The sequence below is a fragment of the Acartia tonsa genome, chromosome 8, assembly GCF_053477335.1.
Source record: "Acartia tonsa isolate MP-2025a chromosome 8, ASM5347733v1, whole genome shotgun sequence".
NCBI classification, from domain to species: domain Eukaryota; kingdom Metazoa; phylum Arthropoda; class Copepoda; order Calanoida; family Acartiidae; genus Acartia; species Acartia tonsa.
In genome coordinates this window covers 46703358-46774701 of record NC_137267.1, presented here as the reverse complement: position 1 = coordinate 46774701, position 71344 = coordinate 46703358, and the positions used below count along the sequence as shown (strand labels likewise).

Sequence of the window (71344 nt, the reverse complement as noted above, 5' to 3'; positions counted from 1 at the left end):
AGCCGCCTGGTATACACCTCTTCAGGTTTCTCCACTGGGCTGGTGGTCTCCATCGTGTTGGTCACCTTGCTGCTGGCAGGCTGGCTACTGGATGCAGGCGCAGTTTCTTCGCCCTCGGGGCTGGTCAGGTTCATTCGGCTTCCAGGGTCTCTGTCAACGCGGGCAGGTGGTGGTTGCCATACTGTAGGAGCGTTGCCTCCTTCAGGCTCATTCTGGACATTGGCAGGGTGGTGCATGGCAGTCCGACCTGCGGGGTAGGGAAAGGTAACAGTCCATCCTTTATGCCGGAGGCTGTCTTGGATCTGCAAGGGTGGCTCCGCTCTAGTTGGCTGGGAGACAGGCCCATCCACGGCCACTGCTGCTGGTAGACTGGAGGCACAAGGCTCCGGATTTCCTCCCCTAGCCTGAAGGGGTCCAGGCACATTGTCTCCATCTTGGGTAGACATAATTGTTGGGGATCCTCTACTTCTATGGGTAGGCTCGGCACTTGGCACATCTAGTGGTGTTACTCCCCAGGCAGCGGTCAAAGCTTCTTCAGTTTGGCTGGTAATGGCTGATATCCTGGCTCCTGGGGCAGATGCAGGGGGCGCAGGCAAGTTTGGCCCAGCCCAAACTTCCTGGTACACCAGTGCAATACAATTACCTTGGCTTGGTTGAGGGAGGTAGACAGCTGGATGCAGTTGAGGGTGAGGGACAGCTGGACCCTCCCTGCTGGCTGGGGGCTCTGGCTGACTGGGGGTGACGGGTGTCACCCCTTCCTCTGGGGCTGCGGGCTCATTCCGGGGTCCAGGTATCTCGGTAGCGCGACGGTTGTCGCCCCAGGCACCAGTGTGGGGGCGCTGGATAGCACCCCCCAGTCTTCACAGGGGTCCAGGTCTCTCGGTGGCGGCGACGGTTGTCGCCCCAGGCACCAGCGTGGGGCGCTGGATAGCACCCCCCCGGTCTTCACAGGTGGCGGCGACGGTTGTCGCCCCAGACATCAGCTTGGTGGTGCAGGGAAGCACCTCTCGTTCCTTCCAGGTGGCGACGCCGGTTGGCGTCCCATACATCGACTCAGACTCGCTGGGTAGCGCCCCTCGGCTCTTGCTGGGGGCGACAGGGGTTACTGACACCGATCCCCTGTGATTGAGGCTGAGGTCCAGGCCAACCCGGTTGGGTTCAGCCGCTCCTCCCAGCACGTTGATCCTGGCCACTATGGTCCCAATCTGAGACACAGACTCCTGGGTAGCCGCGGCCCCAGCGGCGGCAGCTAATTGGGGTGACGGCTGGGCATCTCCCTCCAGGTGGACCTGGGTGGCAGACTGGTTGCATGCAGGTTGTTGGGCGGCCTGGTGTTTCTTCATTGCTTGGTCCCAACCGGTTCTACACTTGGCGGCTGTGTGGCCGTTGAAGCGGCAGCGCCCCTTCGTCCAGCTGGGTCCCATCAGGCCGGCTTCCCCAGGGTGTATCAACCTGCCAGGTCTCTCCTCCTCCAGTTGGGGCACCAGCTGACAAACAGGGTCTCCCCTACTAGGGGTCAGGCGGTGCTGGGCTGCTTGTGGTGGCCCCTTGGTTACATTCAGCCTCCTCCCCATACACACAGGTTCCTTCCATCCAACAGCGGCTCTCCTCCCCTGGGTGGCGAGGCCAGCCTCGGCCTTAGCTTCTGCAGGTGCTTCTCCACATGAGGGATCCTCCCTCTGGGTATGCCAGGTAGTTGGTAGCAAAGGCCGTTGATGGTGCCAGTCGGAAAGGGGGCTATGAGCTCTGGGGGGTACCTGTGGCCAGTGTGTGGACAGGTACCCACTGGTGGACCAGCAAGGCCCAGAAGATGCCATACTGATGGTAGCCTGGACTGTATTCCGGACTGTCAGCAGACTGTTGGTAGCCACCTGAGTTGGGCCAGAGTTGCCAGCTGGTATTGCGTCCCTGCCAGGCTCCGTCAGCTGCTGGTGGGGAGCCCCTGCGGTGGTTCTGGTTTTGGCAGGTGGTGGCCTTCTTATTGACTCCCCTAGTTTGAGCTCTGCATCCTGGTGGGCCTCCATCTTCAGCAGCATGGAGGAACTTGGCTGGGACATGTGCAGTGGTTCAACAAAGTAGCGGCATCTGGTCTTGGAGTGTGGGGGGACAGCCTCACTGCTGCGGGTCAACCCTGCTCCCTCCGTGCTGGGTAAAGTCTTCCACTGCGGCAGGTCACCAGTCCCCATCCTTAGGCCGGTCCCCAGTCGTTCCATGCCTGGGGGCTCCCAGGGAGGCTTGGGTGGCGGCTCCCCCACCCCCAGGTACGCGTCGGGCATCTGGGTGAAGGGCCTATTCCCTTGGGACAGCTCCCCATCCTCCAGATTGGGGAGGCCAGTGCCAGGGAGGACCTTTCCACCCCAGAGACAGGTGGTACTGGCCCTAGGGCTGGGCCCCTTTGGAGTCTCAGTTCTGGTAATAGTGTCCATCTTGGGGCTGGCCACTAAGTTTCTGAAGCTTGTCACCTTCTCATTAGGCTCAGTTGCATCGTTCAACACCCCCAGGGGGACACCTACAGGTTCAGCAATCCCCAGTCCAGTATTGCTATTTCTCGTACGTTGAGCACCAACTGAACAGGAGCTGTGCAGCGGACATTCAGTCATCCTTCCAGACAAGGGCATCTCAGGGACCAGGGGTCTGTGACCTGGCATGTGTTTGATGTTCACTGTACTCAACACAGTAGGCCAAAGTAATAACAGGAGCAGTATCTTGTAGATATAGGAGCAGAGTAGAGTAGCCGCACCGCAAGGAGGTTCGAGCCGGCTCACCCCTAGTATAAATACTATAGCTGTGTCATTAGGGTGGTAGTCCACGTAGCCGTAGGCTCGGTCCTCCTGGCTCAAGAGTTTCTGTGGCTGGCGCGCCCCCATGATAAGTAGCAGGGGGTTGGTCTGTTTGTGCCAGCGTCTTGTTTAACTGTTGAGCCTGAGTTGTTCTCCTTTCCAGTATATCTCTTGATTTCTGTGGTAACCAGCGGATCTTAGCTTAAAGGTAACAGGGAATATGTTAGGTATCCCCAGATGTCTCTAGGAGCGTATCCGCTAGTAGATATATGGATAGGTAGGCTATCTATATATATACATGGCTACACGCCCATATATATATATATATACGTGTATAGGAATATCCCCAGAGCTAGCTAGCTTTTCCTCCTTGCTCCAAAAAAATCACGCTTCCTCTGTATATAGTTCACAACTATGAAGGTCGATGGTCCAGGTACACACCACCACTGCCCAGTGTGGGGCAGCAAGTCAGGCTATGTCCACAGGGTGGGCGTACTTTCGTTCAGTTACCATATCAGTTTCCAGTGTTGTTTGGTGAGGTTAGTATTCACTTACTTGTACCCATGGTACAAAAAAAACAACCTTATTTATCACCTGGGTATTTATATATACATATATTTGCTTCACTAACCATTCAGCTTTGAAGTAGGGTTGGCAGGCTAGGAAGGTGTTGAGGGTCTGAGCGGGTTTAAGGAACTGGTTTAGTTTTCCTTATCACACTGTAGACAGGGAGGGAGGAGCTTGCAAGTTTTTCTCCTAAAAAAATATCTATGATGTATGCTATAGAATGGCCCCTCTCCTGTGTGGGTGTGTGTGTGTGTGTGTGCGTGGAATCTCCTGTCCTTGTAACGCGCGTCCGCGCCGTCAAATCCGCGCACACGGGGAAAACGCGCTCTCACCCCTCAACTCGCTCTCTCATTGGTCCGCTTCGTCCGTTGGATTTATGATATTTTCCGCACTCTGTTGCGCTATCCGTGAATGGCGCTCTGTGTGTCCGATCGCTAGCCCCACACTACAGACGGACTTAGTCTAGTGTGGGTAGGAAGGGGGAAGCGCGTGAGGGGACGGGGGTAACTCCGTCCGTTCCCCCTGTGAGGGAGGGGGGTAACTGTGTGCTGGTGTAATAGGGCCTTTTCTTCTTAATCCTAGGTTTATCTATTATATCACCCTGATTGTATTTGCCTTCAATGGAGAGGGGCCCCTCCCCTTCCCTTGGAATAAGGGGTGTATTGTTGTTGTTGTGATGTGGGCTTGAGATTGTTTTGATTGTATATCAGGGTCTTTATTATGTTACATCTAGCTTCTATTTCTGTCCTTATCACAATTGCATAACAGATTTGTTTACCAACTCTGTTCTATTTTTAGCTGTTATCACAATACACAATAATCCAAGCCTGTTCTATTCTTAGATTTATCACAACACAACAATTTGTTTGCCAAGCTTTGCTCATAAATCTATTGTTTGGCCATCACACTAGGGTGGTAATCCCTGAAAATGTGATATAATATCTGTTTTCTAGATGGGTGGCTGCATTGTAGCCTCTCAGGATACTCGGGGTTGACGTAGTTTTTCTCTGTTCTGGTGCACTACACTCGTATGTTAGCTCGCAGCTTGCAGCTATGTGGCATGTTTCAGCCTATCGGCGGCAGGGAATGTCCCGTCCTGCTAGCGCCGCTTGCAGCTATGTGGCGTGTTTCAGCCTATCGGCGGCAGGGAATTTCCCGTCCTGCTAGCGCCGCTTATCCAAATCCAGCTGATGGCGGCAGGGAATGTCCCGTCCTGCTAGCGCCACTGGTTCGGATCCTGCTATCTCTTGCAGTAAAATTGGCCTATTTTCAGCCGTTTACACTTATTTGGCTTGTTTCAGCCGGTCCGCAGGCCTGTTTCAGCCCTTTTGGCGCTCAATTCTCCGTTAGATATCAGCGCTGCTCGCGGTTATTCATCAAATTTCGCTGTCTCGCTTCCACAACTGCCGGATGCAGAGTTAAACTTTGCTGTCCAGGGTGGGTAATTCAGGTTGCTTGCGTCAGTTTTGCCAGATTCACTGCTGGGAGTACCTTAGCCTCAGATGCGCGTCTGCTCTACACTTGTGGTTCGCCGTAATCTCACACAGCTGTCACCAAAGTTGTGGTATCCGCCGAGGATAAATGGCAGACACCGGAGTTCAATTAGATTACGGCAGTGTGACAGACGTGGACACCTTACTATAGAGAAGCTACGCTTCTCTAGCTTTCACTAGATAATGATCAACATCTATTTTCAGTTGTCACTTTATTGAAGGGTTAAGATATACTAAAGCTATATACAACAAACATTAACTACAGTGGATAGGAATAAATAATCATAACATAAAAGCATTGTAATACATATACAATAGTCAGTTTGGGCAATCATGAGTCCCCATCCCTGGAAAGGGTGGGGGGAATTAAGAATACAGTTAACCATAATATAAATACATATGGATTAGGAATAAAGATAGTTAAAGATAAATCATACAGTAAAACATAGGTAATTGCAATGGTTAGGTAGATGGCTATCCCTGTCTGGGGCAGGCAGGATAGCCCATGGAGCAGCACAATAGGTAGATAAGCATAGAGGGGTTGAGTGGTAGGTCTGGGTACTAAAGAGGGAAGGTTTGATGATTACTTGTGACAACAACAGTCTGTGTGGGGGTGATCCTATCAGGTGAGGGCAGGTTTAGATCCTTTATCCTCAGGGTTGAGGTGGTGCTGATAACTTGGTGGTTGAAGGGGAAGGTTCCGGTGCTTAAGATGGGAGAGGGAGGGGTAACACCCCCTCCCTCCATTTGCAGGACAACTGAGGGATGAAACCAGTACCGTTATCTGACATATTTTCAGGTGGCTTTATAATTGTAGAACAACAGGATTTAGCTAGGTGCGTAGCATCACTATAATGTCTTGGTTTCTGCATGGTCCAGAGCTGCCGCATACCACAATACTATTACCCAAAGTTTAATAAATACATTCTCATATTCGTTGGCTTTAAAACTGTTAATTTAACACCCTAAGGCTTATTTTGTAAAGTTAATTATTTTAGTTAAAGTTTGAATTTTGGGAATAATATTTTAAAAAGGATCGGTCAGTACGTCCGCAACGGTTAGCTCTTTTCGTTAATTAAGACATGTTAGAATTGTCCTATCAATATGAAACATGTCCCCTTCCTCCCTGGGTATAACAATCACTTTATGTAAACGCACCTGTTTTTCCTAATACTTGTCCTTATTATTTAAAGATTGTAAGCGCAACAACCCTGCATTTATAATCTATAAATAGAACATCTAAAAAAAGATTTTATCTTTTCAACATCTAAAAATAGATTTTATCTTTTTAACATCTAAAAATAGATTTTAAAAAATAGTATAAAAAGATGTTTAGTTGAATAACATGATCAGTATAGAAATTGAAGATGTCTAGAAAACTACTGGTTCTTGTCCTAGCCTTGGTGCTCTTGGAGGTTATTATCCTTATTATCCTATTATATAAAGTAGTAAACTATTGGTTCTTGTCCTAGCCTTGGTGCTCTTGGAGGTAATTATCCTTATTATCCTATTATATAAAGTAGTAAACTACTGGTTCTTGTCCTAGCCTTGGTGCTCTTGGAGGTAATTATCCTTATTATCCTATTATATAAAGTAGTAAACTACTGGTTCTTGTCCTAGCCTTGGTGCTCTTGGAGGTAATTATCCTTATTATCCTATTATATAAAGTAGTAAACTACTGGTTCTTGTCCTAGCCTTGGTGCTCTTGGAGGTAATTATCCTTATTATCCTATTATATAAAGTAGTAAACTACTGGTTCTTGTCCTAGCCTTGGTGCTCTTGGAGGTAATTATCCTTATTATCCTATTATATAAAGTAGTAAACTACTGGTTCTTGTCCTAGCCTTGGTGCTCTTGGAGGTAATTATCCTTATTATCCTATTATATAAAGTAGTAAACTATTGGTTCTTGTCCTAGCCTTGGTGCTCTTGGAGGTAATTATCCTTATTATCCTATTATATAAAGTAGTAAACTATTGGTTCTTGTCCTAGCCTTGGTGCTCTTGGAGGTAATTATCCTTATTATCCTATTGTATAAAGTAGTAAACGTTTTTTGTCTGTCCCGAAAGATCTCGCTAACCGCAGAACCGATATTGTTCTTCTTTACAGTGAAGCTTTTTTTAGGTACTGGGATGGTTTTAAACTCTTTTTGGAGAGGGTGTCTTCACCCCCCTCCCCCCCCCCCAAAAAAAATGTTCTTTAAACTCTTTTGAAACTCAAATTTTAAATGGGATGAGGTCGACTTTTCCCCCTCCTACCAGTGCCCCTAGAGGCTTCTAAGGGGCGTAGCCGCTAGTCCTTATAATAAAATAACAGGATGTATATTTATCTCTACCAAAGGATCTCGCTAACTGCTAATCCGTTATGGTTCTGCTTTACAGGGTAGCTTCACATAGTACCCAGAAAGGTTTGTAACTTTTGGGGGGGAGGGTACCACCCTCCCAAGAGAAATTGCCCTTGAATACTCATGTACTGTATCGTATTATAGATAATTTTCTATGCATAGTAAAATGAAAAGGCATAAGATTAATACCAGTTTTGTTATCTGGGGCCTACAGCCCTCTGAGGCTAATAAACTGGTTTGATCTTATAATTTATTATCTTTAATATGATGCGATAAATAACTATTTTTAGTATCATTTCTTGGCTGTTGTTTGAGTTAGAGCTCTAATTTTATTGTTAAACATTTTCTAAAACTGGTTGTATTAAAATAGGGTTAGTCAAATCCGTTATAAACGTTTTTTTTAAAACCTTTTTGGTAATTTAAAAACTTCAATTCATATTTAAATAGCATTCAATTTTGTTTAGGTGATGATCTGTAATGGGTCTCGACTAAGCCCTCGACTAGACCCTCGACTAAGCCCTCGACTAGACCCTCGACTAAGCCCTCGACTATACCCTCGACCAAGCCCTCGGCTAGACCCTCATGTTGGGAAAAATTTTAAAAAGGCTGCAGCACCTAATTACAGGTAGATAAATTTTATTCTCGTATTCATTCGAATCCGGTGGATAGGAACCGGTTCTCATCCATACGAAAAAACTATGTCTAGCATCGTATTATATCCAGCTTTCTACGAATATAAAAATGTACAATCATAAGATTAAAACTAGTTTTTTTAGCCCCGAGGTACATTCTATATCCGCGGAAAGCCTTTTATAATACGTTGCGAGAAATAACTATTATTACCTCATCGTAGCAAGATTCTCCTTAGATTTCAAGTGATCATGTAGAGAACCCAAGGGCATCATCCGCTTGTAATGGGATGCAATACTCACTATATATTCACTATAGGATATTAGGTTAAGTAACATCCAACAGACAACCATCATTTGATTGCACGACCTTTGTCTGAGAAGTCCTAACTGTGCATGGTAATGAGTTGCGCCTGTTTATGGGCCAAGGCATTTTCCCTAATTTTTAACTATTTATGTTGTGCACCTGACATAGCAACAGTAGGAATCCTTATTAAGGTCTTTAGGTATGATGCTAAGTGTCATATTGTATTAAAGGATTATTTTCTAATTTGTTGATCCAGGAACCTAATAATCACAGAAACCAGTAAGCATTCGTTACCAGCAATATTGAACCATGAGCTGCACTTGACCCAATATTTGTATTTTTAGGAGATATGGTAAATCCGACGATTACTACTTGGATTGCGTATACGAATACGGATACCAATACTGCGACTATTATTGGTCTGATGTTGGCCATTAGACTTATTATTAATTATGTTCATTGTTTTGAAAATAAATATAAAAAAAAAAAAATTTTGTGTTTATGAAAGCAAAGTTTTTCTACATCTTTAAAAGTGAATCTTTTCTATAGTTAGGGTAGCTTCGTTCGTAATGGTTAGCACTTTTTGTTAAAAATTTGTTATGTTAGAAGGGGGACTGTCATTTACACATCCAGCAAATTTACAGTGGATGTGTTTTCGCCAGTGCATTGGATGTATTTATGACAAACTGAATTTTTACTGTATAAATGACAGTAAAATCGATTCTCATGCCATAAATACATCCAACACTGGCAAAAATACATCCAATATTTTAAACATATGTCATAAATACATCCAACACTGGCATTTATACATCCATAGAAATTTAATTCAAAATAATAAGAAAACAACTTTTATATTATTTGATTATAATATATTAAAATAAAAAGCATTATAAAGATTTAAATTATAATATATATGTCAGGTTGTCTTTCTTTATAAGGACATGTTCTTTACGATATTATATTTTAAATACAAATAAACAGTTAATAAATCAACCAGAAAATAAACTATGTACAAAGATGGATACAGTTGTAAACTAAAGAGTAGCTTCTAAATTAAGAGAATTAAGATATTATTTAAAAGCATAATGTACATTCAATGAATATTAATCCTTGTGTTCAAAATACACTGCAGAGTTATATTTTAATATTTTATATATTCTTCTGAACATAATAAAAATTTTATGTTTTCCAAACTATTTATCCCTTTCTTAAACCTCACCCTACCCAAATCTCACAACCCTATTTTAGAATTTTTCTAGAAAATTTACAAGTGTAAGTCATATATACAACATTTTAATTAAGATTTATTTTATCAAATGTTTGTATTTTATTTATTAAAACAATGAAATCTGTTATCTTATCTTTAGTTATTTAACTGAATTGTAATTTAATGAAACTAAGAACTTATAATGTAGTAAAGCATAACTTAATATATTAAAACCTTAAAATGCTTTAAGCTAAACCTAATAAAGAACAATACTTTAAATATAGCTCGAAGTTGTTTATCTTGTTGTTATAAATAATAAGGATGACAACATCCATAAAAGCGAAGCACTGAATCGGTAGGACAAACGGACATTAACACTTGTACAGTGTCTGAACTGAATAATCAGAATATAAAAGTATAAGAGTCGAAGCAAAATAGTAAGTAAATTTATCTAAAAACTGCTTGATAAAGGATAATGTTTATGGACATACTTACATCTTTAGGACTTGATTATAAAGTTGATTCGCTTAAAATATTGTTTTTTGTTTTTCCAGGGATCAATATACCAAAAATTAGATCAAACGGATAATTAGATCACACAAAAATTTGTTGTTAAAAAACTAGAAAAATCAACATGTTTAAAATGGACGTACGGACATTCTGGTAGTGATTATAGAGTTGCTACGCTTTCTAAATCGTACCTAACTACTAGAGGAATCACCATGCAAAATCGATAGGACAATTCTAACATGCCTAAATTAACGAATAAAAGCTAACTATCTCGGACGGACGTACGGACGGACCGACCCTAAGTATAGAAAAGCTTCGCTTTTAAAAAAACACCTTTCTATTGCAAATTGGCTGCATTTGGTGTAAATGTTATTGTGCCCGTTTCTTGCTTAAGATGATGGGGTGGGGGGGGGGGGGGGGTGTTAGTTTTGAGTTTTAGTCACTATGTAGCATGCCAAAGACGTTAAAATTGTATCTACTGCTGGGTTAGCCGGCGATTACACTTTGCTTTATTGTCTTTTATGATGTAGTTCGATTGGGACCCACTACATATTTTACAAATCCTTAAGAAAAATAAAAGTTTGTCTATCTTACTCTCTATTGCCTAGGTTCTTACAAACCGCTGGATTTACATAGTTTTCCTATTTAGTGAAGCTTCTCAAAAGTCCAGGGAAGGTTTATAACTATAATTGTGGGGGGAAGGTACCTCCACCTTCAAAAGATAATTACCCCGAGGAAAAAAATATTCCCCTATAAATCTATTTTTTAACTAAAATGTAAAACGACGGATCGACAACCTCACCCTCCCCCCCTTCCCTCAAGGGTTGTACCTTGTATTAAATTAAGTATTAATTCTATATATATGATTTCTGAAATATTTTGTAAACGGCTTGATCAATAGTTACTCCTTAATTCACTATGTCTGTCTGTACATTTGTTAGTGCATAACGATATTGTGGAAAGGAGTTTGCTAAGCTGCTATTATAGCTAGACCTCTAATTTATCTTATTCCCATTCATTGTGTAACATATTGCAGCCTTTATTAGTAGCGTAGCTACTCTATAATTTGAAATGTCCTTCTGTATGTATGTCTGAAACGTTTTGGGGGGAACGTGATTTTCTCAGATCCTATAAAAGATATAAAGCTGAAACTTCTTGTCAACATTTCCATCAATATGGAGTAAAATTAGTTATAAAACATCAAAGAGAAAATAATAAAAGAGAGGAATCGAGGTATTTGGAGGACTAAAATAAGCAGTTGGTTAGAGACCTATATTGAGCAATTGCCGCGCTGAATTTTAATTGTTATTCCACCACTTTTCAAAATGGGAATATTTTAAATTAAATATAATTTCAAGACAATTATAGTTGCTGTTTGAAGCATACATCTGATTTTGATAGTATGATATAGAAATGTTTTGAATTATTATGCATTTTGATAAAACCTAATAAAAGAAGATATTATCATTAAGATTTATATTGAAGTCTATCTAACTTTTATTTAATACCTATATTTGTGACAACTTTTGTTTTATAAATTCTTCCAATTTTTAACAACTACAAAAACCCCGCCCCTCTCGGAGAGCCTCGAACCCACATCATACGGATAAGGTAACCGACATTCTATAAATGAGCTATGACGGAGACCAATTATCAGTGGTGAAAAAAGACAATATAGACAAAAACATCATTCTTATAGTATAATTTAAAATTTTACTCTCTTTCATGTCTGTGATTGTAGCTCAGGGGTAGAGATGAGGTTCCAGTTCAGGTCAGATGGTTCCAATCTACCCTTAACACTAATTATCATTTTCACTCTCTGAGATAATAATTAATATTTGGTAAAAGTAAAAAAATATTTTTAAACATTTACCTTATACTAACAGTCACTTAAAATATCAAAAAGCTATTACATGCCAAAGTTATAAGATTAAAAAAATATTGTTTCAGTGGTGAGTCTTGAACCACCCACCTTGAAACTTTACATCTCAAACCTGACGCCTTAACCAAAAGAGCTAATTCAGCATGAAACTATTACTATTATTTTACAGCCTTAGTTTACATGCCAAAGTAAAAAAGATTGAAAAAAATAATGTTTCAGTGGTGAGTCTTGAACCACCCACCTTGAAACTTGACATCTCAAACCTAACGCCTTAACCAAAAGAGCTAAATTATCATGAGATAATTACTATTATTTTACAGCCTTAGTTTACATGCCAAAGTAAAAAAGATTGAAAAAAATAATGTTTCAGTGGTGAGTCTTGAACCACCCACCTTGAAACTTGACATCTCAAACCTGACGCCTTAACCAAAAGAGCTAAATTAGCATGAGACTTCCTATTGTTTTACAGCCTTAATAAACATTCCAAAGTATGTAAGATTGAAAGAAAAATAATGTTTCAGTGGTGAGTCTTGAACCACCCACCTTGAAACTTGACATCTCAAACCTGATGCCTTTACCAAAAGAGCTAAATTATCATGAGATAATTATTATGTTTTACAGCCTTAGTTTAAATGCCAAAGTAAATAAGATTGAAAAAAATAATGTTTTAGTGGTGAGTCTTGAACCACCCACCTTGAAACTTGACATCTCAAACCTGACGCCTTAACCAAAAGAGCTAAATCAGTATGAGACAATTATTATAGTTTTACAGCCTTAATTTACATGCCAAAGTAAATAAGATTGAAAAAAAATAATGTTTCAGTGGTGAGTCTTGAACCAACCACCTTGAAACTTGACATCTCAAACCTGACGTCTTAACCAAAAGAGCTAAATCAGCATGAGACAATTACTATAGTTTTACAGCCTTAGTAAACATTCCAACCTATATAAGATTGAAAGAAAAATAATTTTTCAGTGGTGAGTTTGGAACCATCCACCTTGAAACTTGACATCTCAAACCTGACACCTTTACCAAAAGAGCTAAATTATCATGAGATAATTATTATTGTTTTACAGCCTTAGTTTACATGCCAAAGTAAATAAGATTGAAAAAAATAATGTTTCAGTGGTGAGTCTTGAACCACCTACCTTGAAACTTGACATCTCAAACCTGACGCCTTAACCAAAAGAGGTAATTCAGCATGAGACTATTACTATTATTTTACAGCCTTAGTTTACATGCCAAAGTAAAAAAGATTGAAAAAAATAATGTTTCAGTGGTGAGTCTTGAACCACCCACCTTGAAACTTGACATCTCAAACCTGACGTCTTAACCAAAAGAGCTAAATCAGCATGAGACTTCCTATAGTTTTACAGCCTTAGTAAACATTTCAACGTATATAAGATTGAAAGAAAAATAATGTTTCAGTGGTGAGTCTGGAACCACCCACCTTAAAAACTTGACATCTCAAACCTGACACCTTTACCAAAAGAGCTAAATTATCATGAGATAATTATTATTGTTTTACAGCCTTAGTTTACATGCCAAAGTAAATAAGATTGAAAAAAATAATGTTTCAGTGGTGAGTCTTGAACCACCCACCTTGAAACTTGACATCTCAAACCTGACGCCTTAACCAAAAGAGCTAAATCAGTATGAGACAATTATTATAGTTTTACAGCCTTAAGTAACATGCAAAAGTAAATAAGATTGAAAAAAAATAATGTTTCAGTGGTGAGTCTTGAACAACCCACCTTGAAACTTGACATCTTCAATCTGACACCTTAATCAAAAGAGCTGATTCAGCAAGAGACAATTACTATTGTTTTACAGCCTTAGTTTATGTACCAAAATAAATAAGATTTAAAAAAAATAATGTTTCAGTGGTGAGTCTTGAACCACCCACCTTGAAACTTGACATCTCAAACCTGACGTCTTAACCAAAAGAGCTAAATCACTTGAGACAATGACTAATGTTTTACAGCCTTAGTTTACATGCCAAAGTATATAAAATTGAAAGAAAAATAATGTTTCAGTGGTGAGTCTTGAACCACCCACCTTGAAACTTGACATCTCAAACCTGACGCCTTAATCAAAAGAGCCATATAAGCATTGGATAACTATTATAGTTTTACAGCCTTAATTTACATGCCAAAGTATATAAGATTGAAAAAAAATAATGTTTCAGTGGTGAGTCTTGAACCACTCATCTTGAAACTTAACATCTCAAACCTGATGCCTTAACCAAATGAGCCACATCAGCATTGGATAAAGATTACAATTTTACAGCCTTAGTTTACATGCTAAAGTATATAGAATTGAAAAATATTGTTTCAGAAAATATTGTTGACAGAGAGAGAGAGAGAGAAAGAGACAAAGAGGGGAAGAGAAAGAGAGACAGAGAAAAGTACATAGATTTCATGACAAAGGAAAGATAAAAAAAAATAACGCATCATTCTTTTTATAAAAACCCACCCCTGTGTATGTTACAACATGTTGTGATGGACACAACATGTTTTCAGAAACATATTCAATGTTGTCTTTTTCAAAAAAAATCTAAAGAGAGTGAATTTGTGAAATAAAATGTATGAATTAAAATGTCAGTTTGTAAAGGTTATTAGATTAATTTTGAATTGGTTATTAAACTATGCCAATACAAGGTGGGTTTTTAGTAAAAGAATGCCACGAAAGGATTTTATAGAAATATAGAGCATATTTTATATTGTAAATCCATAAAAAGTAAATGAATCATTGAATAAACCTAGCCAATAGCGAGATAGTTATATCGAGCCAACTCTAGTTTAAAAATAAATAAACGTTTTTACAAATTAATATAAACACTTGATTGTAAATCATAATAATCAGTTTTTCAGTGCCATCTAGCTTTGGATATAGAAGTAGAATATCAAAGCGGTCATCTATTTTTATTTTGTCTGTATTTTTCTTGTTTTGGATTTTTGTAACTAATGGGCCAAACCCTGAGGGCTAAATAAAATCACTTGAAAATGTTAAAAATATTGTAAAAACGAGTATTATCTTAGAACGAACGTAGATAGCATTACAGATTATTCACTAATTTAGATTATTCAGTTTTGAAATTTTTTATTTAATATTTAGCCTTAGTTTTCATGTATGTCTTTGAAGTAGACAACTAGCGAAACTGGTGGCTTAGAGCTGAACTATTATTTTTTTATTAGTAAACATTTAAAAGTTTTATTATGTTAATTAGATTTAAATATTACATTTAGGCTAATTTGAAAAAAAAAAAAATTTTCAATCATAAAAAGGCTAATCCTCCCATTATTAAACTAGGCGTAACATACTTTTCTGCCGCACCAAAACCACAACTGGCTATTTGCTTTTTATTATTATAAATCAAATTGTATTTTAATGATTTTCCTTATATGTTTTTTTAAACCAATAAATTATAGAATAACATTAATAAAATATATTATATTTTTTTTTTACAAATATAGAATAGGTTATGATTAAAATGCAAAAAGCCGCTAGTGGTTTCACTTTGTAGCAGACAGATTATTTTACTAAGGGGAAGTAGTATTTTACAATGAAAAGCGGTGAGTATCCATCCTCTTATCCTTTTTCCTGATGTAAAACATCAATAGCAGTCGGACTGCATTTAAGCAGCTTTTTCTTTTAAAACGGATTTTCGTGGCTCCTTAAGAAGAAACACTGCTGAAATTTCTTGTCAATATTTCCTTCTTTGCTCCATAATTAGGAATGAAAAATTTATGGTAGTCTGACTGCTTTTAATGAGCTTTTCTTTTAAAAACTTTCAGACATAAACCCTAATTTTTACTATTTTTTGTTATGATAACAGTTAATCTGCTCTATAACTCAATTTGTAATAGATTGTGTTCTTCGCTACTCATGAATGTTGTCATTCTTGCTTTGCAAAATATATACTTAAATGTATTCTAATGATCAATATTGACGTATTACTCTAGGTATTATATTGAAACGATAGAAATTTACTGATATTTTAAAAGTTATTTGATGAGAAGATAATTATATAAAAATTTGATGACATATTCAGTAATTTCATGCTTAAATGGCAATTAAAGCTCTTAATTTAAATATTTCATAGGCAACATCTCTATACTTCCGTTCTAAAATGTAGGTATGTCCACATTGAAAACTCTCTAGTTTAACCCTAACAGTCGGGGGGGGGGGGGACTCCAAGGCCCCCCCCCCCTCTAGTTTTTTAAATCTCATTTTTTTTGTAGGTAAGATGGAGAGCTGTAACTTCGTGACTTTTTAAGTTTAGTAATTATACGTCGGCAAGAGTTGATTTTATTAGGATATCTGGTCTGTGTCGGTTGTGATGTCCGGTCAAAGTCGGTTGGATAGCAAAAAAATTAGGAAAAAAATAATATAAATCTTAATTTCTACATTATGACTTTTGTGTATAAGGTAGAAACCTAAATTTTTTTTTTTGTGAAAAAGTGGTGTTATGACCGTTTGACCGCTCCCTGACCGATTTTTGTCTGGCTTTTACTACAGACATATATCATGAATATCGTGGCTTCTATTACAGCTAGAGACCTATAATTTTTTTTGGTAAATCCTTGAGCAATAATACACAGATAAAAATATTAATTTGCGCCGCCAACCGCCGTAACCGCCGAAAATGGCGGTTTCCGTTATTTGCCGTTTTTCGGCGATGATCAGAAAAAGTATTTTTTTGTTATGAAAATTAAAAGTTCGTCCTAAAATTTGGTCATCCTAGCTGCAAAATTGGCCGCTCTACAGCTGTTATAAAATTTAACGGCTGGCCGCTAAAAAGCGGCTAAGGAGCGGTCTGACCGCTATGACTAGAAAAAGTAATTTTCTCTAAAAATACACATGAACCACCAGAAAAAAATTTACGTCTTTATCTGTACCAGGAGCCGAGATAGAGGGCCCCGATCTGTTAAGGTGGGAATTGGGGCCCGATCTGTAAGGGTTAAACAATAATAAGACTGATTATTTTTAGTTTCTAAAATAACATCAAATATCTTCATTAAAGTAGTAAAGTTTATTTGTCTAAATCTAAGGATTTCTACTGAAGCTTCACATAGTTCCTGGGATGGATTTATGCTATTCTGCATTTAGAATTAAGGCTTAGAAAGGCTTAGGCAAGTTTTCTATCCCCTTTACTTAACCCGCGACAGTGGCTCAACACATAGCGCATCCGCTTGTCGTCGGGGGGTGTAAAGTTAGATTTAATGACGTTAAAAGTTGTTCCTACTGCTACTATGTCAGGTGCGAGACATTCAGGGCGACCACTCCAATACCAAAAAAATATAGTATATTTATAGTATATTTTTTTTCTCCATATAGTATATATAGTATATTTTTTTTTACTCATATAGTATGATATAGTATCAGACTTTGAATTATTTAGTAATAATAGTATATATATCATTAATAATAGCTCAAAGCAAAGTTGTTATCAAAGCAATTTCACATAAAATCAGTGGCATGGATTATATATACCTATATTAAAAACGGGATATAAGGGGGCGGGAATACTTGATTATGGGCCTTTTAATCCCTATCCCTTCTTCCCCAGCCCTTCTCCCAACCCTGGAATGACTTGGAGCTAAAAGGCATCTTGAAAAAAAATATTTAACCCCCCCCCCCCCCCCCCACATATGTCTTGAAGTGTAAATGGAAAACAAAAGTTTTAGACATTTAATTCAAGATTGAATCCTAAAATTTTCAAAAAATTCTAACGATGGTTTTTTGAGAAAATTAGATTTGAAAATTTCAAGTTCAATTTTCATTCCATAGGAGTTACAGCATAATCATGACACGAAAAGCAAAGATTATTTATTTAAAATTTTGAACAAGTTTGCTTTAATAAAGTTCTTCATAAAACCTTGAAGGGAGTTAATCAATAGCCATTTTTATCAGTTGCTTTGCTAAGGTCACGGAAATTCAGCCTTAAATAAATCATATATAGAGGTTTTATAAAAGACTTCATAAAAGCAAAGTTGTTCAAAAATTTTAAATAAATAATTTTTGCTTTTCTTGTCATGATTATGCTGTAACTCCTAGGGATTGAAAATTGAACTTGAAATTTTCAAATCTAATTTTCTCAAAAAACCCTCGTTATAATATTTTGAAAAGAAGGTGTATCAACTTTTTTTTTATAGCTAGCCGGTTCTTTTAGTAAGTAGTAGATGTAAAATTTTTCATAGAATTCAGATATGCAATCGGTTTTTTTGTAGACCTCTTATTTTTTAAGTAATTTAAGTTTTTTAAAAAAAATAATTAAGTTGGTTTTAAGGTACTAAAACGCAACAAAATAAAAGAAGAAAATGGCCAGTAAGAACAAAAATAGTAAGATCTTTAATTTGACACCTTACTTTTAAAATTCTGTTGAGTAATTATTGAAAAAATCTATTTTTTAACCTCGGTTTAATAAAAACTTTAGACCTAAATATTTTCTCAGACATAAAAAACATGGGTTCATATATACATTTAGAATCAGAAAAATATTACGAATCCATTGTAAGCAAAATTGAAAAAAAGTAAAAAAATAAAAAAATATAAATTGGCCAATTGTATTTTTTGTTCTGGCAACACTATCGCCTTCCCTTTTTTACCCCCTCTAGACCCCCTTCCCATTTTTATACTCAATTCAAAAGTTAAGACGTTGCCTGTACAATATAATATGATATTTTCATATAATTCCTTTTATTGTAGTTTATATACTATATTGTAAACTTTTTTTTCAATTTTGCTTACAATGGATTCGTAATATTTTTCTGATTCTAAAGGTATATATGAACCCATATTTTTTTACTTGTGAAATGATAAAATTGAGTTCAAAGTTTTTATTCTCGTGGGTTTAAAAAAATCGATTTTTTTCAATAATTACCTGACAGAATTGAAAAAGTAAGGTGTCAAATTAAAGATCTTACTATTTTTGTTCATAATGGCCATTTTCTTTCTTTTTTTTGTTGCATTTTAGTACCTTAAAATCGACTTAATTTTTTTTTTTAAAAACTTAAATTACTTAAAAAATAAGAGGTCTACAAAAAAACCGATTGCATATCTGAATTCTATGAAAAATTTTACATCTACTACTTACTAAAAGGACCGGCTAGCTATAAAAAAAAAAGTTGATACAACTTCTTTTAGGATTTAATCTTGATTTAAATGTCTAAAACTTTTGTTTTCCATTTACACTTCAAGACATATGTGGGGGTTGGGGGATTAAATCTTGATATAGATGTCTAAAACTTTTGTTTTCTTCTTATAGGGCACACATTTTTTGTTTTCCATTTACACTTCAAGACAAATGTGCCCCACCCATGGAACTCATTTCTTTTATACAAAATATCAGCATGAAGAATGATTAACCCATCTTAAAAAATTAGGTGGGGGCGAGATAAAAACTTCATTTTGGAAATAATTTGGAAAATCATATTTCCCCCATAGCATTACAGACTTACAGACAGTGAATTATAAAATTATAACTAAAAAGTTATATCCCCATCTGCCACCCTCTTCAAATGGCACTTTAAAAATCTGTCACTTTTTAATAAAGTGGCGTTCACAAGGATTTGCTAGGGCGGTGCGCACCTAAAAAATTACACACCCTCTTTAAACTCAAATTAATTAAAGACAACAAGAAAAGTAATATTTAACAAGTCAGGAATATATAGTTTTGTGTGCTTTAATTAAGGTTTTTAATGATAATTGTATTGAAAAAAGTCTTTTTGTTATGATATACTTATATATTGTTATTCTTTAGTCAGACATACAGTTTTGAGAAAAGACTTAGATAAATGCCAAAGCAGTTTTGAATGAAGTTGTAAATTGCGCGTGCAGCGCGCAAATTTTTTTCACATAAAGTTTAACTTATGTTCAAATATTTGATGCTTACAAATGTTTTTTTTTAGAAATATCAACAAAATATACCTTGTGATAAAAAGCAGAAATAATTTGAATTTTTTTAAAAATATGCAGGGAGCTATATACTAGTCCCCAAAAAAACACTTTCTTATTCGTTGACTCAACAATTTCGGGGACTTTAATGGCATTTTGATTGGTTAATTAAGTTGAGTTTCCATACTTTCCATCCACTAATTTTTTTCTATATAAGGATTAATTTTGTTTATCATCATTGGGGATGTATATCAATTAATCAGCTTATGTCTTATCCCTATAGATCCCTGCAAATATGTGTTCTATTCGGTAAAGTTTTATTTTAAACAAGGATGACAACATCCATAAGTAGCAAAGCACAAAAAAATCGTGGATGATTATTTTATTTTAGATTTATTTAAGAAAAAAGCCCCAAACCTTATTTTATTTTGTATAATGAAATGACTGTTAGACCGACATTCAAAGTAAATTACATAGTGGATACTCAGAACAAAGGAAAAAAATATTTTGATACTATCATCCAAAAAAAGTTTGAAAATCGGACCAAAACTAAAATATAAAAATAACTAAAAAACCTGCTTAAAGACAGTTAGACCAACATGAATGTTTTTAAAAAGATGATACCAAAGATATGGAGAAATAAGTAAAAAAATATAAAACATAGCCTTAAACCTGCTAAAAAGCTTTCCGATTGCCATAGATGTTTTATAGTTGATTCTGCTCCTTTATGATAGGAATGTTGCCAAAAAGTTGCCTTCAATCTTATATAGGAGCCAAAAAAAATCACGTTTCCCCCCATCCATGTCTAATGGAGAGACGGACATTTGGAGCTTTTAATAGGTTATAAAGGTTAATGATTGCCCCGCAGGGGCTAGAAATAGGAGAAAACCTACTGTGAAAATAAGACAAAACACTTCTTAAGATGCATTGTCACAAAACTGACAATATCCGTTTTTTGTTATATAAATGTAATATTATATAGTATATATAGTAAATTTTGTTCAAATAAAGGTAAAATTATATAGTATATATAGTAAATTTTAGTCATATAGTATGATATAGTATCCAAATTCATCCTATATAGTATTTATAGTATATATAGTATGCAGTGGTCGCCCTGGACATTAATAGTTAGGACTTCTCATACAAAGGTAGTTCAATCAAAGAGTTGGTTGTCTGATGGGTGTTACTTGACCTGTTCTGTCCCCCACCTCTGCTATAACTTGGTTAGAGAGTAGGAAACCCTCTATCCAGGTATGAGGTATAACCAACAAGTTAAATTAATCTAAAATAACATTTAAGAGGGCAAATGGAGAGGTCATCAAGTTTACGATGTGTTGCCTCCCAACGACAGCTAAAAACCACGTATAGGTGATATTTTTAATTTCGTTATTGGTATAAGCTGGGTTCTATCCCCACCTCTACCATAACTTCCCCCCCTTTTTACCGCATCTGATTTCATAAGTATGATTACAAGGTATTAGTAAATCGTAGTTGTGTCAACTCAAATTAATGATAAGAACTATTTACAAAGTGTATAATGTTAATCTGTTTATTTTTCATAAAACACAACTTGATGCCGCCACGAGTAACTGCATAAAATATTATCAGGATGACTGAACCGATATCATATGTTTCTCCTTTACTACTTTAAAGCTTTTCATAGGACTTTTTGGGGGGGAGGATTCCCTAACTCTATGAAGCGAAATAATCAGCGTTGTGAAGCCAGGAGCTGCCATATTTTACTAGAGTCGTTATTTTCGTTAAAAAACGGCACCGGGTTAGCTAAAAAAAGATTTTTTATTAATTATAATTTGGTAACTCTGTTATTTCGTGTGCAAATGCTCCTTGTTTTTCAAGTCCTTTTTATTAAACATTGAACTTTTAAAACCTTCAGAAGTCAGAAAAAATAGACCTGGCAACGCTGGAAATAACCCCTAAAAAATGGGCCCTCCATAATTTTGTTTATTTTTTCTTTTCAAAACTAAAATTAAAATTGTACAGGGGTCGACACCTCCCCCCATTCAAAGTGTCCCTAGAGGGACCTTTAGGAGCGAAGCTGCTATTAATATTTGTTTCCTTATTGTAAATTATCTCACTCATTTTCTATCTATCCGGATGTAAGTCTGTCAATATAAAAAAATTAATAAATTGCTTCGTCTTTTGTATTCCGATACAGTGTTGCTCGCAACTAAACAAAATAACGATAACCCACCATTCACCCCCTTCTTGGATGAACAAACTGACCAATAAGAGAGGTCCCTATTAGCAAGCTAAATTGATGACAAATTCACCCCTGTCAATATTTCCAAGTTTAAGTATATCCTATATCCATTTCTTATGCATTTTTTTGTGTTATCATGGCCGTATGTGTTTTTTCTTTAACTTGAAAACAAAAAATGAAAAATATTGTATATAATTTTGTGTAAAGCTTTCACTGTTGATATTTCCCATTTACTGAACTGCATTCAATATTATTACATGGTGTCCAACAAAAAACATAAATTTTATTTGAAAAAATGTTCAGCAAAATCCTAATAATAAAGTAGCAGCAACTGTGTTTGTACCGAAGGATCTCGCTTTCCACTGAACCGACAGGGTAGCTTCTCATAGTTCCAAGGATGGTTTTAGGCTATTTTATTTTATATTTAAGCCTTAGGATGGTTATTTAGGCCATATTTCATTAAAAGTATTATTTGTCTTATCTAGAGTTCAGCAACCACAAGGCTCTATAGCTGTAGGAGACTGATTATTACCAAAGGTTAATTCTTAAAAAAAATTTGCCCCGCTAATCGCTTAGTGGGGCCAAATTGTTTTCCTGAAAAATCCTCCAAAATCACATAAAAAATCTACAAAAATTAAATAAAATCTTATGTTAATAACCCTTCTTTGATTTTGTTTAAATTTTGTAGATTTTTCACGAAAACATATTTGCCCCACTAAGCGATCAGTGGGGCAAATTTTTTTAAGAATCCACCTCAGTTTTATTAAATCCGCTCTGTTAGTTGCGGCTGCTACTTCAGTTTTGTCTAAGCTGTTTGAATGATCGGCTTCAGCTGATAATTAAAAGCCGCTTCGTAAAATCACTGTGGCTGCAGTTGACTCGGGATAACAGAACTGGTATAAATTCTATGATTTGTATTTTAAATTCTTGGAAAATTTAATGTAATGCTTGCTATACATAATTTTTCAGTACCGCTGACGACAGGTTCTATGCCAGCGAATATTAATCGGTTTCGAAGTCATAAAAAAGTATACTTATAAAAGTAACTGTTTCTAAATCATATATCTAGATCAAAAAATAAATTTTTTGGGACATCCTTTTCAAACTTTTTAAAGTATACTGTCTTGACCATCACAGAAATTGAAACATAATTTAAAATTTATTTACATTTATAATCTAATATTTATATGTTTTTAAATTAATCTTGAAATCAAAAACTTAATTCAATAACCTAAAATATAGGTTAATTGTAACTTTTACTGTACATACTTTTTGATGTTCCTTTTAATTTAAAAACATTTAGGATTTACAATTTTTTAAATCATTCAATAAGCAATGAAATTAAAATAGTGGCAGACGACCTGCACAGGTAGTTTTATAAAGAATCTGCGCTATTTTCGATGGGTTGTCATGAAGTAATGAATCATACTAATTAGAAGCAATTTTACTAATTATGTAATTTGTATCAATATTTTAAAACAAAATATGTTAAAATTTCTATTCCTAACCAATTAATATCCGCTGGATTAAAACTGGTTATGAGCCATACTGAAAAATTATGTATGTTCAAGAAATAAGACACCTTTAGCTCAATAACTTTTCCAGTATGGCTTCGAAACCGATATATATCCGTTGGATTAGAACCAGTTCTGAGCCATACTGAAAAATCACGTATAGCATCATATTACAGACAATTTCGTATTGCTAATATTTAAAAAAAAACTTAAGATTAATACCAGTTTAGTTAGCCCGGGCCTTCCACTGCTTAGGACTACCAAAACCTGGTTTTTATATTTTTCATTTTGATATCCGTGGAAAGTTGTCTATACCTACTACAATGCGATAAATAACTATTAAACAAAACTTAGAAAATAAACATACTACAATTTTTTAAAAATTTCTAAGAAAAGTACCTAGTGGAAAGCTACCGAGTAATTTATATTTTTTCAACCTTTTACTCATTGCATTGGAATGTCCGTCTGATATTCAAAATTGTGGAAAAATACTTAAAACGACGACATTTTTTAACGCATAGCAACGACTTTTTATAATAAAAGAGCATGATTGATTTAATAATTGAAAGAATTCGGACATATCTTGTTGAAAAGCAGTTTCAATACTTTTCTTCCAGTAAGGCTTCAAACCCGATTAATATCCACTGGATTAGAACTGGTACTCAGCCATACTGAAAAATCATGTATTGTATCGTATTATAGACAATTTTCTATGAACGGTAAAATAAAAATCGTAGCTTTGTTAGCCCAGGCCTTTGTCCCCCTAAGGGCTACGAAAACTGGAATTAATCATGAGTACTAACTTAAATCAAAATCTTTCGACATTTCAAAAATTGGGAACACTTAGGTTTAACTTAACTAAATGAGGTACAATATTAAAGTAAGAGAATAGAGAGGGCAAGAGCTATATATAATTCTACCCATGGAGTGGGGTCCCTGTGTCAACTTTCAATTTGGTCTTTGAATATCCGTCAATAGAATCGGAAATAATAACTCAGCCGAGAAACAAAAGAACAGAATGCGGTTTGCTAGCCACTTGGGCCAGTTAGTTGTCTACTATCTAGGTTATACATCTATACTTTTACATTTATTGGTACAATATAAAATTTATTAATTACAAAAATCACAAGCACATTTAATCGACTAGTTGCAATTAAAATGATTAATTAATATCACAATACAAATTTTATATCAAAGTTGCTTTAAGAAGTACAAATAGTAATGATATCCATATACTAAAGTAAAAGGATGTCTGTTTGTCTGTGTGTTTGTGTGTCTGTACCGAAGGATCTCGCTAACCGCTGAACCGCTTAACAGGGTAGTTTCTCATAGGTCTCAGGAAGGTTTATAACTATTTTGGGGGAGGGTACCACCACCCTCTCAAGAGAAATCACAATAAAACGAAATAGAAAACTGGCGCAACATTCAAGTAAATATATATTGATTTGTTATAATTCAAATGCAGTAAAAATAAATGGATAAGATATCTCCATAAAAAATTAATATCAGGTTATTAACTTATTTAATTACATTTAAGAAAAAGATATTTTTGGTTATGGTACTTGGCCATACCGAAAAATTATGTATAGCACCATATTAAAGACAATTTTCTACTAAATCTAATTTCAAAAGCATAAAATTAATAAGTTTTCTCAAAAGTAGTACGGACATTCTTTTTATTCTTATTATAATATCCGAGAAAATTTGTCTATATTACGATACGATAAATAACTATAATTAAATATCATCAATAGGTAGTTAGGTTAGTTTGGTTAACTATAATGCCCCGATAAAAAAAAGTGTTGAAAGTTGCAATTTTTTAAATTTTTCTTCCTCCTTTAGGAAAAAAACAAGGGTTGGGAGCGGACAATGAAATTTTCTTTCGCAACCGGGGAAAAAAGAATCTTGTGCAGAATAAACACCCTTCTGGAGTCACAGTAATTTCACCTTTTAACAACAAAGTTTGATCTACTACAGTTCACGGTAAAATATTGCTGGTAACGAATATTGCCAAAAGTCTATGAATTTTAAATGCTGCTAGCTGCCAAACGGCTGAACGTACAGATCATGCCCGCAGACTGTTTTAAGCGGCATAAGAAGGCCTACAAATAATCTGAAATAGCCATAAATCAATAATGCATAATTATCTCGCAGTGCAGAGAAATGCGCGTTTTTTCTTCAGTGAAGCTTTCCCTGTGCATCATTGGATCTTGGCTATTCCTGATTATTTGTAGGCCTTCGTATACCGCTTAGAATGGTGTGCGGGCATGATCTGTACGTTCAGCCGTTTGGCAGCTAGCAGCCTTTAAAATTCATAGATTTTTTGCAATATACGTTACCAGCAATATTTTACCGTAAACTGCAGTAGATCCCAAAGTTTATGGTATCTGAATGTATATGTATTTTTTCTAATCTTCATGGAGGTTGTAATTCTTTGTTTTCTTGTGTGTTAACTATCCAAATTGTGATGTGAATATGGAGGGTACCCAGTACGTTTTTTCTGTTGCTTTGGCATCCACCCAGACTAGACCCTCACCAACCATCTTGTTCATCACAATATCAATCCTAAATATTTGAAAAGAAATTTTAAAAATAGCCTTCATTTTTTCCAATGGAAAAATAATCCAAACAAGGATGACAACATCCTCCATTAGTAGCGAAGAATAAAAAATTGTGGATATATATTCAGGGGCGTCCAAGCTTTTTTTTTTTTTTTGGGGGGGGTAAATTTCCCCCCCCCCCAAATTTTTACCCCGGGGGTAAAATTTGCTGGGGGGGGGGGGTAATTACCCCCCCTGAAATCTGTTGGCAGGGGTAAATTTAGTTTACCCCCCCCAAAATTTACCCCCGGGGTAAAATTTTTTTGGGGGGTAATCGCCCAATTACCCCCCCCCCTTGGACGTCTATGTAGAAATTTAATATTTATTGTCATAAAAGATAAATATAAGAAACGCAATCTTTTTGAATAAATAAGTATCGTTTTTTTTAGAATAACCGACAAACTGGCGGACCAAGTAAATTACATACTGGACGCTTATTAGTATAAGAAACCTTCACAAAAAATAGCAGCCAAAAAATTTACATATCCCCCCTGACGGTTTCTTTCAGACTGGTTGATATACACTTCGAATAATAGAGTGGATTCGCTACCTACTAAAATTTGACTTAAAGGAATCACCATTCAAAGTTTAAAATCAATAGGGCAATTATCACATGTCTAAATTAATTAACTTAAAAAGCTAACCGGACGGACCCTAAATATACTAAAGCGTCGCTTTAAAAAATTGCTAGGTACCTATTATAATCCCACCCTTGTTTATTATGAAGAGAGGAGGTAGCTATACAGCCATTATTTCTTTCTGCCTCTTCCAGGACAGAGATCTGGTCAGAACTAAAACAAAAATATATTATTTGGTATTTGTCGCATCGTATTATTGATAACTTTCCGCGGATATTAAAATGAAAACTTAATTAAAAGATTAAAACAAGTTTGTTAACACTGAGGGGCAAAAGGCCGGCCTGGGCTAAAAATTGATATTAATTTAATTATTTTGATGTTTGTGAAAAATTGTCTGTAATAAGATGTTATGCATGAAATTTCAGTATAACTGAGAACCAGTTCTAATCTAGTGGATATTATTCGGTTTCAAAATCATACTGGAAAGGCAGGGTTTCGGATCCGCATTGATTGTATGCGGATCTGGATCCTCAAAATTTGGTCATTGCGGATCCGGATCCGGTTCCGGATCCTTGACAATAAAAATAAAATCACCAAATTTTTCAAAAAAATTTTATTCTTTAATTCGAAGTCAAAAATACTTTTAATTTTCAAGTCTGAACCTAAACCTTAAAGATTGGCTCTCATCAAGAGAATGTCTGAGATTTTATATAAATTTAGGTAGATTTTTCCATTTTTTCCGCATTTTTTTGAGTCCAAGGATCCGGATCCGCATTTTTTTTGCAGATCCGGATCCGGATCCTTGGACTCAAAAATATGCGGATCCGGATCCGAAACCCTGTGGAAAGGATTTTCATAGTACCTGCTACTTAATAACTAAGGCATGGCTACAAGACCATGTCCACGAAAAAGGGCAAAGAAAGTGTCAAAATATTGATTCTCCTATGTTCTACTTATGAAAAACCTTATCCTTGTTTGTTTAAAGATTGTTTGGTTATAATTCGTTTTCTTTTATAAAAAAAAAGACACCTAACCTATAATTTTAGGTATGTAATAAAGTTAATTTACTGCAGCTAAAGATCTTGAAAAATACTGGTCAAAATTGCTTGTACTTTCCAGGGAATCTTTAGAAATGTATTAGGATGGTTTCCAGCCCTCCACCAGAAACTAGGGACGATAATTTTGCGTTTTATTTTTCAACTCAAAATATGAAGAAACCAATAAAAACCTATGTTTCAATATAATTGACGTTATTTTCATATCATCCAGGCTTCAGTGAATACTTATTGTGTTCAAATTTACACAAAATATTTTTATGGTTTCTTTTATAAAGAAATTGTATGGAACACGACAAAAGGATTAAAAAATCTCCAATTGGTAGTTTTTCTTTCTAAAAACTTTTATTTCACTTCTTTTATTGTACATGATGTGATTTAAAAACTTTTCTTCTGGTAAAAGACAATTAGTTAAAGTATAAAAAGCGTCGCAAATTTAGACTTAAATTAATACAAAAATACGAGTCCTGTGACTACGTTATAATTTTGAATTCGCTCAAATTTCAAGCTAACACAGTGGGATCTTTTGAAAAAAATCGGGACATCCAAAAAATTTAAAATCGACTTTTATCTATCCTAGGAATTAATAATGGCTGTAAGTAGACAGCTAGAAAAGAAATTTTTAAAAAATATTCATTTTTGGCGGATTTATGCCATTTTTAAAAAAGGTAGTGAAAAATTTCTTTTCAGTTTTGATGATTTTCCAGATTTTTTTACACAATTTTTTCAAAGCAACAAAAAATACATTTATGTTCATCTTATGAAAATAATTTTTGATTGAGGTACTTTTCAGATACCTGTACCAATGTCTAATTAAAGAAAAATTTTTAAAAAATATTTTTTTGGTGGTGTAAATTGACATTTTGTGAGAAAATTTCACCAAAAATATTAAGATTTTTAACCCCAAAAAATCAGTTTTCTCCATTTTACCCAAAAACGGACAGGAGGCCCCGGGTTTTGCAATAATAATATCAATATACAACATGTATTGTGTATAAGACAGTTTTCACCACCTGGGGCCTCTTGTCCGTTTTTGAGTAATTGAGCATTTTACATTGCATGGTTTGAACAATTTCGTTCTTGTTAATTTCAAATTTTCCCCCGTTAGAGGGGGAAGGAGTCATTTTAGAGCCCAAAGTCATCTCTGCAATGTTTTCAAACTTTTTGAGGCGGATCTTTCTTTACTTCTGCATTATTTGCCTCCGGCCAACCATTACGCCGTTATTTGCCGCCGTTGGCGAGATTTTTAACGATTTTTGCCGTTCTCGCGGTTTTAATGGACATTTTAGGGATAAAGGAGTCGTTAAATAAAGATGACTTATAAATACTTTTATTTTAGCAATTAAATTTGCTAAAGTTCATGTGTTCTAAAAAAATTTGTAGTTCTAACTGGTTTTGGTCCAGCAGAAATTCAAATTTGCGGATTTATTATAATATTGCAAAAACATTATATACGCATCAGAGAGAGAAAGAGAAATATACGTTTGAGGGAGAATATAATTTAAGTAATTATGTTATATTCTTATACAAACTTTAAATGAAGATAGCTAGACTTAAAATAAAGGTATTAACACAAAATCAAAAGTGTTTTGAAAATTATGTTATTGTTGTTTATATCTGTAAAAAAAATTTAAAAACATGCCTTATAAGTGTCCTATTTTACTTATACTGGACCTACCTAAAAATGCCGGGACTCGAACTGGGTGCACCTGACACTATATTCTTGTTCACAAATATTGTTTGCATTGAAGAAATATTTACATAGACGTTGATTTTGTTAAAATATTCCTATCCTAACTAAAGTTATGAAGTTTTATAGATTTTTTAAAAATAGGGTAGCTTCGCTCCTCCAAAACAGCAAGACGTACTTACCAAATGCACATTAGAAGTTAACAGAGGCAAAATTTAAGTTATTTCCGAGTTAAAGCAAAAGAAATTACATCATTTCTTCAAATACAAGCTTATTTATTGAAGTTTACTTTTGTCTACTCTAAATGTCCCGTTTTTTGGCAAAAGATCCCACTGTGGCTAACTAAAACTTATTGATAAATATTTAATGTACTGGAATGCAGATTTAATTTTCATAACGAGTGAAACTATTTATGTTGAATAAAATTCTTTCTGCATAAAAAAAAACAGGTAGGAAGGGGGCATTGGCTGTTTTAAACACTATTCTCCAAAGTTTTATGATAACATTTTATGTTTGGATTAACATCTTTAGGGACTTTTATTGAATTTTGATTGGTTAATTTATATTTATAAGGTGAGTGTCCAAACGTTTCAACAACTTATTATAATCTACATAAAGGGCAATTTTGTGTTTTTCATTAAATAATTTATAATTTCAGCTGATTTTGACGGACGACGTTTCATAGTAACGACCAACTTTTTATCTACCCCCCCCCCCCCCCCTCCAGATTTATTTTAGATTTATTTCGCTTGTTAGCTATATACCTTATTCCTGATTTCCCTTGTCCATGATCGGGCATATTTATTACCTAAATTCGCCAGGTACAGACTGGACGAGGTATCTACCAGACCCAGGGCTATCACAGTGAATAACTATACCTTAATTCCCCAGGTACAGACTGGACGAGGTATCTACCAGACCCCAGGGCTATCACAGTGAATAACTATACCTTAATTCTCCAGGTACAGACTGGACGAGGTATCTACCAGACCCCAGGGCTATCACAGTAAATAACTATACCTTAATTCTCCAGGTACAGACTGGACGAGGTATCTACCAGACCCCAGGGCTATCACAGTGAATCCATTTCCGAGAACTTTCAGCTTCTTTGCGGATATTAACAAGTCTTCCGTTGTGATTTCCTAACACAATAAGTAGATATCATAATTTTGTATAAAAAATAGGTGCTTTCCCTTAAACTGCCTGTCGAGCACTGGCCCGGCCGGGCCCCCTTTATTTTCGACGTTCAAGTTCGTTGTATTAAATGCATGAATCATGGCCTGAAGATGCGACAAAGAAACAGGTATCAAAAGGGGTAAGAAAATGGAAGATAATTCTTTTACATCCCCAATTATGATTAATAAAATATCCAATAAAATATTGGACACTGCTAGGTTTGGAACCATCAATCTGAATTCATTAATTTAGTATCCAAAGTTTTTGCGACAGCGAACAAGACAACGTGGTTATAAACTATGGTACCAAGTATTTACAGTCCAGCAAAGTTAGATAAAATATGCATATTGCCAGGGATCTACAGGAGTGAGTCAATGGCTGATTAACTGATCTCCACATCCCTAATGATAATATTAATACACTAAAATTAATTATTCTGTAGATTACGATTAGTGGTTGGTACGTTTGGACACACAACTTAATCAAACAACCAATCATAATTGAATAAAAGTCCCAAAACTTCTTAAACCAACGAATAAGAAAACGATATTGTAAAACTTTGAGGACTAGCGTAGTAAACAGCACAATGCCTTTCCCTCCCTGGTATATTGAAGCAATCAAAATTGGTATAAATATTAACCTGATGTACTGCAGACCTTCCCCTGGATTTGATAAGTTTATGCTTGATATCCCCCAGCTCCATGAGACCTCCAGTCTTCTCTGCGTGTGCCATACAAACCTGCAAAAATAAAACTTTACAATAGAGATAATATATCTAGATGGGCCATCTGATTCCACAATTTGTCAAACTGAAATGAGTCTATTTATAGCTGACTCATTGACGTATGAAGGGATGTACAGACAGACCGAACTCTGAGTGTAGAGCAGCTTCGATACAATTTAATAATCTAACACAAATAGATTGATAAAAAACAATTGGATTTACACTAAAAAATGTAGCAGAACAAATGAAATGAATATATATATATATATTTAAGATAGGATTAAGGACTATAATTAAATCAATAAAAGCTTATACGTCCTGTTTCTTAGCTAGGTAAGAAACGACGTACTTGGACACGTGGAGAATATAGATACCGCCAGCCTAGACTTATTGGCTTGTATCTAACCGAATGCAGACGGGAGAGAAGTATTCACTATTTGGCCTGCAATAATCAACTGGCTTCTGGAATCAGCAGGACGAGGCAAGATGGCGGGATTATTAGTGTGGGTATATGCATCAGACTCAGTTGGAGAGCTACATATAATTCAGGACAGGGATATATAATAATAATATATATTCAGGTTAAGTGGAGGGTTCATTTCTCCACATCATTATAAGAACAAAATGAAAAAATTCTGAGCTTCTCTACTAAAATCTGTACACAATTTCAACCAATAACATGGACCGGTCGGGTTGTACCTTAACTATTATCCTATTGGCTGATTTAGAGAATATGTCTCTAGATTATCTCTATTAAACTTACTTACTATCTGCTCTAAATATATGTTTGATTTAAAATGATTTCCTAATCGTTTACAAAGTAATATGACAACTTCTGACCTAGCAACTCTATAAAAGATGAATATTCCACAAAAAAAATACCAATGAATATATTTATCGGTGTTTTGATCGATTATTAGCGGCATAAGGAAGGGAATGGACATAGGCTAAAAATTATACTGGTACCCAAAGTTTATAAATACATGTTCTCTCATTCGTTGGTTTTAAACTTCGGGTATTTCTATTGAGACTTGATTGGCTGGTTCAAAGTAGTAAAGAGGGTAAAAGGAAGGCAATTTCTGTCCTTTTTAGGAATGACTTCATTTCCTTCATATGATCCAACTTTTCTAAATAATACCTAGATAATTTTGTCTCGTAATAATGTATATCAATTCATAGTCCTTTGTATGATCCATTAAGATCCCTGACTAAGTAAGAAACAGATAAAATGAAATTGAATTATATGTTCAATTTGAATACCTCGACAATTTGAACAGCAAGCTCATAGTAGAAGTCTCCAATCTCGAGCATATTGGACCAGAAACCTTTTCCAGAAGCCAGGGGGTCAACTCCTATACTGGCGCACATCTCCTACAAGCATGAGTTAATTTATTTTCCAGTATGGCTTCGAAACCATTAATATCCGCTGGATTAGAACCGGTTCTCACGTCATACTGAAAAAATATGTAGCGCATCGAATTACATACAATTTTCCACTAATATTTAAATAAAAATCAGTTTTCTTAGCCCAGGCCTTGGGCAGAGGCTAAATAAACTGGTTTTTCATCTTATAAGTTTTTATTTTGATATCCATGGAAAGCTGATTATAATACAATGCGTTAAATATCCATGGTTACTGGGAGACAGAAATCAAATATCCAGGGACGTCCAAGCTTTTCATTTTATGGGGACTAAAATGAAGGAATTTGAAGGTTTGATGAGGGTAAACAAATGTACTTAAAAGTTTTTTTATATGGGTAAAATAAGGCGTTTCAAAGGTTGAGGGGTAAACTAGGTAAACACCCTCCCCCCCTTTTTTCCCTTAAGGGTACAGAATTTAAAAGGTATCATTTATATCAGATTCATTCATTTAAAAACAACTTCTGTTTGTTTATATTATTCTTGTTTTTAAAAAGGTAGGTACCTAAGTAGATTAAGTTGCCTTTTGATAGAATAACCCGAAAAGTAATTTTTGACAATACCTGCCCAAACCTTACTTGTCTACCTACCTATACCTATCTACATATGTTGTACGATTGTTTTTGGTGTTTTCTATTAAACAAACTGTAACCTGAAAATGTTTTCTGAATTTTGGATCTTTCTTAATTTCTTCTTTGTGTTCTCTGGCAAAAGTTTCTAGATTAGTTTGGAAAGCTTCAAGCTGGGAACTCAGCTCGGCTAGTTGAACCTCTGCTAGCTCGTTTGCTTTGTCTCTGAAATAAAGGGATACTTTACAACTGAGACTGTGGCGTAACACGTAGTACATCTCCTCGTTGTCGGGAAGGTTCGAACTTCGGCTCGACAACGGGTCATAACTTCAGACGTTAAAAATGGTCCTTAATGCTGCTATATAAAGTGCGCGACTTAAATAGTTTAAGTAAGAGGCGAGAGAATGCCTAGGCCAAAAACAGGCGCAACTAATAACCATGCACTGTTAGGACTTCTAGACAAATGTCGTGCAACAGAGAAGCTAGTCAAGATGAAACCCAAAAGAAAATTTTTAATAACACCAAAAAATGTTGCTGTTAAAGTTAAAATTTTATTACCATAGGCATGAATTACGAGCAGTGGCGTATGGTAGGGGTGTTTACAACCTCCACTTCAAATTTAAATTGGGAAGGCAAAAGGGGTGACAAATTTTAATACTGTGTTCAGTTTGATTAATATACTTTTTCAATGTACAGTAGGTATTAGATAAGTTTTTCCGTGTCATTTCATTTTTTAACCCAACAAAATATTTTATGATATTTCTTCGAAAATCGCTATACATTTCATAGTTCTTTATAAAACAATAGCGAAACTTGTTTTTTTAGTTGATATATAAATATATTAAACGAAACTTGAGATATTTTCAAAAAAAACCTACTTAAATTTTTCAGTATCTGCTCTTCGCTTTTGAATAGCTCCTATTCCTGCCTTACGTCTCATTCTAATATTTTAATTAATTTAATTCTGAAATTGATTAATAGTTACCTACAGAAGAGGTAGGTATAATAATAAGAAAAAAGATAAATTAATTACACATTTTATTTACAACTATTCGACAGAATTTAATTAAGATTAATATGATTCAAACAAATAAGAATATATTTTCTGTATAATGATATCTTAATTAAATTTATGAATATTTATTAATTAGAAATTTATTTTAACTGTAAATTGTATCAATTTTGAGATTTCTAACAAAAGGGACTATGCACGAACAAAAGCAAGTGGTTTTTTGTACCTTCCAGTAATAACATTAAATACTTTCTTTGAGAATATACCAGTTCACTATCAATAATTGCTAAATAAATTGTTAAATTAACGGAATAGATAAAAAAAATGTTTAGATTCACTACTGGAAGGTGCTAGACATCAATTGCTCTTGTTTGTGCATACTCCCCTTAATAAGCATTAAACTGGTGAAAACATTCATTTCAAACTTAGCCATAAATTCATTGAAAAAAATCAATTTAAATTCAAATAGTAAAAAGTAAATTATCACAATTGAATATGCATATATGAGTAAAAATATGGTAAGGTGCTTTTAACTAAAAATTATGGTGCTTTTAAGTTCAATGGTTAATAAGTATATGTAGGTGTATATAGTTCTGGAAAATATTTAGATTAATAAGGGAGCATGAGGGATAAGACAATGGATAATAAATTGATGACCAACTCCCCAAAATCATGACAAAAAATACTCCTTGAATATATCAAAAATATTGGTTGAATAGGTACCTAGTTTGCACAACACAATCAAGATTTGGCAAAAAAAACCCATAAGTTTTTAAAGTTGACTTTAGTATTCGTTACACTTAAATTTACCATCCATTGTCCTCTCCCACCCTGGTTACAAGGTTAATAGCTACCTAGGTATAATATAGTTCTGAAAAATATTTAGGTATAGCAAATAATATTTGAGACAGGTAAATGAACATCATATTTTAGAAAGGCTAAGCCTTTATAATGGTATATATCTTCCAGTTAAGTGGAATATTCAGAAAAACTTGACCAGCACTCAAAAGCTAGGGGGGTAAAAATATTGTAGATTCATAATTTAAGAAAATAAATAAATAGATACCTAGGCTTCATGTAAAAATCATTAATTTAAAGAAATTAATTTATTAATTTATTTCATTTAACATCGTAAGTTTTCATTTTTGATGATATTTCGAAATAAACTCTGTGTTCTGAGATATCTACAATAACACACCCCTTGCTACATCAACAAATGTCGTCTGTAATGATATAAATGTCGTCTGTAGGCCTCAAAATATACAATGATAATGTCTTTAATCGACGCCAAGGTCATCTTCATCTTCTTTGCTCTGATCATGTAGTAGTACGTATTCACGCGAAGAGAAACCAAACTTCAGGACATCCTAAATCATAACATTTATTAAAAGAAAAGAAAAATAATATTTGGTCCGAAATTTACAGGTTTCAAAAGGTCATGTAAATCTTCATATATATTTTGAAAAATCCCCTTAAAAACATTACCTAATAACCTTTTCAAGAATGCACAAAAATAATTCAACATTACCTTCTCAACAAGTTGGACATATTTTTGTGGTTCAATCTTCTGGCTGTTGACAAATGTTCCATTAGCACTGCCCATATCAAGCACATAGAGCTGGACCCTGCGACCTGCAGTTCCATCGTCTCTGGTATAGGACACCAACCTAAATAAGTTAGCCTTTAACTGCCAAACGATTTATGTATATCAAATGTTTTTAATGACTTTTCCTTGTGTGCTAACACATCAGGAGCATTAAAATAGATTACATTTGGCAATACGTAACATATAAATGGATGTAGAATATTATCACAAGGGAAAAATTGTCATCAATTCAGGTTGATTTTTCCCCTTTCAGTTATTGGTCAGTTCGTTCATTCCAGTAGGTGGGTAGGGGTAAAAGGGGGTTGGGAGGATCATTATTTTAGCCCGCTACAAGTTTCACTCTAATGGAGTACATCTAAATCAGGTGTAATATCCAAGTAAAAATAAATACATTCATTTTCTACAAAATCATAAGGCCCCACAAAAGTTGCAAAAGTAAATAGGTCCTGGTAGTTACAGTTAATCATTTCTGAAAAGCCACAACGAAAAATTGTGATAATAAGATCAGTTGACAAAACGAAACAATATATTTTACCTGTACTGCAGAGCTGCATGTTGTTTGCTGCAGGATGGATGATCCAGTGGAATGTCAGCAACCTTACGGTCACGCCCGCACAGGTACGCGGACTGACGGTGAATGTATAACAATGGCAATTCTTCTTCACCTGTTAATTAAAACAACACATTGTGGTTTTAATCGTAATTCAGTAATTTATTTCAACCCCCCACATTCAATTGTAGTTAAGAAAAATTGTGGGGCGGGGGGGGGGGGGGGGGGCAATTTTTATCCTGAGGGGTTGGTGGTACTCTCCCTCAAAATAGTGATAAACCTTCCCAGGATCTATGAGAAGCTACTCTGAAAAGGAGAACCATGTCAGTTCATCGGTTACGGAGATCATTCGGTACAGACAGACAGACACAGATTCTGTTACTTTTATATAAGGCTACAAATATTTTTTAACTTTTGGATTATATTTACCTTTGAAAACATAGAGCCTCCATTTCTTTTTAGGTTTCCTGGCCTCTGGAGGTTCACTGTACTTGACTACAACACCATTCATTGTGTTGGTCTCCGTGGCAAGAGCTCCTGATAGGCCCAGGTTTACCCCCTCCTTCTCCTAAATTAACAAAATGTTTGTCAGTTCAGAGTATTCTTTGGGTCTTTTAAGGGTTTGGCTCAATAGCTGATTTGTACACTTTAGGTAATAAAGGTTTAAATTCTTGTCTTTTTCCATGTCTTAATCTTAATAAATATCAATAAAGGCTTACAAAACAAGGGTTTTTTTTGAGAGGGGGGGGGGGGGAGGAGTTTTTAAAGGAAATTTGTTTGGGAAGGGTTATAATCCTTTTCGCACCCTCATAAGTCCTTGATTTTAGACCTTACAAATCCGCCCAAAAACGCTTAGTGAAAATAAATTCTGATATAAAACGTATTATGCTAACTGTATTATTATCATTACAGAGAAAAGGAACATCTATGAGAAAGAATCAATCAAGTAACTTTTCTTAATAGAGGATAATCATAACTGACCTTATCATTTCCAGCTTCAGTACCGGCGCCTTTATTAGCCCCAGCTGGTCCCTGCATGGCACCAAGAGCTCCGGCACCTCGCCGCAGCCCGAACTTGTTACCTCCCTTCCTCTTGGGCCGAGAAATTGACCTTGATCTGCTGGATCGTGACCGGCTTGACCGGGAACTAGATCTTGATGACCGCGAGGATGAGCGAGACCTTGACCGCGAACTGCTTGATCTGCTGGAATAGGATCTAGACAATAATAAGTATTAGTTAAAAACTCTTTAAAATCAAATTAAATACAAACTTAAGGACTATTTGTAAAGTAGAGTAGGACCTATTTGAGATATCAAAATCCAAATTTTGAGACATCATAATCTAACCCACACAGATAAATCCAAAAAGGATCTTTTACCTGGATCTTGACCTGGAAGATCCAGAAGAAGAGTAGCTGCTGGACCTGGAGCCTGACCGAGAAAATTTGCCACGCCTCCTCCTGCGTTTCCTACTGCTGCTGCCTCGGTCACCAGAAGAAGATCTTGACCGTGACCTTCGGCCAATAATACATTAAACTTTATTACTAGGTACTTATGCTCTTGAAAAATACTGTTGGCTTCGCCTTATGTTAGATTGATAATAAACCACATGTTACAGCTATTATTTTTTTAGGGGTGGGAAGTGTGTGATATGGATGCCAGTTTTAAGAAATAGCTTAAAACCACCGCAGGACAAATATCTTTATCGACTGAGAAACACAACCCTGTAGGTTCAGCGATAACCAAGATATTAATCGTCAGATGGACAAACAGACATCGTACTACTTTGTATTATAGATTAAATCAACGCTAAAAAAAATAATTTTCTTACTAATGTTCTTCTGTTATCATTTTGTTAATGTCTTCTGAAGAAAAATTCATAAAAGAACATCTAAAATCTAATCTAAGCGTTATAAAATTAAATTTGTTTTCACGCCCAAGGTGAGACTGGGAAGGAGGGAAACATCACCCCCTCTCCCCCAAAATTATATTAAAAGTATATGAAGTAGGCTACTAGTTAGTATAAAAAGTAATGTATTATATTTTCCTTGAGCGATTGCGTTCTTTTTCTTTCTCTTTTTCGCTCTTGATTTTGGACCAATGTGAACCAAAACTCTCAACATCTTTGTCTGGTCTTCCCAATTTATTATGATCCTTAATAATTATAAAAATTTAAGTTTATTACCTAATTAAAATAGGATAAATTTTAATAAACAAAGAAAAGTGCATTTATATAATTGTTCATTAAAAGATGTAATTTTTGTATTTGTAAAATCCAAATAAATTATTTTTCTTTTATAAAAGTTTACAACTAAATGAAAGAAAAATCTACACTAACTTGTTAACATTAATATAAATATAATAAACACAAATGTATAATTACAATAATACTATTTCTAACCTGAAATTTATCATGTTCCCATTTTCCTCCTTTTTCATCATTGTCTTGCCTTTCTTTCTTTAATCTCAGCCTGAATCATGAAAATACAAGGATTACAACATTCATAAAAGCGAAGCTCTAAAATCAGAAGAAAAGACAAACGAGTATTAACTTTAGTAGAGTATTAGAAATAAATAAACAGAATATTTATTTGTAATTCTAAACTAAATAATACATAAATTGGTTACAAATTAGGTACCAAGTGTTATTCTTATGTTTTTTTTTAAGTTAGGATATATTGACACTGGGTATCCTCTCGGGGTTAAGCCCTGTGAGGGTTAAGAATAGCAAAAGACTACTCCTCCTTATTTTAAATTTATTTCAAAATTAAGGGGGGGGGGGGAGTTTTAAGTACTCATCCGGCAATTTGTGTGATAGCACCACAAACTGGAGAAACAAACAAACAAACATCTGTATAATGGTTAATTATCGCTTCATATTATAAACAACTTTCCGCGGATTTTATAGCTGAGAACCGGTTCTAGTATAGCGGATATTAATCGGTTTGAGAGCCATGCTGGAAAAAGGTGTACCTGTCACTTCTCATTCCATTGCCATCCCTCCTGCTCTGTCTCCTACCTCCCCTCTTTATTCCTCTGTCAGAATCTGTACTGGAATCACTTAACAAATCGTTTAACAATTTAGGCATGTTAGAATTGTCCTTTCAATTTCAAACTTGGCATGATAATTCCTATAAAGGTACAATTTAGAAAGCGTAGTACCTATATTATAATCAATACCAGAAAATCATTTTGTCCATTTTAAGCATAAGGATTATTGGCTTTCTTAAAAACAATAGGAATTTTTTAAAGATATCGTTATCCCAAACACTTGATTATTGACATATGGATTCCTAGAACCATTAGGTAGGTATAATGTAATAAAAAAAGCATCTCCATTATAAAGTCATATAACAAAAGTATGTCCATATTAAGCTTTGTGTGTTTAAGAAATTTTGGGTTAGAGATAAATGGAGTTTTGTTCAAACTTCTAAATAATGTTGAATAGATAAAATGCGTTTAATAGTTTACCTGGATGACCCGTCGCTGGAGCCAGACCTAGACCTGGAACCACTTCTGGACCTGGAGCCTGATCCGGATCTGGATCCTGAACCACTCCTAAAATATTTAAAGTTCAAAGAGTGGTTGATAGCAGAGAAAGGGGAATGCGCTGACAGTTAAATAGAGTTGAAGTAGTTCAATTCAACCATTTAGGGATTTAGTGCTCGATTGGCACTTTGAAGGAAAGCACAAAAAAGTGCTGGACTTTTAAAGCAACTCTAAAGATATCCCATTAAATAAATATATTTTTAATTTTCTTCGCTTTAATGTTTTTTTTTCTCAACCTCATTAATACTTAAAATTAAGACGATTCATACAAAATGATAAAATAATATGTTACGTATTATACCTGGAACGACTTCTAGGACCGACACCATCCAATCCAGCCAATCTGTTCAGTTAAATTAGTTCATTTCAAATGTATATCACATTTTCTGTTATTTTGGTGTGATAAAAGAGCTGATTTTAAGTTTTTTGATCAAGTTCTTCATTGATGAATATTTACTATATTTAAACTATCTTGAGATGTAATGTTTTTTTCTGCGCTACCTGCGAGTAGTAATATACTTGATAAAAACATATTAAGCTGTCTCTTTTCAAAATTACTGTACAAAAACTTTATTTTCTCTTAAATACGTCACTTACATTTAATTAAGGTGATTGTTCTTCAAATTTTGATGATATAAACGCCCAATAAAAAAAATATTAATAAAAAAAATGATATTTTTCTTACTTAACTAATTAAACAATTAGGTACAAAATTTTATCTATAATTTCTTTTATAGAAAATGTTTGGTAAATGTAATAATATATGACTCTATAATATGAGGGATCTTACGGGATGCAACAATGGCCAGTACCTAAATGATATACATTAAAAAAAAATTACTCCTTCTGTAAATAAAAGTTATTGATTGAAAAGTTTAAAAACTAAAAGTATGGAAACAATCAAAATGAATTCAATAATAGTTATTTCTCGCATCGTATTAAAAATAGCTTTCTACAAAGCTGTAAAAAGCTGGATTTAATACGATGCTAGACAAAGTTTTTTCGTATGGATGAGAACCGGTTCCTATCCAGCGGATTCGAATGAATACGAGAAAAGTACTAAAAGTTCTTGAGAGTAGTAAAACTTTCGGTACAAGTGTAGTTTACGGTCTAATATACCTTCTTTTTCTCAAGTATGTAAACTAATGACACTTTTCAAATTAAAAATAAGAAAAATAGCTTAAACATGATTTTCATTAATATAATATAAGTCTTGATTAAAATAATAAAAACAAAGTTAAACAGATTAGTCATTTGTCAATAAATACCTGCAATTCAAATTTATTTCTATCAGGTATTTTAGACTCATTTGATTAAATAGCGAATATATTTATTTAAATAAACTATTTTCCTATTAAGACGGCTGATAACATCTCCATCTTCTCCATCCTTCCCACTGCGTCGGCGGGACAATTTTCTCTTCAGTTTTGCCTACATAAGATTATCAGACTAGGGTTGATTTAACAAGGATGACAACATTCATAAAATTAAAGTTCTAAAATTAAACAGTAGTGCAAACCAATATTAATACTTGTAAAGTGTTATAACTTAGATATATGCAGAACATAGTTTTACAAAATTAAACAAGAATGTTTGTAAAATTGCATAAATACAGGATACTGTTAAGACACTTATAATTTTAAGAATTGATTATAGAGTTGCTTCGCTTATAACATTATCCTTTTTTACATCGGAGTCATTATTTTACAAATTAGATGAATAGAATAATTATGTCACATAATAAATTCTTGCCTATAAGTTAAATTCAATTTGTTTTAAATGAACCTAAGAACTTTCTGGCAAAGATAAAAGTTAGATCATGACAAGTTTGAATTCTATAGGACAATTTTAACATGCCTAAATTAAGTCTGAAAGCTATACGTTAGGTACAGACTTACGGCCCAACCCTAACTGTAGAAAAGCATTTAAAGAAAACAATTAGGTATAGGTTGAGTAATCTGGAATTGATATTTTTTAACACAACAAGTAATAGTTATTTCTCGCATCGTATTATAAACAGCGGATATTATTCCGCGGATATAGAATGTACAATTATAAGATTAAAACCAGTTTTTTAGCCCTTGAGGTGCTGAAGGCACAGGCTAAAAAAATTGGTTTTAATCTTATGATTGTACATTTTTATATTCGTAGAAAGCTGAATATAATACGATGCTAGACATAGTTTTTTTGTATGGATGAGAACCGGTTCCTATCCACCGGATTCGAATGAATACGAGAAACGCTTTTACCTGCATCTCTTTATTTTCTTCTTTCAAATTTTCAAAATGTCTCAATTTTTCACTTGATAACATTCCCTCCCTTCCTCTCCTGCCCCGCCTTCGCCTGTCTCTACGCCTCCTTCCACCGCGGCGACGCCTTCGCCGTTTAAGCGGCATCAAATCGCCGGCAGCACGCCCGCCCCCGGGCGTCCTGCTGCGCCGCCGCTTTCTGTCCAGGACAATGGGGCTGCGCTCCTGATTACGGCGGCGGCGTTCTTCGCGGGTCAAATCGCCTCCGCCAGAACGGCGTAAGTCACTCAGACTTCGGCGGTTTGATCGGCTAGAGGACAAGCTTTGTCGTAATTTTCCTCTCCTATAAAAAAGAAAACTTTTATGAATTGATTATCTAAACAAAGCTTCAAAGAATGGGTGTCATTGATGAAAGAACAGTTATTTAAAATATTAAATATTACCTATCCAAGATAAAACAATTATAAGTTAAGCGTTGGTATTTAGAATCAAAAGAATCATAGGTAGATAAAAATAGATATTTTGTTTAGGTATGTCATATTTCAATGTATTGATTAAATTATATTTCTGTCCTTTTATTGGAAATCAGAAACCTATGCACCAACAAAATCAAATGATCTTTGGAAGAAGTATCCTACAACATTCGACACATTATAGCTTTTTTGTCTAGGTATATTAGATGTTTTTATAATAGAACTTAATTATTGAATTAATTTAAAAATCTGCTAAACTTTAATTTTATGAAAAATTGAAACATAAAACGAGTTGCGACTAAAAATCATTAAATGATTGCTTAGAAACAAGAAAATATTCTTTTGAGTTTTGATATAAAATAATGTTTTACATATCCATCGACCGGAAAGGTAATTTTTAGTTAGGTAAATAATCAGTTTGATTAGTTTTCTTTTATATTTCGAATTTAGAACAAAAGATTAAGATCAATTATGCTAAGATCACAAATTCATGGCGAGACCACTTGAAAAAGATACCTGCTATCAACCAAAGTTTTCAAATCCACACTTGAATCACTGCTCCTTCGTCCACGGCCGGCTGATAGCGCCGCCCGCTGACTTCTCACCGCCTCAAGCTCATCCTTAAGATCGATTTGTCTGCCGCGGTTATCGGCGATTCGCGCCAAAGGCCTCCGCGTTCTGCGGGTCGAGGAAACCGAGCGACTGCTTGAGCTGCGGCTGTGAATCTCGCCGCTCTTGTCACGCGACGAATCTTGGTTGTCTTCATTGTCACGGCGGCTGCTCCGTTTAGCTGTCACTTCACTTTTAATTCTGGGAGCAGTGGATGTTCCGGCAACTCCATCGCCGACAATTTCACCCTCGTCTAGTTGTTTATTGTCACCAGAGCCTGCTTCGTCTCCTGGTTTGTTCAGATCTATTCGAACACCAAGTCTTTCCTAAAAACAATAGTTACTTATCATATGAATAGGGACGTCCAAGGGGGGGGGGAGGTAAAGGGGTGATTCCCCCCCCCCCCAAACGAATTTGAATATTTTTTAATTTACCCCCAACATTTAAAATTTACCCCTACCGTAATACCAAACCACTTAGGAGGAGTATTTATCCCCCCCCCCAAAAAAAAAATAAACCCTAACAAAAAAATTTTGCGTAAGCTTTATATTTTTAGGGGGTAAAATATGAGTTTTCAAAGGTTTAAGGGGGGTAATCTAATGTATTTTAAAAATTCTTAAAAGGTTAAAAATACATGTACAAGTAACATAGCACATTAGAACAGTGTATACTTTTATTACTTTTCACCTTAGTCAAAAGCAAAGACAGGAAATAAATAGAAAATATTTAAATAATATTTGGGGGGCAGATAAAAGGTTGTCAATTCTAATAAGTGTTCCACCAACGACAGATATATAGATTTCGTGATTTTTCTAATTAATTTAGTTGTTGGAATAAGCTGATAAATACTACCTAGCAATTTGTGTATTGTTGATGCCCGACAGACAAACAAATACAGGCAAATAAAATACATAAAAAATATAGAAACATGAAATCTTTTAAGATTTTTAAAGCTTAGGTACTTAATGAATGACATACCTTTACACTTTTTCTTGGTAGATTCTTGGAAATTACTTCAGAATTTCTTTTTGCTATGCTCATTAACTCTTCCTCCTATAATATGGCAACAAAATTATCATTTTTCTTTTGATATTATGCAACCGTTGAAGTTAAATATGTTCTTTGAGATATTAAAAAAAATATAGAGTATCAGCATAAGAATAAGATGGTTAAACGTGATGTAAAATTACAGTTTCTGTCATGGAACCAGGGAAAAGGGAATGTGATTCTGACAAACAATTCTAAAGGAAAATATCCCCACCACCCCCATCCCTTTTTTCTTCCCTTCTTACCCACCCCTCTACAGTTACATGAAAAAAACATTTATCTGTTCATTATCAATTTAGAATGTTAATAACTTGAATTGCTGTGATAATACAAGCACAACAGGGGTGTATAATATTCTGCATGGGATACCCTGCTAGAGTGGGAGGGGGGATTAAATATATGTAAGAGGGGGGGGGGGTTGTCAAGAAAGACAGTCTTGAAATTTTTTTCTTTACATTTTCCTCCTACTTGGGAGAGAAAAAACAAAAAAAAATGAGTAGGAGGGGGAAAAATTAATAAATAAAGAGAAGGTACTGAATTTTTTTCCCCCTCCTTGGAGGAAAAAACTAGAAGGGAAAAAGATGAAATATTTTTCAGCAGGGGAAAAAAATTAATTTAGTGCAGAATATACACTCTTGAAGCACAAAATGTGTAGCTAAGAATCTTACCCTTTCAGCAAGCTTTTGTTCAAGCTTCTTTCTCCTTTCCTTGTCGCGCTTTTTCTTTTTCCTTTTAGACACTAAATTAAAAGATTTAGTAAAAATTTTGCATAAAAACCCACCACTGCAATGGGTAGGTACTTAATTGTCAAAAGTTAGATTGTTTACCTTTGAATGTTTCAATTGAAATATTTTTTGCAATGTTTCAGGACAGGATTTAACCTGCGGCCTTGATTAAGTCCGCCAGGCATAAACCTATCCAACGCGGTGAACTCGAGTAAAAGTGAGCACTATTCTCTCGCAAGCTTTTCCGCAGCTAGTTATACAAGCCGGCCTGGATAACTAGATATTCAACGCAGAAAATAAAATTCTCCACATATAATATTTTCTCGTCAGAGTATCTAATCCGCGGCTCATAATACGAACCAGCCAACCACCAAGAGTTCCCATATCTGCATTAACAGTGCAAACATAGGCACACTTTAAGCGCCTACGATACAGCACTGCAAACTTCCAGTCTCGAACCGATCACCTCATCAGAAATACTTGAGCAAGTATTTTTGCTCATTACAATAAAAATAACTAACCTTATAACATTTTACATTATAACTTCACTTTACACAAATATTTCACAAAATCATTATTAAACTTACGTTTTTTCCTGGACCCGTCCCTATCTGAATCATCAGATAGGCTGGGCGTGTTTGATCTGCCTCTGTCCTTGCTGGATTTTATTGTAACTTTAAAATTCTCAAATGGTTTTGACTTCCTTCCACGGCGCTCTGAAACAATGAGGATTTTTAGAAGTCAGATCATTTCATCGATTAAGTACAGTAGTAGGGTGTTACTGTGCAAGAACGTCACACAAAGATGGTAAAGAATAAGGTCTCTGCAACGGATTTCTTTAATTTTTAAAAGTCAGGCACTTGTTTTCTCTATGAATATGACTGTATGCAAGATTTCTCTAGGTACAACTCTTTTTTTAACTAAATATGTATGGTTGGTAAAAAATACTTTTAGACAAAACCTAATGAAATTCTACAATACCTGAATCGCTTTGCGTCCGACCTTTTGGTGAACCCCTGCGACTTTGTCTAGCTGGGGACTCGAACCCGGGTGGTGGAGGAGGTGCAATACGCCTTTTCCTAAAAGAATGCAATTGTTCATTTTCATATACATAAAATAAATTTATTAGAGCGAAAATACTAAATACTTTTCTGTCTACTTGTCCAACATACCTAATAAAATATTTACCTAGGGCGTTGTTCAGAATGGGGACCATAGTAGTAGTCATAACTCTCCTCATGGGAAGTGTAACGGCGGTAAACATAATATTCTTCGTGTTGGGGCGGTGATTCCGCATCTTGGCGGTATTTAGCCCGCTCTAACTGTTTCCTAAATACGATAACAGATTAAAAGCAAGATTTTAAGTAAACTTGAGGAAATCATTTTCTCGTATTCATTCGAATCCGGTGGATAAGAACCGGTTCTCATCCATACGAAAAAACTATGTCTAGCATCGTATTATATCCAGTTTTCTACGAATATAGAAATGTACAATCATAAGATTAAAACCAATTTTTTTAGCCCGTGCCTTCGGCATCTCGGGGCTAAACAAACTGGTTTTAATCTTATAATTGTACATTCTATATCCGCGGAAAGCCGTTTATAATACGATGAAAGAAATAACTATTATTTTACAATCACAGATCTTAACATGTATAGGTATATGTTCTCAGAAAAAAATCTTGATTAGGTGATTTAATCTAATTAAGTTGTAAATTCAGAAACTAAACAATTCTACATTGTAGTTAAACTAATTTAATTCCTTACAAGCGCGCTAATGCATGTTAATTTTGAAAGAAATTTAAATATATTTTTTTATTTTAAAAAAAGCAAAGCAAAATAAGCAGGTAATCCACACTATATAAATCACCTGTATTTAACATACTCTTCTGGATTACCATAGAGCGCATAATATTCATCATCCCCAAATCCCGGGGGTGGTGGGGGAGGGACACGTCGCGGCCGGTCTCCCATAATTAATAATAAAAAATCAAATTTTAACACTCAAATTGATATATTTTTGTCTTAGATCATCATTTTTTACTTTATTGGATATCAGTTGTAAATCTGAAAAAAACAAATACAATAGACAATGTATACTTTAAAATTTGTTTTGAATCTGCTTTAGATTTATTGCGTTCTATATAAAGTTAAATTAATTTTAAATATTAGGAAATTTAATTCTATATTTATGCTTTTAGTATAACTTTACAATCAAAAATACAATAACTATTTATGAATAAGGCCAAAAATATTATATATATATATATATATACATGGCCTAAAAATGCATTGCCAAAAAATTATTATTTTAAGTGTCAAAAAAATTACTAGAGGCTATAAAAGGAAACTTTAAAGACACAAATTGGGGGACGCGGCATTTTAGAAAGACGCAACTCTTAGTTTTATTATATTTATAAATATTCCGATTTTAAAACATGATTTATTTTTGGTTGTGTTCTAGTTTAACTTAAATTTTATAACATTTTCTACAAGTTAATAATAAAATATCTTATTAAAATACTAAAAGTTGCGTCTTCTGTCAGGATAATATTTTAAAATGTCCTAAAAAAGTATTTTAAAACTAATAAATCTGCTTTATTTCTAAACTACTTATTTTATAATTTATTTTTATTCAATAAAATATGAGTATAAAATTAATTCTGAATATTTTAATCAAAAAATGTATCTATTTATTGCAAAAAAGATCTATTTAACCTTTTGTTATTGTCGGAATATTTCAAGTAGAAATTTTCTTAAACTGGGGTTTTAAGTTTTTGTAGTAAAAAAATATTTTTAATAAAGAAGCTTGTAAATTTTTTCAAAAGTCTATAAAATAATTTTATTTTTGTTTAAATTTTAATCTACAAAACTATAAAAGTTTTTTCACCCCATGAAATAGTGAAAGTGAATTTCTAGCAGACGCGACCCTTCAGTCAGCTTGTGGAGTGTGAGTGGGGTGCGCGCTGATTGTTAACACCTAACAAAAATAAACATCCATCTATCGCCTCTAATTTTACCGTTTTCTTGCCGCTAAACCATCCGCCGTATCCGAAATGTCGTCCGGAGGATTGCGCCAGACACCGTTGACCTGCTCCGGCCACACAAGGCCTGTTGTTTACTTGGCCTTTTCTGATTTGAACGATGATGGTTCTTATTTCTCTGTGGCGGCTTGCAAAGGTTAGTCTAATGCATGATGATGTGTATATTTATGTGGTTTTATGACCTTGGAGAAATGCATACACACGACACGTATGTAATATTCATGGCAATGGAACTTTTTCAGATCATTTTTAAGGAGATTTTATTTTTAGATTTTAAAATATTACCTACTATGATTTAAATTTGCAATTCAAGTAACCTATTAATTAGATTATAAAACCATAAAGCTTAAAGATTTAATGTACGAAAAAATATACAAGGGGGGAGGGGGAGGGATTGGGGAGGGCATTTTTTAAAGTAGAAGTTTCAATGCCGTAATGAAGCAAATTAAGCATTTCATGGATAAATCTGATTTTATACCGATAACTTTAAGATTTTGTTTAAAGAAATATTTTGTAATTGTACTGAGCTGGATCTTTAAATCACCTATAAGCCTGAGCCGAGCCACAAGTGAGCCGATTTTGAAAGAGTCGGGAAGTGATCTGGCAACACCGAGCCGTAAATCTTTTTAAGATCAATGTTTTTTTTAGCAGCAGCTGCAGTGGCTCACCTCGAGGCAGATCTGGCTCGGCTAACCACTAAATAATTTAAAGATCCAGCTCTAAATGAACTTTTTTGGTTCATTGGAAACATTGATTACTGGTTATGTCTACATCTATAGTGGGATCTAAGCAATAATTATTATTTTTTGTTTTAGATGGAAAGCCTATGCTTCGTCAAGGAGAAACTGGAGATTGGATTGGAACCTTCGAGGGACACAAAGGGGCTGTCTGGGGGGTAAGTCCAATTCTTTACCCCTGTCGTATCTTTTTGACAATTAACAATGTTCAACTTTGATCCTTTCAGCTATTTTTTTTAATGTATTTTTTCCCTAAGGATATAATTTATTTATTGCATTTTGTTCTTTTATTTCCACATGGGAATTTTTTTGATATATTTGTTTAGGTTGATATCACCGGAGACGCATCGAAAGTAGCCACAGGAGGAGCTGATTTCTCTGCTAAGGTACAGTCTTTTATTTTCTCAATCAAAACTAGGCACTAGCACATAAATTTCCATCATAAGAAACCCCCCCCCCCCCCTTTTATTTTGAAACAAATTCTAAAAGGGGGGTAGTTTTTGATTTGTTTATTACTTTAGGTCAGTTTATATTAGGTTCTGGGTATCCACCTATCCACACAGTGTTAGTGGCTCCCACCCGCCGGAGAGGGCATAGGAAAAAACTACCCTCTTTCTCCTATTTTCAATTTATTTTTAAAAATTGGGTTATATGCGAGTTATTTGTGGGAAAGCACCCAAAGATGATATCTTAGTAGATGGTACAAATGACAAAAATGTAAATGGTTTTAACTATGTTTCATTGATATTAACAATTATTTTCATGTTACAGGTATGGGATGCCAAAACAGGAGAGGAGGAGCTCTCTTTGCAACACAAACACATCGTTAAATCTGTCTGCTTTAGGTACGGTTTTAACGCATTTGTGAAAAGATTCATTGTTTTTTTTTGCATATGGGGAATATCAATCGTTAGTTGTATCTTTTAGCACTTTTTGTATGCAAGTAATATTATTCGATTTTATTAGGTTTTTGTTTATATTTTATTTTAAATAACAGTTGTTAAGCTTTTAAAAAGAAGATATATTTTACAGAAACGATTATTATTATATTCATTTAATAATAAAAATAATTTTTAGCTCTGACGGTGGTTCCTTGGCGACAGGCAGCAATGACAAGGTGCTGCGCATTTACGACCTGGAACAGCCATCTGAACCTATTGTCAAGTTTGAAGGCCACACCTCTGGTATCAAACAGGTAAACTAATCATCTGAACCTTTTGTCAATAAAAGTATACATATGTAATAAATTAGATTCCTTAAAAAAGAAAAAAATGATGAAAGATGATAAATAAAGAACAGTTATTTATCGCATCGTATTAGATAATTTTCTACAAAATTAATACCAGTTTTGCCAAGGTTAACAAAGCTGGTTTTAATCATATAATTTCTCATTTTATTATCCATGTAAAGCTGTCTATAATACGATGCGATAAATAACTAATATTTTGATTAGGTGAGCTACAGTAAGGACAACACCAAGTTATTCAGCTGTTCAGATGATAAAACCGTGAGAATGTGGGATGTAAACACAGGAGAGCTCCTTCTCAAGTAAGTATATTTATTTTTAGTAGCGCGGCTACTTCATTACTTTATATTAATTGGTATTTATAATTATCATTCTATACCTACTACGTTTATGTTTTTCTATCTCTTTGTGATTTTTTTTTATAACTATTGATTAGAATTGACCTTTTTACTACTATATACCTTTGAGTATTTTGCTTTATAGGACGTTTTTAAATATACTAGATGCTTGTATTTACGTTATCTCTTGATAGGGGGGGGGGGGGGGGGGTTAATGCAGCCATCTCGTAATCAATGTGATTTAGAATTTAGAATTCGAACTTTCCTTGGTAGGTCTATTTTCCCTAAATCGAACAAAGAGTTGGAAAAATAACGGCTAACGGCTATTTTTCTGCCTTTTCCTACTCTTTCAAGTATTGATGATAGAGGCTTAACTGCTAGTTTTATTATAAAACAACAAACAAACTTTTGTTATTAAATATTTTACTTTGCTAAGTAGTTGAACTTTACACAACAATTCATGCAACTGCAACTTGTATTAATATGTCTAAAACAATTTTAACTTTAGGAAAGACTTCATCGAGCCTATTGGTGGTATGGAGGTGTTCAAGTATGGAGAGGGGGATGTGATCACAGTGGCTGCTGGCCGCAAAGTCCACTTCATCAACTCTATCACGTAAGAATTTTTAGTAGCGATAATACTTTTCGTGTCGATGTAGACTCATTGATTATTTTAAGACAGGGATAAGACAATGGCCGACAAATTGATGTACATCCCCAATGATGATGCACAAAATACCCTTTCTATAGATTACAATTAGTCGTTGAAAGTTTGACACGCAACTTAATGAACCAACCAATTAAAATTCAATAAAAGTCCCAAAAGTTGTTAAACCAACGATTACTTTCGGGCATTAGTGTAATAAACAGCCCAATGTCCTCTCCCCCCTGATCTTCAGGTCATATTTTGGGGGGACCTGAAAAAAAGATCGTGTTTGGTGAAAACCATGTGGCTAAAACACTATACAGAATTCAAACTTCTGCATAAACTTTGTTGGAACGTCGTATTTGTGAAATAAAATTGTAACACTGCTTATATGCCAAGACATGCCTAATATCCATGCTTTAAATGCCTAGCGCCTGACACAACTGCATCAAAAGATATTTCTAATATTTCTTAATATTTCTTGGTTTGAAGTGATAGCAGAAGTTTTCACGGTTCCTTTTAAACTCTAAATATGATACCTACTATGATTAGTTATTCACTCGTTTCATAGAGATTTGGCTTGAGGCAGTTGTTATTTTTTTTTTTGGTCCCATTACAAATCTATTAATATTGGATTTATTTTGTTCAGACTTGAAACAATAAAAGAAGTGTCAGTACCTTGTGCAGTCTACTCTGCCTCATTGAATAAAAACAAAGAGGTACCTAAGTATTTTGTTATTTTGGAGGGGGAGGGGGGGTAAAATATATATCTAGTAATAAGATGTCTGTCTGATGTCTGTCTGAGGCTTAGGATCTTTCTAACCACTGAACCGGTGAGGTTGTGCTTCTCATGAAATATTCTACTTTTTATTTGGTGGTTCAAAGCTATTTTCAGTGGGGGGGGGGGGGGGCAGAACTGTCATCTTTTCAGGGGGGGGGAGGGGGGAGGGGGGGGTGGAGTATTATCATAATACTGTACAATTATTAAAAGCTTTATCATATTTTAAAAAAAGTAACATAATATTAGAATTTGAATTTGTACATTTAGATCTGAAAGCAACGTTATCTCTTTTTAAATACAAGGTGTATGTTTAAAAAAAATATAATCTTGTTTTAATCTCAGGTCTTAATGGATACCTATCCTATTATATAAAGTAGTAAGGTTTTTTTTGTGTCTAGTGCTTAAGTTCTATTTAATTTTTAAATTTAATTCTTTGTTTTAGGCTATTTTCTATCCCTTTTCTACCCCTTTGAATACAGATCCCCCAAATGCTAGGGGCACAGCTGTTAGTAGAATATACGTCGATATTATGCGGGGGGAAAATTTCGTCAATTTATCTTGATAACATGGACATCACTTAGGTATTAGTCGGTTCTTTTAATCAGTAGGATGGTAGAGTGGGTGTATGGGAGGATCGTTATTTTAGCCGCTACACTGATCACTGTTTTGATAGAACATGATAATCTGGTGTAAGATCCAACTAATAATAAATCCAATTGTCAGGTCTTTGTATGCGGAGGAGAAGATCTGAAATTATACAAGTTTGACTTCGAGGCCGGAACAGAGATAGGTATGGGCCAAGTTTGATATCAATAGGACAATTCTAACATGCACAAATTAACGAACCTACAGCCCATCCCCAATTATAGTAATGCTTTGCTTTCAATAAGATGCAAGGATGTAGCATGAGTAAAGATGCATACAATTACACAGTGTCAAGATGCATAAACTTTGGAAAATCCATTTATCATTTTTTTGAGAATTAGCATCGAGACTTATACGAATATTTGGAATTATAGAGTATCTTTGCTATTGTAAACGTAGAGTTTCACTTTTCTGAAAAAGGAAACAAGATGGGTATTAATAATAGAATTTTGTATCTAATCAAATTAGTTTGATTTCTTGTGAATCCTGAATCCTGTATTTTTATATTCATTGTTTTCTTGCGGGTTGCGGGTAAATTCCGTAAAGGTGTGAGTTGGAATTTACGGAATTTATCCGCAACATACTGGACTCTTTTATAATTAGTTTTGTTGTAAGATATTATTTTTTGATTTTTTAGTAGTATAGTTAGTCTGTAACTAAGCGTATTTACGAATGTCCGTTTTAAAGTCTGTTGCTTTAGGGTGGGGACTCTGTCCCGATTTTGTAGTGGATCTTTGAAATCTTTGTTAGCAAACGGAAAGGGTCTCCACCACTTGGGCCAGATAGTTAACTGGATTATACCAGGGATCTAAAGGGATAAGACAAAGGCCGATAAATTGATGCACATCCCATAATGATACACAAAATTATTCCTTCTGTAGATTACAGTTAGTGGTTGAAAAGTTTAGATACTAAACTTCATAAACCGACTAATTAAAATTAATTAAAAGTCTCCAAAGTTGTTAAACCAACGATTTAGCAAACGTCATTATAAAGCTTTGGGGACTAGTGTAATAAACTGCCCAATCTGCCCTTCCTTCCTTGGATTATATTGTATACTTGTACTTATACATTTATTGTAATGCGGTTTTATTTCAGAGAACTTTAAGGGTCACTTTGGACCTGTTCACTGTGTGAGGTTCAGCCCTGATGGAGAACTATATGCTTCTGGATCTGAGGACGGAACTTTGAGGCTTTGGCAGGTTAGAATTCACCATTTTATACCAGGGAGGGAGGGGACATTGGGCTTGTTAATACACTAGTTTCCAAAGTTTTATAATAACGTTTTCTTATTTGTTGCCTTAACAACTCAGTGAAATTTTATTGTGTTGGTTGGTTTATTAAGTAGATTGTCTAAATGTTTCAATCAATAATTGTAATCCATAGAAGAGCTCCTTTTACTTTTATATAGGAACAATATGAATCTTACATTCTCTCTAGACTAAGGAAGTGTATAGCTACAGTCAACAATATAGCTGCCTCTAGGGGCATAGCCACTAGATACATATTTAATTTGAATCTTTCTATCTAGACTGAGGTTGGTAAGACATACGGACTGTGGAATTGTATAATTACAGTCAACAATTTAGCTGCCTCGAGGGGCATAGCCACTAGATAAATATTTAATTTGAATCTTTCTATCTAGACTGAGGTTGGTAAGACATACGGACTGTGGAAGTGTATAGATACAGTCAACAATACAGCCGCAGACAGCTTACAAAGAAAAACTGAAGCTCTGGCCATCTAGACTCAGCCAAAGGTATTATACGGAGGTTTCCCCCAAAGTGCCTAGTTGAACACAATAAACCGCTTCTCGTTATGTTGAAATAAATTGAAAATATAGTGAGGGAGGGGTAGTTTTTGGTGTGTTTGAAGTATAATTTAAGTCAGTTTAGCTTAGGTTAGGTCAGGTTATTCAAGGTACAGGCACCGAAGGGGTTAGAATAGAGATAAAGAAGAAAACAACTATCCCCTCCTTGAATTATTTCAATTTATTTTAAATTTAAGTAGAGGTGTGCTCGCTATGCAACTTGAGGAAATTAATTATTATTGAAAAACGTTATAAGTATTTTTATTTAAATCCAATTTTTTTTTCTAAATCTGTCTTTTAGCTTGATATCTGTTAGATATAAAAATGTAGGGAAAAAAACATTTTTCATCATATTTTACTTAGTTCATTTTTGTATAGGCATTTAGTTTTAAAGATTTTATTTTGCAATTTTCCTTCCTAACTGTGAAAAAATAAGCAACCTAATCTTAGATTTTATTTAAACAAATTTATCGTAATTATTCGAATCCGGTGGATAGGAACCGGTTCTCATCCATACGAAAATACTATGTCTAGCATCGTATTATATCCAGTTTTCTACGAATATAAAACTGGTTTTAATTTTATAATTGTATATTTCATATCCGTGAAAAGTTGTTTATAATACGATGCGACTATACCAGCATGGCTTCCAAACTGGTTAATATCCTTTGGATTAGAACTGGTTCTAAGCATACTGAAAAATCATGTATAGTTTCGAATTACAGACAATTTTCCACCAATATTAAAATAAAGTTCATACCTAAGATTATTAGGTAAAAGTTTTGTTTAACAAAACTGGTTTTATAATTTTTCATTTTAATATTAGCAGAAAGCTGTCAATAATACGATGTGATAAAAATCTATTTCAGGTTTTATACTGCAATCTCAACATGATAAAGAAAAAAGAAATATTCATATTTTCTTGTGAGCTGCTACCATGATCCACAAAACAAGCTGCAACATTTATTAAGAAATCTGGGAAATCCTCAACCATCCGCCATTTTGAAATTTGTGCAATTTAAGACAAACCAAATTATTTCTCATTTGACTTTTGGTGGATTTTTGGGCGATTTTCCTGAGGATTTTTTACGTTGTTATGAATTCTATACCCCCCACTCTCTTGGAAAATCCATTTTTATTGGATGTCCTTTTATGAATTGTTATGTATTAAGGCAAATTGCCAGCTTGGTTAACGGCCAAACATTGTAACTTTTCTATTTTAAATTTTGCTGATTTTTTTACCTATTCAGTTTGACCGCTAACCAACCAGCGTTGGCCATGTCATCAGTATGCTATACTTTGTATTTATTTATATTTTGTACCAATTTACCTTTTATACTGTTATTTATACAACAACAAAAAAGTCAATAAATTTATGATCTTTCAAATATTATACAGGGCGACCACTGCATACTATATATACTATTTATACTATATAGGATGCATTTTGATACTATATTATACTATATGACAAAAATTTACTATATATACTATATATTTTAACCTTTACTTGACCAAAATTTACTATATATGCTATGTAATATTACATTTATATAACAAAAAACTAATATTGTCAGTTTTGTGACAACGCCTCTTAAGGAGCTTTTTGTCTTATTTTCACAGTAGGTTTTCTCCTATTTCTAACCACTGCGGGGGGCTCAAAAGATACTGTGATACGACTAAAATGCATAAAGATGAAGAAAATTCTTTAAAATATATTTTTGTTTGTGATATATGATATAAATATCAGTTATTTTTCATAGAGTTAACTTAAGGGTGAGGGGTAAGTTTTACCACTTTCGCTTACTCAGTGATTATTAGGCTAGGTATTAATGTGAGACTATAGGGTATTTGGGACAAAAATTTACTTTTGGGTAGTAGTTCACTTATATTCAATATTTTTTTGGGTAAGTTTCCAGGTTCAGGTAGGAAAAAGGTGGTTTCTGGACAGGTAAAAAATTGTAAAATTTAGAGATCAACTTATTAAACAAAATATGCATCTTTCAGGATGTTATTAACATATCTGAAGAAAAAAATTAAAATTGGCCTCAAAGTTCTGGTCCTGCAGGCCACCAGGTCAACTCTGGACTGGTAAAAATTCAAATTTTTTGTTTGATGAGTTAGAGGTCAACCTATAAAACAGAATATGCATCTTTTTGGATGTTATTAACATATCTGAAAAAAATTGAAAATCAGCCCTTAGGGTCAAGCCCTGCAGGCCTCCAGGTCCATTCTGGACAAGTAAAAAATCAAATTTCTTATTTTAACACTTAGAAGTCAACTTATAAAACAGAATATGTATTTTTTTTTTGATCTTATTAACATATCTGAAGAAAATATATAAATCGGCCTCCTAGTTCAGGTCCTGCAGGCCTTTAGGTCCACTCTGAACAGGTAAACAATCAAATTTCTTATATGAAAAGTTAGAGGTCGATTTATATAACATAACATGCATTTATTTGGATAATATTAACATATCAGGATCCAAGTTCAGGTTCATTCAGGACAGGTAAAAGACTCAAATTTTTTATTTGAAGAGTTCAACTTCAGGCCTCCAGGTTTTCTCTGGACAGAGTCTACATGGAAGCCTGCAGCACCTTTACCTGGAGATCAAGGGAGGGGGGGAGGTCTGACACATTTGCGTAAACCTGGTATATAGGCTTTATCTTTGGACTGAGAGGATAGGTTATTAAAGATAAAATCATTCTTATATGATGAATTTTCCCAAGTTTTAAGATTTTTTGGATAGGCCTCCAGGATCCGAAGCTCCAGGCCTCCAGGTGGTCTCTGTACAGGTAAAAATTAAAAAGAATTTAGGAGTTAGAAGTCAACTTATAAAACAAAATATGCTTCTTTTGAATGTTATTCACATGTTTTAAGAAAAAAAACATGCAATTTTTTTTTCATATGCTGACCTCTAACTCTTCAAAAAAAATTTTTTTCATTTTTACCTGTACACAGAGAACACCTGGAGGCCTGGAGCTCCGGAACCTGGAGGCCTTTCTAAAAAATCTTAAAACTTGGGAAAATTCACTATATAAGATAAAGCCAAAATACCAGGTTTATGCAAATGTGTCAGAACTCCCCCCCCCCCCTTGTATTTTTTCTTCAGATACGTAAATAACATCTAAAAAGATGCTTATGGTGTTTTATAAACTAACCTCTAACTACATAAATAAGAAATTTTGATTTTTTCCTGTCCAGAGTTTACCTGGAGGCCTGCAGCATCAAACCTGGAGGTTGATTGTCATTTTTTCTTTAAACATATAAATAGCATCTATAGAAATGCTTAGGTATGTTGTTTAATAAACCTCTAACTCCTTAAAATTGAAATTTTTTATTTTATTCATGTCCAGAGTCCACCTTGAGGCCTGCAGCTCCTAAACCTGAAGGCCAATTTTATTTTTTTATTTCAAATATATAAAGAACATCCAAATATAAGCTCATTTTGTTTAATAAATATACCATTAACTGTTCAATTAGGGAAGTTTTATATTTACCTGTCCAGAGTCTGCAGGACCAGAACTTAGAGGTCGATTTTAATTTTTCCTTCAGTTATGTTAATAACATCCAAAAAGATGCATATTCTTTTTTATAAGTTGACCTCTAATTCTTCAAATAAGAAATTTTAATTTTTTACCCGTCCAGAGTGTACATGGAGGCCTACAGGACCAGAACTTGGAGGCCGATTTTAATTTTTTCTTCAGATATGTTAATAGCATTCAAAAAGATGCATATTCTGTTTTATTAGTTGGCCTCTAACTCTTCAAATAAAAAATATCTACATATAACCTGTCCAGAGTGGACCTGGAGGCCTGCAAGACCAGAACTTGGAGGACTATTTTAATTTTTTCTTCATTTATGTTAATAACATCCAAAAAGATGCATATTTTGTTTTATAAGTTGATCTCTAACTCTTCAAACAGAAATCTAAATTTTTTTACCTTTCCAGATAGCCTGCAGCACATGAACCTGAGACCTATCCAAAAAAATGATTAAATATGTGTGAAATACTAACCAACAGTAAACTTTTATCCTAAATAACCTATAATCTCACATTGATACCTTGCCTAATAATCACAGAGTAAGCCCCTTATATATGAAATTGCTTTGATAACAGCTATGCTTTGAGTTATTATTGATGATGTATATACTATGTATTACTAAATAATTCTAAGTCCGATACTATATCATACTATATGAGTTTTAAAAAAATATACTATATATACTATATGGATTAAAAAAATATACTATAAAAATACTATATTTTTTTGGTTTTGGAGTGGTCGCCCTGATTATATGTTTAATTCTTTCCAGAAATATTATCAAGCAATATTTATGATACTATCATTTGTGAAATTAATTTAGATGGACGAAAAGTTTAAAGTTCTACCCCGGATCTAATAAAAAAGGATGAAAACATCTCAACTGGAACCCAAAATCGACCCTGCATGTTGTCTGTAATACACCGCCCCTCCCCCCCGGATTTTTTTTTATCAAGCTGGTCAAAATCTCTTAACGCCACTTCACATGATGTTAATAAATTAGAAGGATGACAACATCTACAAGTAGCGAAATACCAAAAAAAAATCCTGGATAGTCAAATGGGCGATGTGAGTTACAGATGTTCAGTTAGTTGTCATGGAAAGAAAGATATCTATAATACAAAGTAGAATGATGTCTTTCTGTCTGTCCGTCCCTTAAGATCTCGGTTACCACTGAACCGATCTAATTCTACTCTTCAGGGAATATATCTACTGGTCCTGTGGTGGTTTTAGGCTATTTTTTTGGCTGAAGATTACCTTGGTCCTTTTACGAAATTCGGCAAAAAATTTTAATCACCTCTTGGGGCAAAGCCCCTAGTGGCTAGGGGCGAATCCGCTAGTATATAATAAGCAAGAAAGTATAACGAATAATCACGAAACCTTTATAATACATAAGTATGATGTATGTACCTAGTTTATTATGTACTTGATGCTCATTGGTAAATGTAATAATCCCCAAAAATATCAGCATCTGTCTTGTATAGCAGCCGAGAAAAAATCGCATTTCCCCCACAGTGCTGTGTAACAAACGGACAGTAAAGTGAATTATGGAGTAAAATAAATAATAACTAGGTTGACAACATCCATAAGTAGCGAAGCTTAAAAATTATGAATGGATATCTGGAAAAAACTTCACTATAGAGCCGTGTCATACAATAATCATTAACCTTATATTCATGAAAACTTAAAAATCTAGGAATCGATTTAGCACCGCATTTAAAAGCCAAATCTTTAACTTGACGGAAATATGTACAATATAAGCATATTCAATCCCTGAAAATTTCAGCCGTCAATCCTGAATAGGAATACAGAAATTCAAACCTCAAAATCTAGGAATCGATCTAGCACCCCAATTCTCTGAAAGTTTCAGCCATCTATCTTGAATAGGAATTGAGAAAATCACAAAAACTTGAAAAATCTAGGAATCGATCTAGCACCCCAAGTAACTGACAGATGGACAAAACAATGTATAGATTAGATGGGCATAAGGCATAGGAATCTTCACTAAAAATTTCAGCTGTTTATCTTGAATACGAGCCGAGAAAATCACATTTACCCCATTTGGTTACGGACAACGTGAATTATAGAGTAGTGTCGCTACTAAAAAAAATGACATAATATTTTACTAAAGATTTTTATTACAAAACAAATAAGACATATTTCAATTATTAGGCCAAAATAAGAAAATTTTCATATATGTAGGCTTGAAAGCATTTTCAATAACCAGAAAAAAAAATAAAGTAGCTATTATAGCTTATTTAATATTCTTAAAAGGTTAATAATAAAATCAACAAAGATTATGATTTTTTTTCAGTATGGCTTCGAAACCGATGAATATCCGCTGGATTAGAACTGGTTCTCTGTCATACTGAAAAATCATGTATAGCATTTTATTACAGACAATTTCCCACGAATAATAAAATAAAAATCATAAAATTAACACCACATTTGTTAAACCGGGCCATCGGCCCCTTGGGTCTAACAAAACTGGTTTTAATCTTATATTGTTTATATTACTATCCGCGGAAAGTTGTCTGTAATACGATGCGATAAATAAATATTCTCTACACACGAAGTTTTGAGTAGATATCTCTCATTCTCTTCTTTTCCTAAAATAACAATATTGATAAATTTACTAAATAATCATTTTGGAGCATTTCCACTGCACTCTGGATTGAAACCAGTTCTTAAGTTTATAACACATGTATCATGGTTTTATCATAGGTCTTAAGGGATAAGACATTGGCCTATAAATTAATATACACACACCCCTAATGATGATAAACAAAATTAATCCTTCTGTAGATTAGTTGAAAAGATGGAACACACGAGTTTGGAACCAACACTTTAGAATTTAAGAAAAGTCCCCAAAGTTTTTGTGTCAACGAACAAGATAACGTGGTTATAAAGCTTTGATTACCAGTGTAATTTACAGTCCAATATCCCATCCCTCCCTGAGTTTTATAGAAAGTTTCCACCACACCGTGTCATATTAGAGACGTCAAAAAGGTACCTACTGCTTTTATGTTAGCCGTGTGACATGAATAGGGTAAATGCCTTGGATCATAAACAAGCTCAACTCTATGCCTGGCACAGGTGGGACTTCAAGACAAATGTCTTACAATCAAAGGTTTTGTTATCTATAGAATCGGGCAAATGGATGGTTTATACTGCAATTATAAGACGCGGAAAATGTTTCAAGGTGCTTGAAGAGAGCTAAACCCTAAGCGACACATCTCACCCACGAAAGGGGTAATTAGATAGTAGTTGCCCTACAAATATGTTTGTACCTGTAGTCGTTTCTTTTCATAGGCCTTGAAGTACTCGAGGGCCTTTTCTGTGTCCATCAACAACAAGAGTAGCAGCAGCGAATCTTTGCTGGGTATCTGAAGTAATATATATCCTTTTATATAAAGTAGTAAGGTTTTTTTTGTCTGTAGGTCAAGATTTCGATAACTACGGAACGGAATCCATTTTAGAAAAGCTTCACATAGATCCTGAGATGGTTTTCGACATATCTGTTTTTGGGGATTAATTCTTATGGATGGAATTTTGCTATTTTTCAACTCTTCCATAACTCTTTGAAAAGAGATATCCTAGATGCTTTTTCAGTTCTGACACTCTATAAGTGTAAATGTTTGAATGTCATATCGTTTCAGAGCTTCGCTTTTATGGATGTAGCATCCTTGTTCAGTTGTAAACACAAGTACTAGAAAAGAAAGAAAATAGAAACATTGACTAAATGTGGTTTCTCACAATAATTGTTCCAGGAATTGTTGTTAACATATCGGTTTAGTATTACTAATATCAATAAACAAAGCTGAATAAAAAAAACGTCATACAATGTAAATGACCAATGCACATCTTTCTTGAAGTGTAAATGGAAAACAAAAAATGTGTGCCCTATAAGAAGAAAACAAAAGTTTTAGACATTTATATCAAGATTAAATCCTGAAATTTTCAAAATATTCTAACCATGCAGGGTTTTTCAAGAAAATTATATTCGAAAATTTCAAGTTCAATTTTCATCCCCTGGGAGTTACCGCATAATCATGACAAGAAAATTTTGAACAACTTTGCTTTTATAAAGTTCTTAATAAAACCACTCCTGAAGGGAGTTTATTAATGGCCATTTTTATCTGTTGCTTTGCTAAGGTCACGGAAATTCAGCCTTAAATAAATCGTATATCGAGAGGTTTTTGGAAAAACTTTACCAACCTTGAGAGCGGATAAAATCTGAACTCGATCATGTGGCCTCATTGCATCCAGAACCAAGGGCAATTCTTCCTAAAATAGACAATGGATTTATTATTACTTGGATGATACTCCAGCTTATCATGTACTCTAATAAAGTGAAACGTGAAGCTTGCTAAAAGAGTGATACCCCTATTACAATATCTCTTCCGCTCTTACTGGTTGAACGATCAAACTAAAAAATTTTCCCCTGTCATAATATCCACGCATATTCTATATCCATTAAAAATCCGTCTATTTGTAATAGAAGCAGAGTAAATAAGAATAAATTCATATTCTGTTTGTTTTAGGTCTACCACTCTACATTTGTTGATGTTTGTTTATCCTACTGTTTATTTTCAATTGGATATTGTCGTTCTTGTTTATTATGAAACCTTATCTATCAATAATACAAAGTAGTACGATGTCTGTCTGTCTGTCCGTCCGTCCGTCTGAAGCTTAAGATCTCGGTAACCACTGAACCGATCGGATTCTACTCTTGAGGGAATATACCTATTGGTCCTGTGGTAGTTTTAATCTATTTTCTTGGAGTGTGGGACACCCCAAACCCCCCCAAAAATGAAAATCCCCCCCCCCCCCAAAAAAAAAAAACAATAACTCTTGTACATAAATTTGTTGCAAAATTGCTTAAATACAGGACATAGTAAAAGAACTTACTTTTATTTTTATGATTTAATTACAGAAATGCCTCGCTTATAATATTGTGCCATGTTGTCCTAGTAATCATTATTACCTGAAGATTATTTTAAATATTGAGTGTTGAATAAACAGAATAGAGATGCCTCGCTTATAATATTGTACCATGTTGTCCTAGTAATTATTATTACCTGAAGATTATTTTGAATATTGAGTGTTGAATAAACAGAATAGAGATGCCTCGCTTATAATATTGTACCATGTTGTCCTAGTAACCATTATTACCTGAAGATTATTTTGAATATTGAGTGTTGAATGAACAGAGTAGAGATGCCTCGCTTATAATATTGTACCATGTTGTCCTAGTAATCATTATTACCTGAAGATTATTTTGAATATTGAGTGTTGAATGAACAGAATATGAGGAACAACTCACAACAAAAATACCAAGAACAACAAAAATACCTAAATTTAAAGTTATTCTAACAGTTATTTAACATTTTTTTTGCGCAATTATCTGTTCAAAAAAGTTTTACATCACAAAATTTTAATTTCGAAATATCTATTTACTGTATTATTACTGTGTAACAGTATATTGTTGCATTACTCCACGACAATTTATATATTTAACGAAAGAGAAAAGAATTTTTCATTTTAAAAGACCAAATTCTTTAAAAATATATCTTATATAAGGCTCAGAAAACCTTTAGGTTAAACCTGACGAAATTTGTCTTTGTGTTAAAGCATGTTACTGCTGCGCCACTTATGGACATAATTGCCATTGTTGACTTAAATTTCTTACCAAATCTTAATTCAGAGATCATTACAATAAACAACCTAATAATAAAATAAACGAGTTAGATATTATACAAAATGTATAAAAATTTGTCAAAAATCACATATAATCTACCTCAAACCCATTTTGAAAACTATCTTAAATTCAAATGATTATCAAGTACCGAAAAATGACGGGCACGTAAATTTGAGAGTCCTATCCTAATGGATTTATTAATACTTGGATCTTACACCAGATTATCATGTGCTTTAATAAATGAAAGTTGTAGCTTACTAGAATAACGACCCCCCTTTACCCCATCCCCTATCCTCCTACTGGATGAACAAACTGACCAATAATTGATATCCATGTTAGCAACAACTTTTCGGCTTTCATAATATCCACGTATATTCTATGTTCATTCCTACCCTAATTATCTCCCCCCATTGCATTGGTCATTCTTGTTGATCAACTCAGCCATACGTACGGACACGCAAAAATTATAGAGTAGATGTGATACTAATACTAGGTCCCAGAAAATATTAAGTGTTACCTTATCTGGCAACGGACCAGAGAAAACTGAAAATAAATCTACGAAACCTTCCCGGAGAAAACAAAAAAATCTCTCAAATCTTCGGAGAGAAAATAAAAAAAATCTCCCAAATCATTTGAGAGAAGAATCCCTATAATACAGAGTTAGATATATCTCTAATATAAAGCAGTTTAATGTCCGCCTGTATGTCCCTCCGCCTTTCAAAACGTAACAACTTTTGCACCAATTGGTTCTACTTCTCCGGGAAGATTCTAAGCTAAAAAAATATTTTTAAATATTTAAAATTTCAAATTAAGCGACTAAGCCTCAAATTTAAATATTTGGGTCAGATTTAGACTAACAGCTAATTTTTGAAATTATGAAAGGTTTATTTCCTTGAGGCCTATAGGAGGCTGCCGATCTCTGAAATTTTAATTCATTTATTTTCTATATGTTGTTTTTAAACCTATGCCCGCATATTTTTTTTCTTCATATATGTCATTTTAGATTCAAATAGCAGTGTGATTTTGAAAAAAAAATATGATACTAGTGACTGCACTTGTAGCATCTAGGGGCTCTGTATTCGAATATTAGAAAAAAGCTAAACCACTCTGGGACCTATGTGAAGCTTCCCTAAATAGGAAAGTCCCCAAGTTATTAAGCCAACGAATAAGAAAATGTCCCCTAGACCTCCCTGCAATTTTCTTATCTTTATGTCCTATATGTTAAAGAAATGATAACTATTTTAGTCCAATCAACATTACAAAATCAAACGTTCATCTAAAACATGTTTTGACTGCCGCCCGCGTATTAGTATTAAACAGCTACACAAAACAGCTTATCGACCAAATTAATCATGCTAAATCCACAGCCGCTAACCAGATTGGCAAAACTTGAATTTTTCATCGATATAAAATGGAGAAAAATTGACGTCCGACCCTGAAACAAAATATTAAAAAAAGAAAGTTTGTTTGTAAAGATCTACATTACCACTGAGCCAATTGAGTTCATCTATTTTAGAGAAGATTTACATTGGTCCTGTGATGATTACAGGATATTTTATTTGAAATTTAAGTTTTGGAGTGGTTTTAGGCTATTTTACCCCCTCCCTTCAAATACAGAGCACTTAGATGCTAAGGGCGCAGACGCAAAATGAATAATTACTAGGGATAAGATAATGGAGGATAAATTAATATACATCCCCAATGGTGAAAAAAAATTCTTCTGTAGATTATAATTATTGGTTGAAAAGTTTGGATACGAGCAGTAAAAGTTTTCACTCCAATATACTCTCCCTCCCTGTATAAATACACATGTAGGAAAACGAGACTTGAATTTTGATAAATAAAATTCTTGTTGCTCAGTTACAGTTTATCTCTTAGGGCAGAGATATGTTAAATTGAAAGAATTGCACTGAGTGACCTTTGCCTATATTAGTTATTATAGCATCGTGTTAAATACAGCTTTTCGCGGACATTATAATGAAAACTTATAAGATTGAAACCAGTTTAATAAGACCCGCGGGGGCGAATGTCTGAGCTAACAAAAATTGTATTAAAATTATGATTTGATTTTAATATTCGTGGAAAATTTTTATGTAATACGATTCTATACATGATTTTTCAGTATGACTGAGAACCTGTTCTAATCCAGCGAATATTCAATTTTTTTAAGCAAATACATTTTTCATAGTTAAAATCACATAAAGTTTAGGTATATCTATCTTGTAATATGAGTTATTTGGATATGAGTTAACCTATATATGTGAGGATGGTTATACCTATGTGAGTGTTTATTTTCATTTCCAGTATGGCTTTGAAACCGATTGATATCCGCTGAATTAGTAACGGTTCTTAGCCATACTAAAAAATCACTTATTACAGACAATTTTCAACGAATAAAATAAAAATCATAAAATTATTACCAGTAGGTTTCATCAGCCCGGGCCTTTGGCCCCTCCGGGCTGATGAAACTGGTTTTAATCTTTATCTATACTACGATAGGATAAATAACTGTTATTCATCAAGTAAGATTTCATTAAAACAGTTAGGGAGTTGAATCCATTTTTATAGAAGCAGAAATATAATCTATGATTATGGTTTGGACCCTCTAAAACTGTAATCTACCCTTCCACTTTCCCCTCTCTTGGTGAAGATATCTTCAACGCCGATACGATTTTTGAAATATAAGATTCCACTTTTGTCTCTCTTGTTAAAGATATCTTCACCAAGAGAGGCAAAAGTGGAATCTTAAATTTCAAAAATCGTATCGGCGTTGAAGATATCTTCACCAAGAGAGGGGAAAGTGGAATCTTACATTTCAAAAATCGTATCGGCGTTGGAGATATCTTCACCAAGAGAGGGGAAAGTAGAATCTTACATTTCAAAAATCGTATCGGCGTTGAAGATATCTTCACCAAGAGAGGGGAAAGTGGAAAGGTAGATTACAGTTTTAGAGGGTCCAAACCATAATCATAGATTATATTTCTGCTTCTATAAAAATGGATTCAACTCCCTGAAAATTTGCACCCTAAGAAAAACAATAACAAATAATGCTTCCAAGTTAATTTCAACTTACCATAATATACACATAAAAAAAATTGTACAATAATTATGAGAAAAAAAAAATATTTTTACTTGTTCAAATTGAAAATTAAGAGAAATAGTAGTTTTTCTTTTAGTTATTTATCTTCACCTTAAGATTTGTGTTTCTTTGCAAAATAAAAATTGTGACTTTGTTATACTTTTACAAAAATATAAAAATAAACAAAATGATACACTTATAATAGTAATTGTCTGCAGGGAGTAAGGGAGGGGACAATGGATCGAAAATTCAATCTTTAGGAGTCTCAGACTTTGGGGACTGGCTTAAAGGGAATGTGCAAGAATTTAGCAGTTTCTGACTGAGTTTGGGGACTTGCGCAAGAAATGCCGTTACACGCTATTTTAGTTTTGAATATATATAGTTTTGCAGACAGAGAGTAGTTCAAATATAAATACACGGCCCCCCTCCCATACTATATTTCACTCCCTTCATCCCCACCTCCTTTTTAAAAGTAGACGAGAAAGGGAAATGGAGTAGGGAGGTGGGGGAAATAAACAGGATAAAAAGGGGCAGGAAGGCGTGCGGGTCATATACTTGCCCATCCGGCTACACGCCTGCCTGCCCCTTTTTTCCGTGTTCACATCACTTGCCCCCAAATCTCTTTTCTCTTTCCCTGTCATCTGAAGAGATCCAGGGAGATATTTCTAGTAATTAATTACAGAATGTCAGTCTGTAATACTGGTAATCTTATTTTCAAATGATTGCTTTTTTTCTTGGAACTTTTTTCTTAGTTTATGGTTTTCTAGATTTAATCAACAATCACTTTACAATTTCCACCATATTTTCGGGATTATTCTGGTTTTCATGGCCTTTCTTCATAAACTCTTAAATTGAATTAATTGCTCATTGTCCCCTCCCTTACTCCCTGAATTGTCTGTATTTTTTAAACTCCTTGGAGGAAAGGAACATTGGAATGTAAATAACACTGATACCCAAACTTTTATAACAATGTTATCTTATTAAAAACTTTGGGTTCTTTTATTGAATTTTGATTGGTTGGTTTCAAACTATTAGTGTTCCAACTTTTTAACCAATATTTTTAATCTACAGAAGATTTAAGAATACATATTATTTATCGTCCATTGTCTTATCCCTTTAGATCCCTGATAAACTTTGGTGTTTAGTGTTAGAATATAAAAACAAGTTTGATTTATGTTGTCAGGGCTAGTACAGATATAAATTGTCAGAAATTTGGATATAAATTGTCAGAATGAATGTAGGATATACGAGGACAAAATGAAAGAAAGATTTATCGTCATTTTAGCTTGCTAATATGAATCTCATTTGTTGGTCAATTCGTTCATCCAGTAGGAGGGGAAGGGATGGTGTAAAAGGGTTGTATGGTGGTTATCGTTTTTTAGCCAGCTGCGAGTTTTGATGTGAACACGGATTATCCATGGTTTAGGGATGTAACCAAAGGGAAGTGGGTATGAAGAATAGCAATAACGTAAGAAATCCTCGAAATTTTCTGCAGAATCCTGGTTCCTTGTCCCTGGATTTTTCTGTATGTGATGCTCTGTAAGGCTTGTTGCTACAAATTATGACCCCTTCAGTAGAAAACAATTAGGCTGTTAAGATGTAAGGACACTTAACTTATTAAACCAACCAGTCAAAATTCAGTAAAAGTCCCAAAGTTGTTAAGCCAACGAATAAGAAATTAAGAATTATTATAATATTTTGGGGTCTAGTGTAATAAACAGCCCAATATCCCCCCCCCCCTTTGTTCACCCTGCTCCTCTATTTAAGATAGTTTCTTGAAAATTTTTTTTCTTCTGTTAAATGAAAAAAGTTGTTTATTTTTCATAAAAAACAATGCGATGCTACACTATAATTTGAAATGTCCGTGTCATGTCAGTATGTATGTATGTATGTATGTATGTCTGAAACGTTTTGGGGGAAACGTGATTTACTCGGCTCCTATTGTGGTAAAGAGATACTACAATCTCTGTCCATATCCTTGAGATCCCCTAGGTAGTTCCAGCTCTTCCTAGCTTCCTCGCCTGACACACAAGTATATCTTCACCAGAGAGTTCTTCAGTTCTTTGTAGTGCTTTGTGTTGGTAGGATCTTCCTATATCAAAGCCTTTCTTAGCCGAAGATCAATAGGATCTGTCGCGGCTTAACCATCCATTCTCCGCAAGCAGTTCACCACGTCGCCAGGACGTCAAAGCTCTGCACCAGTTTACATCTTTACCTATTAATATTCTAAATCCTATTTTAAATATATTCATATTAATAAATTAGTTACTTTGATACTTGTGTAATTATTGGTAAAAGCAACGCCCACTCTATACTAACCCCGTCCGTCCGTAAGTCCGACTTTACGTCACTAAAAAAGATAGACAGCTGAAATATTAGAATATTAAAAAAAATAAATCATGGAAGGTTTCGTGATTTTATTTAATTTTTTTTGTATTTAAATACTCGATCTATAGTTCATTCTTGATGTTCATCCATAATTTTTGAGATTCGCTACTTATGGATGTTGTCATCCTTGTTGTTGTTATCAGTAAGTAATAGCGTAAGCAAACAATATGCATTCAATTTTTATAAGAAAATATTATATAGGATGCACATAACTGTCATTTCAAGTCATCGTACTTTTAATATAATGCAATATGGCTGCCTTTCATTGACAATGTTTAATCTATTATTCATAGAGACCTTTAGTCCAAGGGTTGGGGTAACGGGGAGTTTAGCCCCCATCCCCCCTTCTTCTCAAACTTTGAAACCCCTCATTTGATCACTTTCAAAGAAGTTGTATCAACTTTTTTTTTATAGCTAGCCGGTCCTTTTAGTAAGTAGTAGATGTAAAATTTTTCATAGAATTCAGATATGCAATCGGTTTTTTTGTAGACCTCTTATTTTTTAAGTAATTTAAGTTTTTAAAAAAAAAATTAAGTCGATTTTAAGGTACTAAAATGCAACAAAAAAAAGAAAGAAAATGGCCATTATGAACAAAAATAGTAAGATCTTTAATTTGACACCTTACTTTTTCAATTCTGTCAGGTAATTATTGAAAAAATCGATTTTTTTAAACCCACGAGAATAAAAACTTTGAACTCAATTTTATCATTTCACAAGTAAAAAAATATGGGTTCATATATACCTTTAGAATCAGAAAAATATTACGAATCCATTGTAAGCAAAATTGAAAAAAAAAAGTTTACAATATAGTATATAAACTACAATAAAAGGAATTATATGAAAATATCATATTATATTGTACAGGCAACGTCTTAACTTTTGAATTGAGTATAAAAATGGGAAGGGGGTAAAGAGGGGGTAAAGAGGGGGTAAAAAAGGGAAGACGATAGTGTTGCCAGAACAAAAAATACAATTGGCCATTTTTTAATTTTTTTATTTTTTTACTTTTTTTTAATTTTGCTTACAATGGATTCGTAATATTTTTCTGATTCTAAAGGTATATATGAACCCATGTTTTTTATGTCTGTTTGAGAAAATATTTAGGTCTAAAGTTTTTATTAAACCGAGGTTAAAAAAATAGATTTTTTCAATAATTACTCAACAGAATTTTAAAAGTAAGGTGTCAAATTAAAGATCTTACTATTTTTGTTCTTACTGGCCATTTTCTTCTTTTATTTTGTTGCGTTTTAGTACCTTAAAACCGAATTAATTATTTTTTAAAAAAACTTAAATTACTTAAAAAATAAGAGGTCTACAAAAAAAACCGATTGCATATCTGAATTCTATGAAAAATTTTACATCTACTACTTACTAAAAGAACCGGCTAGCTATAAAAAAAAAGTTGATACACCTTCTTTTTAAGAACACATTAGATTACCCTCTTAAGAATTAGCACAAGTGGGGAGCTTAGTTCTGTAGGGCTCCATCGCGGCGATGCTCTTCTAACACTCTCAGGGATAATTAACCTAACCTAAACACAAGCATTAATGTTAAAACATAAATGATAAATATCAGGGGTCGGCAACCGCGGCTATAACTGATGCTGGATAAAAAACATACCGTTGTTTTTGCTTGGAATAAGTTTAGCTTTGGGTGTAGTTTGGCGGCTGCGGTTTAATCAAAGTCGTGTCTTCGGGAGGCAAAGGCTAAGAAAGTGCGTATCAATCAATAAATTATTATTTAGATGTTGCACCAGATTTCTGATAGGGTGAATGTTGCAGCTGGCTAATATAACGACACCTCCAATTTACTCCCTATACCCCATCCCTTCCCCTCCAACTTGATAAATGAACTGACCAATAAATAAAGTCCATATTAGTAAGCTAACTTGACAACAAAATTTCCCCAGTAAACATATTCAAGCATATCCTATATTCATTGGTATATCTGAGTTTGGCTGAAGCTTAGAGTGGCTGATTCTTCCTTCCAACCGTGCAGCTTTTTCAAATCCGCATAGTTTGTTGCAGCGACGACTGCAGCTTTATATAAAGCTGCAAGGCTGAGGTTAGCCCATAGAGATGGTTGCGGCCAACAATTATGCATATTGACTGGCTTATGGCTTGGCTTAGACGTTTGATTTTTATGATTCTCAAAAACGATTGCCTTAGAAACAAGAAGTAAACACATATACATATAAATTTACGTTAATTCTATAGAACATAAACAATAAAAATTGTAAAGAAATAAAATGTATTCTATTAAAATATATTCCTTTTTTCCCCAGTGCAGTGCAATAAATTGGCAAAAAATGACATAATGGTAAAAATAATAGACTTTTTTTTAAAACAGGGGCGTCCAAGGGTAAAATGAGGGGATTGAAAGATTTCAGGAGGGT

The 71344-nt window shown here is 34.4% G+C and overlaps 5 protein-coding genes across 11 annotated transcripts; 2 read left to right on the top strand and 3 right to left on the bottom strand.

The window, feature by feature from the left end:
* Positions 1 to 6056: 6056 nt before the first annotated feature.
* On the top strand, positions 6057 to 8620 carry LOC145327126 (uncharacterized). Of its 2 annotated transcripts, XM_080170668.1 has the most exons (4): positions 6118 to 6255; positions 7647 to 7716; positions 7765 to 7807; positions 8463 to 8620. In XM_080170668.1, exons 1-4 carry the CDS (start codon positions 6208 to 6210, stop codon positions 8554 to 8556), a joined length of 255 nt encoding a protein of 84 aa, XP_080026794.1. In that variant the 5' UTR covers positions 6118 to 6207; the 3' UTR covers positions 8557 to 8620. The 2 variants fall into 2 exon arrangements, with proteins under 2 accessions (XP_080026793.1, XP_080026794.1); XM_080170667.1 differs by having other exon boundaries at positions 6057 to 6255; positions 7647 to 7807; positions 8463 to 8616.
* A 15812-nt stretch (positions 8621 to 24432) lies between these two features.
* Positions 24433 to 34156, bottom strand: lsn (vacuolar-sorting protein SNF8). Of its 5 annotated transcripts, XM_080170666.1 has the most exons (9): positions 34048 to 34156; positions 33253 to 33394; positions 32442 to 32552; positions 31098 to 31196; positions 30302 to 30423; positions 26654 to 26749; positions 25712 to 25923; positions 25306 to 25329; positions 24433 to 24593 (listed from the first exon to the last, which is right to left on the bottom strand). In XM_080170666.1, exons 1-7 carry the CDS (start codon positions 34107 to 34109, stop codon positions 25812 to 25814), a joined length of 744 nt encoding a protein of 247 aa, XP_080026792.1. In that variant the 5' UTR covers positions 34110 to 34156; the 3' UTR covers positions 24433 to 24593; positions 25306 to 25329; positions 25712 to 25811. The 5 variants fall into 5 exon arrangements, with proteins under 5 accessions (XP_080026792.1, XP_080026790.1, XP_080026788.1 ...); XM_080170664.1 differs by having other exon boundaries at positions 24433 to 25352; positions 25698 to 25923; XM_080170662.1 differs by having other exon boundaries at positions 24433 to 25329.
* On the bottom strand, positions 34132 to 47336 carry LOC145327124 (uncharacterized). 2 transcript variants are annotated; one of them, XR_013882061.1, is made up of 21 exons: positions 46860 to 47336; positions 46178 to 46318; positions 45971 to 46068; positions 45577 to 45705; positions 44933 to 45003; positions 44196 to 44270; positions 43125 to 43543; positions 42136 to 42478; positions 41240 to 41317; positions 40188 to 40231; positions 39809 to 39895; positions 39311 to 39397; positions 38739 to 38808; positions 38388 to 38491; positions 37717 to 37854; positions 37319 to 37553; positions 36767 to 36905; positions 36323 to 36452; positions 35710 to 35848; positions 35380 to 35548; positions 34132 to 35191 (listed from the first exon to the last, which is right to left on the bottom strand). XR_013882061.1 is itself a non-coding variant. In XM_080170661.1 (20 exons), exons 1-20 carry the CDS (start codon positions 46961 to 46963, stop codon positions 35459 to 35461), a joined length of 2721 nt encoding a protein of 906 aa, XP_080026787.1. In that variant the 5' UTR covers positions 46964 to 47336; the 3' UTR covers positions 34132 to 35458. The 2 variants fall into 2 exon arrangements, 1 of the variants encoding a protein (XP_080026787.1); XM_080170661.1 differs by having other exon boundaries at positions 34132 to 35548.
* A 187-nt stretch (positions 47337 to 47523) lies between these two features.
* On the top strand, positions 47524 to 55624 carry wmd (serine-threonine kinase receptor-associated protein wmd). The gene is made up of 12 exons (XM_080170632.1): positions 47524 to 48169; positions 48849 to 48928; positions 49097 to 49156; positions 49542 to 49615; positions 49848 to 49965; positions 50224 to 50318; positions 50863 to 50970; positions 51650 to 51719; positions 52505 to 52571; positions 53525 to 53628; positions 54072 to 54185; positions 55106 to 55624. The coding sequence occupies exons 1-11, from the start codon at positions 48046 to 48048 to the stop codon at positions 54171 to 54173; spliced, it is 1002 nt and encodes a 333-aa protein (XP_080026758.1). The 5' UTR covers positions 47524 to 48045; the 3' UTR covers positions 54174 to 54185; positions 55106 to 55624.
* Positions 55625 to 59901: 4277 nt separating this feature from the next.
* On the bottom strand, positions 59902 to 64030 carry LOC145325647 (uncharacterized). The gene is made up of 6 exons (XM_080168604.1): positions 64000 to 64030; positions 63474 to 63508; positions 63051 to 63136; positions 62000 to 62068; positions 61072 to 61167; positions 59902 to 60390 (listed from the first exon to the last, which is right to left on the bottom strand). Exons 2-6 carry the CDS (start codon positions 63493 to 63495, stop codon positions 60346 to 60348), a joined length of 318 nt encoding a protein of 105 aa, XP_080024730.1. The 5' UTR covers positions 63496 to 63508; positions 64000 to 64030; the 3' UTR covers positions 59902 to 60345.
* Positions 64031 to 71344: the final 7314 nt, after the last annotated feature.

Excerpts from the sequence above, each read along its gene's own strand:
- LOC145327126 (XM_080170667.1), top strand. The coding sequence starts at position 6,208 with ATGTCTAGAAAACTACTGGTTCTTGTCCTAGCCTTGGTGCTCTTGGAG. Across the intron at positions 6,256-7,646 it reads TAGCCTTGGTGCTCTTGGAG|GTGATGATCTGTAATGGGTC; the intron begins GTTATTATCCTT and ends AATTTTGTTTAG. Across the intron at positions 7,808-8,462 it reads GCTGCAGCACCTAATTACAG|GAGATATGGTAAATCCGACG; the intron begins GTAGATAAATTT and ends TTGTATTTTTAG.
- lsn (XM_080170664.1), bottom strand. The coding sequence starts at position 34,109 with ATGAGACGTAAGGCAGGAATAGGAGCTATTCAAAAGCGAAGAGCAGAT. Across the intron at positions 31,197-32,441 it reads TTGCTGTTCAAATTGTCGAG|GTTTGTATGGCACACGCAGA; the intron begins GTATTCAAATTG and ends TTATTTTTGCAG. Across the intron at positions 26,750-30,301 it reads TCTGTACCTGGAGAATTAAG|TTCTGACCAGATCTCTGTCC; the intron begins GTATAGTTATTT and ends TTTTTGTTTTAG.
- LOC145327124 (XM_080170661.1), bottom strand. The coding sequence starts at position 46,963 with ATGGGAGACCGGCCGCGACGTGTCCCTCCCCCACCACCCCCGGGATTT. Across the intron at positions 41,318-42,135 it reads AAGAAAATAAAGAGATGCAG|GCAAAACTGAAGAGAAAATT; the intron begins GTAAAAGCGTTT and ends AATCTTATGTAG. Across the intron at positions 36,453-36,766 it reads GAGGCTCTATGTTTTCAAAG|GTGAAGAAGAATTGCCATTG; the intron begins GTAAATATAATC and ends TTTAATTAACAG.
- wmd (XM_080170632.1), top strand. The coding sequence starts at position 48,046 with ATGTCGTCCGGAGGATTGCGCCAGACACCGTTGACCTGCTCCGGCCAC. Across the intron at positions 49,966-50,223 it reads ACACCTCTGGTATCAAACAG|GTGAGCTACAGTAAGGACAA; the intron begins GTAAACTAATCA and ends TATTTTGATTAG. Across the intron at positions 50,319-50,862 it reads ACAGGAGAGCTCCTTCTCAA|GAAAGACTTCATCGAGCCTA; the intron begins GTAAGTATATTT and ends TTTTAACTTTAG.
- LOC145325647 (XM_080168604.1), bottom strand. The coding sequence starts at position 63,495 with ATGATCTCTGAATTAAGATTTG. Across the intron at positions 61,168-61,999 it reads AGATTTTATCCGCTCTCAAG|ATACCCAGCAAAGATTCGCT; the intron begins GTTGGTAAAGTT and ends ATATTACTTCAG. Across the intron at positions 60,391-61,071 it reads ATGAAAAGAAACGACTACAG|GAAAAGAAGAGAATGAGAGA; the intron begins GTACAAACATAT and ends TTGTTATTTTAG.